Below are 72,089 nucleotides of genomic sequence, written 5' to 3'. Positions count from 1 at the left end.
GAGTGGAGACTTTTAATTCAGAAGGCCTGAATGTACACAGCTGGCTAGCCGCAGCAGTTGCACCAGACGTACTCCGTCCAGAATTTTAAAAAATAAAGAATATGATGGCAAACAGTAATTATTTTTTTGTCTTATGAAAATAAATCAGAACAGACTTGCTGGAAGAAAGATGGAATTGGCTATTCCTTTCTCAGAAGGGAGGTGGAGATCAGTTTTCAATTTCTGCAATATTATTTTGGCTGCCAGTTCCCAATTTTACATGAGGCAGTAGCCCAATATGGCCCATTATCGGTTTCTGCATCTGCTTTCCTATATCTTGATAGCAATCAGCTTGGACACTTGCTGTGGGAAGTGAAGGTCCAAGTTCCAACCTGCATAGCTCCAACTTTCCAGTAGCCCCCAGTAGCACAGTGGGTTAAACCCTTGTGCTGGCAAGACTGCTGACTTGGAGGTTGGGCTGCTGACCTAAAGGTTGCTGGATCGAATCCAACCTAGGGAGAGAGTGGATGAGCTTCCTCTATCAGCTCCAGCTCCATGTGGAGACATGAGAGAAGCTTTCCATAGGATAGTAAAATATCCAGGCACCTCCTGGGCAACATCCTTGCAGACGGCCAATTCTCTCACACCAGAAATGACTTGCAGTTTCTCAAGTTGCTCCTGACACACACACACACACACACACACACACACACAAAGTTCCAACTTGCATAGCTCAAACTTTCCAGTAGCTCAGCTCAACTTTCAAATGCTATACAAGAGCTAGGGAATCTGTGACCCAACAAAAAACACAGGGCTTGATTTCCAAGCAATCTCAAACTCTGAGCAAGCAATATTATTAAGTGGGAAGAATATCTGACATATGTATGTTGATAGATCTCTTCCTTCCACTAGAATGGCTTAATCGGACTGGCTTAATCCCAGACTATTACTACACCAGGAATATTTGTAAATACAGTAGAGTCTCACTTATCCAACACTCACTTATCCAACGATCTGGATTATCCAATGCATTTTTGTAGTCAATGTTTTCAATATATCATGATATTTTGGTGCTAAATTTGTAAATACAGTAATTACTACATAGCATTACTGCGTATTGAACTACTTCTTCTGTCACATTTGTTGTATAACATGTTTTGGTGCTTAATTTGTAAAGTCGCAACTTAATTTGATGTTTAATAGGTTTTTCCTTAATCCCTCCTTACTATCCAACACATTCGCTTATCCAACGTTCTGCCAGCCCGTTTATGTTGGATAAGTGAGACTCTACTGTAACACTATGTAACAATTTTTAAAAAAAAATCTGTTCCTGGTTTGAAAGTGTTGTTTCCTGTTTAATTGTGTAGTGCCTACTTTAAAAGTAGTTGTTATGCACTAGAAACATCTTTTCCTGGCTGCAACAAACAATGTTGAATTGGTTGAGACTCTTGACAGATTAATCAAAAAACTAGCAAAATGTGCTGCAGGATGTCCTAATACACTTTTTCCATATTTTTATGATGGAACCAATTAGGAAATATTTATAACCCAGAAACAAAAATCGTGTCACATAGTGTAATTGACCTCTTTTTTGGCTTCTGGGTCCGGTGGCTTTTATTCCTTTCCAGTCTTTAAAAAGTTACAGAACATCACAAGACTACACAGTGTGCAAAGCAGAGGAGGCAAAATATGGTCAGGAGAGCATGCTTCTGGGTCAACACTTCACCAGAAGTGTTCCTTTTGCCATCTAACTATGTACATGCACGTAGCAACCACAGCCACACTCTTAGAGCCTTCTCCTCCAAAAAATGACAATCAGAACTGGGTGGCAGGTTAACAGTTGAAAGGCCAGGGAAAAAGAACAAGGTCATATCTAGGTGCAGCCTCAACCCAACACAGAATGGGCTATTGGGTACAATTGTTCCTGTTTGTAGACCTGGGTTCCATGCACTAGTATGGATGTCTAGGCCAGTGGTTCTCAACCTGTGGGTCCCCAGGTGTTTTGGCCTACAACTCATAGAAATCCCAGTCAGTTTACCAGCTGTTAGGATTTTTGGGAGTTAAAGGCCAAAACATCTGGGGACCCGTAGGTTGGGAACCACTGGCCTAGATCCTCATCAAAACAGGGCAGTCCTCAACAGAAATCTGCCAAGGCAAAGAAAAAATGGGGTTTTATGAGCCCGCTGTGCTCTTCCACCAACAATCCCAGATGCTGTACATGCATGATTCTTTGCCCTAGTTTTGCCTTCTTCCAGTGAGTTTCCCCTGGCTGGAGAAAGGTCTTTCCCTTCAGATTCTTTAGGGCAGTTCAGTCACAAGACACTGCAGAGAGAGGCAGGAGAACCATAGGTCCTCTTTTTAGCTAGAAAACATGACCAGAAGCGACTCAAGTTGCTCCTGACATGGAAAAAAAACAAAAACAAGAAAAACCCATTTGAGGGGTGGGGGAAAGGCCTGAACGAAACACGAAGTTTGAGAAATTCCCATTCTGGAAGTCTTTTGCAGAATAGGAGAGACAGCTGCCCTTAAAAGGGAGGTGGTATACCTTACTTTTAAGATACTGTGAAGTGTGGAATGCCACTTATTGGGATAATGAGTTAATGAGTAAGCACACAGTCTATCTAATATTATTGTGTATAATCAGATATGGAACTGTGAGAGGGAAGCCATGCATTTCCAATTTCAAATTTAACAGAGGCTATTTTTATTTGCCAGGGAAGTAGTACCATTAGAAAAAAAAACTTGGCAAAAACTGAGATGATTTCTAATTTACCTCTAGCTGGTAGCTGTTAATCTGATTTTTCGTTTTACAAAACGGGACACCAGAGCCCCTTTCATGTTACCGTATTTACTTGAATTTAATGCTTGCTTTTTTTGGCTAAATTACCTCGCCAAAATTGAGGTGCTCATTAGATGGTACATTAGACTTGAATAAATACAATCTTTCCACTGCAGCTTCAGACAGATAATTCTTGGCACTTGCCCACATGAAAGATTTCTTACGCTTGCTCACTCTCATGCATGCATGCACACACACACTCATCTTCTTCTCATTCACACTCCCCTACCAGCAGCTGTGTACAGACCCCTTTAAAGGCCAGGAGATATAAGTTTGCAAGTGTTGAAGGAAGCAGAAGGAAGGAAGCAGAATTAGCCGCCCAAATAAAAGGGGCCTTGGGGCAAAGCTGAACACAGACTGTAGCATTTTCAAAGACATAACCACAGGACAGGAGGAAGTACCATTGCCTAAGTCTTCATGCCCTTTCACAATTTGTTCTTTAAAGAACAGTAGCTGGAACAGAAGGGCGGACAAAAGTACAGTAGAGTCTCACTTATCCAACATAAACGGGCCGGCAGAACATTGGATAAGCGAATATGTTGGATAACAAGGACAGATAAAGAAGATTATTAGATTATGATTTTACAAATTAAGGACCAAAACATCATGTTATACAACAAATTTGACAGAAAAAGTAGTTCAATACACAGTAATGCTACGTAGTAATTACTGTATTTACGAATTTAGCACCAAAATATCACACTGTATTGAAAACATTGACTACAAAAATGCGTTGGATAATCCAGAATGTTGGATAAGCGAATGTTGGATAAGTGAGACTCTACTGTATTCTATGTTCAGTTCCTAGGTAATATTGGCAGGACCCATCAAGACTGTTGCCTCTCCTAGGTCCCGGATTTACCTATCACTAGGAAGCAATTTCTTATAATAGCTTTGTGGAAAATTTAAATGACAACATGCTATAACAAGGTGTGGGAATGTGTCTCTCTCCAGATATTTTGGGAGGCTGCAGTTCCCTTCAGAGTTAGATAATAGGACCAATGGAGAAGAGTGTTGTCATCAAACATCTGGAAGGCTACATATTTCCCAACATGCTGTCCAGCAAGTTTCAGGTCCATTGCTATAGGAAGAACAGCTGCCAGAAGTAATTTTGTCCAGAGCACCTCTTTCCTTGCTGACAGACAGACCTTAGTTTGTGCATATATGTATACAAGATATCTTTGACTGCCTTTTCCCTGCCCCAATCCCCAAAAGGACATACAACATTACAACCCTTAGACCAGGGGTCTCTAGACTAAAGCCTGCAGGTTGGATGCTGCCCTCCAAGGTTATTTACTTGGCTCCCACCCTAAACATTAGACATAAAGCTCTTCCACACAGCCATACAAACCAGAGTATCAAGGCAGAAAGTCCCACAGTATCTGCTTTGAACTGGGCTATCTGAAGGCCCCTCCACACAGCCCTATATCCCAGAATATCAAGGCAAAAAATCCCACATTATCTGAGTGTGGATTCAGATAACCCAGTTCAAAGCAGTTATTGTGGGATTTTCTGCCTTGATATTCTGGGCTAGAGGGCTGTGTGGAGGGGCCCTGAGTCCATACTGCCATATATCCCAGTTCAAAACAGATAATGTGGGATTTTACTCAGCTGTGTGGAAGGGGCCTTAGAGTTACCTTGAGTCTGAAACAACTTCAAGGCACACAACAACAATCTCAATTAACTTGACGATCTCATCAACCAAAAGCAAGCTCACACTTCCCATTGACATATTGGTAGGTCTACGTTGGTTAGACCTAAAGGAGCCCCGGTGGCGAAGTGTGTTAAAAGCGCTGAGCTGCTGAATTTGCAGACCGAAAGGTCCCAGGTTCAAATCCTGGGAGCGGCATGAACGGCCGCTGTTAGCTCCAGCTCCTGCCAACCTAGCAGTTGGAAAACATGCCAATGTGAGTAGATCAATAGGTACCGCTCCGGTGGGAAGGTAACAGCACTCCATGCAGTCATGCTGGCCACATGACCTTGGAGGTGTCTACGGACAACGCCGGCTCTTCGGCTTAGAAATGGAGATGAGCACCAACCCCCAGAGTCAGACATGACTGGACTTGACGTCAGGGGAAACCTTTACCTTTGCCTATGTTGGTTAATGTTTCTTCTTCATTTCAAATATTGTATTGTTCTTTTGTTTGTTTTGCACTCCAAATAAGATTTGTACAGTATGCGTAGGAGTTAGTGTATTTTTCAAAATGTAATCCAGCTCATCCACCCAACAGTCTGAGTGATCGTGAACCAGTTCTCGGCTTGAAAGGTTAGAGGATCCCTGCCTTAAACTATCTTTCGCTGATCCCTAAAAGACATGTCTCTGGTACGAATCTGCCTTGTCAGGAGCCACTAAAAATATGAGGTTCTCAGATAGAGGGCATACTTTGTAGACAGAAGGTCCCAGGTTTGTTGAAAGAAGAAAAAATAGTCCTTCTACCATAGCTACTGCCAATCAGAAGAGGATCGACCTAAATGGCCTATTGTTCTGGCTTGTTAAAAGCAGCAACAAAACACCCATGTTCATACATTTTCTCACTTTGTAAGCAGAAAAAAATTGGTAATGTCTGTTTCACAAAGTTCTCTGAAAGATACATTCCCTCCCTAACCCTCATCTTTTCTGTGTGACCCACCACGTAAGAATGTATAAAAAGTACAAAGCACAAAAGACGTCTGTGTTAAGTATTACAAACAGGAGTTACAAAACAGTAACAAAAACAATCCACAGGAAACAATCGGCTACATCAAAGAGATTTCTGAAACAGGATGCCAGTCTAGATGTGCTCACCAATTTGAGAATTATGGTTCAGAATTTGACATTTGGGTAGTTATGCTACAGGTAAACAGCTTGTACTTTTTAAAAAATGCTTTACATCCTTATCTACATGTTCTCGAAAGTACCACTGTCAAGACTGAAACCCACACTGGTGCAGGTAAGGCTCTATATTGCTTAGAGAAGGCACACTGGATAATTAGGGTACTATTTGGCATCACCCCAAACACCATTATAGTCACATAAAAGGATGAATGGGAGCTTCTCACTGGCCATAGGTTCAGAAGAGAGAAACCAGTTCCACAAAATGGAGGGTGGGCTCCCCGTGTTATTTCATAGCCTACACCATTGGCATGTGAAATCACATAGGAGGTCTATAGGAGTGCTGCAGCCATCCTTCTCAAATCTGGAACTTAGTACATCATTTTAAAGAAATTAGTTATCAGGTTCAGCAGTTCCAAAGTAAGAAGTTGTTTTGAAAGGAACATCAGTATGTTGTCGAAAGCTTTCATGGCTGGAATAACTGGGTTGCTGTGAGTTTTCCAGGCTGTATGGCCATCTTCCAGAAGCATTTTGTCCTGACGTTTCACCCACATCTATAGCAGGCATCCTTAGAGGTTGTGAAGTCTGTTGAAAACTAGTCAAGTGGGGTTTATATATCTGTGGAAGGTCCAGGGTGGGAGAAAGAACTCTTGTCTGTTTAAAGCAGGTGTGAATGTTGCAATTGGCCACCTTGATTAGCACTGAATAGCCTTGCAGCTTCAAAGCTTGACTGCTTCCTCCCTCGGGGAATCCTTTGTTGGGAGGTGATTACCTGGCCCTGACTGCTTCTTGCCTGGAATCACCTCCCAACGAAGGATTCCCCCAGGTAGGAAGCAATCAAGCTTTGAAGCTGCAAGGCTATTCAATGCTAATCAAGGTGATCAGTTGCAACATTCACACTCGCCTCAAACAGACAAGAGTTTTTTCTCCCACCCTGGACATTATTCCACAGATATATAAACCCCTCTTGCCTAGTTTCCAACAGAGCTCACAACCTCTGAGGATGTCTGCCATAGATGTGGGCGAAAAGTCAGGAGAGAATGCTTCTGGAACATGGCCAGACAGCCTGGAAAACTCACAGCAACCGAACATCAGTATGTTTTTAAAATTCACTTTAAGATATAAAATGGCCTCAAACCAGACAAACAGCATTTTAAGAATTAGTAAATATCACCTATTACATCCAAAACAATCATAACGCTACCAGTTGTTGCCTTATCTTTTAAAGGGGCAGGTGCTGATAACAAGTGGCCTGAATCCAGCTGCTTGGTCCCAGCAAGAATAGACCCACTGGATAAATTGAACTCATGCAAGAGTTGCAAGTTCCCACTGGTTCACTGGGTCTACCATACTTGTATGTACACCACTGTTTAGCCAAAAAGCAATAAGCTACTTCCATCACCACAGTCTACACAACGGACTGGTGGAGAATTTGCAGTCCTCGAGTATCTCTGGATGGCCACTCCTGTCATCACTGATCAATAACCATGATGCCCAGGCTTGGTGCCAGTTGAAAAGTCCAAAATCTTCTGAAGGAGCGTCAGTTTCCACCCCATCTTTACGATCAGAAGATGGAGAGAGTTAGGTTGAGGAGTTCTTACAGGTGACTATAATAGCATGAGGGGCAAAGTCTTGCATTGAGGAATAATGTTATAGAGCTTAAATTACATTAGGGTAGGAAGAACAACTCCCTTCTTCACATAGGCAGGTCAAAATGCCTTCGGAAAAGGATGAACAAAGGGCTTTGTCACACTACTCAGCTGTATGCTATGATTCCACTTTAACTACTACACTTTCATCCTATGGAAGCCTGGGATTGGTAGTTGAGGGCAAGGGTTTTGGAGCCTCCCTCGTGCCTCTGTCTAAAGTCCCAGGATGCCATAGAACACAATTACAATATATGTGTAACATGGAAGGGCAGCATAACTGTGAACATTCTCACAACCTAGTGTCATATGGCATACATCCAAAGGCATAACGTCACAAAAGCACCATAGGTTGGAATAACCAACTTGTAGCCCTGTTAACAATGTCAAGTTACTTTCTAGTTGTTTTAGCCCTGAGTAACTCACCGAATCCAAAATAGTATCCAACTACTCTAGATCTGCTGCAAACTGGGACAAATTTTCCCTTCATTTGAAAAAGTGGGGCACAACTATGGCTTTTTTTTTAAACTCACGAAAGTGGCAACAACAGAATGTGCTTCAAAGGAAAGGACGGCTACTCTAGAATGGCCCTGAATCCCAGCATCGTTTGCAAGGCAGCTCCAGATACCCTGCAGAGAAAGGTGGCATCCTTCCTTAACTTAAATGGAAATAAATTATTACTTTTCGAAAATCTCTTCCTTCCCAATATGCCAGCTCAGTCATGTGTGGTGGCCTCAAACCCTGTCTGTTAAGAGGAGGAGAGAAATGGAGCACCTTTTTTGACCATTAAAAAAAGGAGTTTAGAAAAACTATAGTAGGCTAGCCAATGATATTTGCGTACAAGGCAAAAATATTCAGAACTGTGGACTGAGTCCGATTATGTCCCTGCTGAAGGCACAAGTGGAAGGAGATGGCAACAACGTCAACCTTTTCAGAGGCAGCCTCGAGGGGTGGTAAGAGGCACCGTAGAGCTGGAGTCGTAATCCAGATCCACCGCGGTGTGAGCGTTGGCATTCAGATTGCTCAGTGAAGTGCCCGTTCCCAATTGCTGGCGGTCACGCAGGCTCTGAATGTAACTCTTTGTAGGGTGCAGATGGGGGAGGAGAGAGAGAGAGAGAGAGACAGTCAGGTCATGAACCAAGCAAAGGGAACAACACATTTACTTGAAACATCGGGGCTTTTATCCTTTTTGAGGGGCCATTTCACATTCCTAACTTCTGTCTGTTGCCACCAGTGGATCTAAAGTGGAAAGGAAAGGGCAACTCTACAAAGAAGCAACAGATGATGTGCACAAGAGACGTATGACATATCACAGCTGAAATACCAAGCATGTATTATTTATCACACTACTCTTTAAAGCTGTGGTTCTCAACCTGTGGGTCCCCAGGTGTTTTGACCTCCAACTCCCAAAAATCCCAGCCAGTTTACCAGCTGTTAGGATTTCTGGGAGTTGAAGGCCAAAACATCTGGGGACCCACAGGTTGAGAACCACTGCTTTAAAGAGTATGTACCCCACTTTAAAGCCCCCTGCAGAATTCTGGGATTTGTAGTTTAGTGAGGCCCAGAAACCCTCTGGCTGAGAATTTGAAAGGGCCCTCCCTATACTGCAAATCCCAGGATTCAACAAGAGGCATCTATAGGATTTAAAGTGAGATACCAATTCTTTAACAGCGTAGTGTGATAATCTACAAATCTGGAGAAGCATACCTTTCCTGCACTATTTACTCAAACATTCAGTCTTGCCTTGTTGTCTAGCAGCAGGGAAAATTGCTATATATGCTGTAGATTTCAGGGTTTGATCATATTAAAGTCTGGACTGAGTCTTTTCTCAGTTCCCACTGAATTCTCCCATTCCTGCTTCCTCTGAACATTCATGTGTTCCTCCTTAGGGAGAAATTGAGCCAGATATATCGGATGCATTTCCACTTTCAGTATGAGTTGAAAGGGAAAATTAGAATCATAGAATCATTCAGTAATATGAATTAATATGAATAGATCCAAGCAGCAGTGATTAGACACAATATACAGAAGGGAACATTCCTTTAATGGTTAAATTAGCTATCATAAGATGGCTTTAAGGAAGATTTAAGATAAATAAGACTATAAATGGCTATTATGTAGTGCATTCACAGCTTAGATATGTTTAAAACGTTACTCAATATTGGGTTGTTGTGAGTTTTCCATGCTGTATGACCATGTTCCAGAAGCATTTTCTCCTGATGTTTTGCCCATATCTATGGTAGGCATCCTCAGAGGTTGAGGAAACTGAGGTCTGTTGAGGAAACTAAGGTTCTCAGAGGTCTGTTGGAAACTAAGTAAGTGGGGTTTATATGTCTGTGGAAGGTCCAGGGTGGGAGAAAGAGCTCTTGTCTGCTTGAGGTATGTGTGAATGTTGCAATTTGCCACCTTGATTATATATCTGTGGATTGTCCAGAGTGGACATTCCACAGATATATAGACCTCACTTACTTAGTTTCCAACAGACCTCAATCTCTGAGGATGCCTACCATAAATGTGGGCAAAACGTCAGGAGAGACTGCTTCTGGAACATGGCCATACAGCCCAGAAAACTCACAACTCAGTGAGTCCGGCCATAAAAGCCTTCAACAACACATTATTCAATATTACTTAGGAGAAAAGTTATTTGTTGCCATTATCTTTCACTCTTTAGTAGCATGTTGCCAATGCATTCTGTTTCAATTGATTATTAAATATAAGATCCAAACACTGTTCCATCCAAAATGTTTCAAAGCAACTCTTTATCCAAGAAACTGAAAATTAACTCCTTATTGTAATACATAAAAGCAACACAGCTCATTATGGTACTAAGAATGAAAGTAACAAACAATTTGTTACATCCAAGTTCTGACTGTATTGAGCATCAGAAGGAAATAAATACTACTTAGTAGAGAACATTATCTTTTTCTAAGTTAAACAACGAGGATCACATAGATTTCCAGTATCAATAGGAAAAGGATTTTAGAGAACAAAGTTGGTCATAGAAGCTTTTGCCGACTAAGTCTATCTCCTCAAATATTTTCACGTGTGGAAGGAAGACTTGGTCTATGAAAGCTTCACCTAAACTGCTACAGGATCCCTTTTCAAATTGAGATTCCAGACTTACACAGCTATGTCTCCAAATATATTGTGACTGTGACAATACATATATAGCTTTTTGACGGTGAAACTTCATGTAAATCATGAATCTTAATCAGAATTGGGAGGGTTGGGAAAGCATCTTAGCAGCCTTGGGAAGAAGTCAAACTAGTTTGCCTTCTGTTTCTTCAAGCTGTAAGATTCTCAATGTGGATTCAAATGGTCATTGTTAACTGTCGGTTAATACAAAATGCAGTGCTTCCCATTAAGCTGCTAGAATATTTAACCCTACCATTCCAGAATATAAGCAGCAATCAGGCTACTATAGGTAGATAATTGGAAACATGTTTACAGGGAAAGGAAGCATTTATTTCTTGCAATGCACATGTGTTGAACTCAAGAGCCAAGGCCTGAATCCAGCTCACCATGTCATTTTATGTGACCCTCCAGATGCAGGACTACAACTGATGTATCATTAGATATCATGGCCAAGCTGATGGGAGTTGTGATACAGCAACATCTGAAAGGCTACAGTGTGTTCTGTTTAGTCAGGAGAGTGGGGTTTGGATTTAGATTCAAGGCTTATGGATATAATGGGTAAAGGTAAAGGTTTTCCCCAGACATTAAGTCTAGTTGTGTCCGACTCTGGGGGTTGGTGCTCATCACCATTTCTAAACCAAAGAGCCAGCATTGTCCATAGACACCTCCAAAGTCGTGTGGCTGGCATGATTGCATAGAGCCTCGTTACTTTCCCGCTGGAGTGGTACCTATTGATCTGCTCACATTTGCATGTTTTCTAACTGCTAGGTTGGCAGAAGCTGGGGATAACAGCGGGAGCTCACCCCACTCCCTGTATTCGAACCGCCGACCTTTCGGTCAGCAAGTTCAGCAGCTCAGTGGTTTAACCCCCTGTGCCACCAGGGGCTCCTGTGGATATAACATCTAACTTTAAAATGTCATTTAAGCTTTCTTCAACCTCAGAGCCATAAGGGCTGTTGGGCTGCAATTCCCATTGTTCCCAGTCCGCATGGGGGATAACCAAAAATAAAAAAGAGAGAGAAGTTGCAGTACAGTGACATCTGGATGGACACACATTCCTCACTCATCACAACTGGGGTGTCAAACTAATTTTCATCAATGGATGGAGAATCCATGGATACAGAGTGCTATATATATATATATATATATATATATATATATATATATATACATACATATATATATACACACACACACACACACACACACACACACACACAGAGTGGTAATTGATCTTTAGTTTTTCCATCACCTCTTACTATGTGGTTTAGGGCTGATAGGAGTTGCAATCCTGCAACACCTAGAAGTTTCCATGTTCCTAATCCCTGCATGACACATAAACAAATATAAAGAGTTGTCTCTTGCTTAAACTCTCATTCATTTATTGCACAGTCCTTACTCCCCATCGTTGGCTAAATAAGATAATGGGACAGATACAATACACATAAATGGTTTTACCAGAATTATACTACCATGAATCCACTTTAACGGTCACGGTTCCACCCCAAGGAATCCTGGGAATGGGATTTGAGGGAGGGGCCTTTGGAGTCCTCAGCCAGGAAGGATCAAATCCAGGACACCACTAGAGGCAGCCATGACAGTTAAAGTGGAATCACACCGCTATAACTACGTAGTGTGAATGCACCCCCAAGTAAGGCAGGTCAGAGAGCAGCACAGTAGAAAAGGGGATGATAATCTGTGACAAAAAGAAGTTGTATCTGAACAACTACTCACTGGTGCAAGGACATCTCCTGCACAGCGCTTGACAGCACTAGGCTTGTGTCGGTAGGATCCTTCCTGGGAACCCTGGCTCTGCCTCTTCTTGGCTTCACGTTGCCGAATCCGCAATAGCTGTAGCTGCTTCTGGCGCCGATTCAGGACCACTGGGTAAGAGAACAGGAGTGTTAAACCAGACAGTGCCCACCCCCAAAATCCCTCAAGGAAGCAGCTGAATCCAAAACAATACTAGGAGGTAATAAGGAAGCCCCACCTTAACTCAGTGAAACACATTCTCTGTGGAAGAGACTGAGATTTTCACTTCTGACCACAGGATTCAGTTTTGAATTGGATCACGTGGGGAGAAAGACAATTCCCTTTTGTTAATACTCCTCCTTTTTGTGAAAGGGAGGCTAATGTGTACTATAGCCATCCTGATGTGTCTGATTTCTTCGATTCCTAAAAACCTTTTAGGTGAGACAAATGACAGCGGTACAGTATAGAGTCTCACTTATCCAACATAAACAGGCCGGCAGAACGTTGGATAAGCGAATATGTTGGATAATAAGGAGAGATTAAGGAGAAGCCTATTAAAATTAGGTTATGATTTTACAAATTAAGCACCAAAACATCATGTTATACAACAAATTTGACAGAAAAAGTAGTTCAATGCAGTAATGCTATGTTGTAATTACTGTATTTATGAATTTAGCATCAAAATATCACGCTATATTTAAAAAAATGACTACAAAAATGCGTTGGATAATCCAGAACGTTGGATAAGCGAATGTTGGATAAGTGAGACTCTACTGTATATTCTCTCTGTCCATTTTCAACCCACTTTCCCTCTAAGTGTTAGGATTTTCTGGGTGATAAGGAAAACCGCCCAAAAAAGGCAGAGCATTCAAAATTATGCAAAAACAGGATACTTATAGTTGAGCATTCAGTTCACAGCAAGCAGATCGTGAAGTGCCATGTGGCTGGAAAGAATTTAGAGCTTAGGAGGCAAAGATCCAGAGTTCAATCTTTAAAATCACAAAAAAATATTTACAAAAATAATATCTACATTTCTTAATAGTAAACAACTGTGTCTGAGCTACGCTAACTAACCCCATCTCTTCTAGGATTCAAAAGAGAGGGGAAAATCTCCAAACACCACATCTGTCCTGACACACAAGCAGAGAGAGATTTCAATACACACAGCACCCACTAAAGTCAAAGACAAAAGGCATGCAGCTGCAAAGTATCCATTCTACATAACCAAGTAGCTAATTAACTGCTCCTTACTGAGGACTGCAGACTTGGGCAATGTGGGGTAAAACTCCAACACTAACCAGCTCAGGACAGTATTTGTGTTTCTTTCCTCCCACCCCATATTTAGCTTCATGGCGATCCTGGGAGTAAGTTAAGTTCAGAAGGAAAATCCGGTCCTAGGTCATTGTGATAGAACTCCTTTTCCAGGATGGTCCCACAAGTCCAACCCTTGGGCTCCTATCATTCACCTTCCCCACTTTTACTGGCAAGATCCCACCCTGGATCTGGTAATTGCACTTCAAGGTGATCCCTATTAGGGGCAACTGGTTTAGTTGATCAGTGGGTTCAATGTGGTAAAAATAATAGATTTAAACAATTCCTAAATGGAACTGTTGGGACACAGTCATAGAAAATAAAGAAAGTAAAGATTTATAAGTTAAACAAGAAATCCCTAAACCCATTCCTCACATAGAGCTCTCTAACCCCTATTCAGACCTTCCCTCTGTCTCTGACTGCCTTATACCATCTTTTCTCTGTCTTGGTCCTGTCTGACTAGTTCATATTCTTGCTTTGTCCATAGCTCCCAATCTCCCAGAAAAGTCAAGGAAAACAGTACTTTCACACTGCACAAGCCTTATTCGCACATGGTTCCTAATTTCTCCCTCTAATATTTGTCAATAGCTTAGACTTGAATATTTCAAAGTGGTGCACAATAGCAAAACATATAACACCTAGAAAACACAATAATACAGTATAAATAACTCTAATCTGCAGGCATTCAAAATAATTTGCTTTATAGGGTGTTTTTTTTTTTTACTCCATGGAAATTCCATTGCATTTCACAGGATAAAATTGCTCCATCTCCATAGGATTGTGAGTGCAGAACAAAGAGTATTCCATAGTAAAGGTAAAGGTTTTCCCCTGACAGTAAGTCCAGTTGTGTCCGACTCTGGGGGTTGGCGCTCATTTCCATTTCTAAGCCGAAGAGCCGGTGTTGTCTGTAGACACCTCCAAGGTCATGTGGCCGGCATGACTGCATGGAGCACTGTCACCAAACAGTACCTATTGATCTACTCACGTTTGCATGTTTTTGAACTGCTAGGTTGGCAGAAGCTAGGGCTAACAGTGGGAGCTCACCCCGCTCCCTGGATTTGAACCATTGGCCTTTCAGTCTGCAAATTCAACAGCTGAGCAGTTTAACCCGCTGCACCTTGAGTCACAAACAAAGGCACACATCGGGTGAAATACGTTTTTATGTATTCTCAAGAATACCTAATATTAATGCTATTTGGGGGTCATTTTAAAGCAAAGAAGGGTCCTTGCTCAGGGCCTATTATCTGCAGCCTCTCTGCAGATAACTGGAGGATATGACTTGAATGCTGCAGTAATCCTTGCTTTGGAGATTTCTGCAACAAAAAATTTCCAGTATGTCATGTACCTTATGCTGTTCTCCGTCTTCATTGTCCTATTACAGTAATAACAGTGGGATGGGGTATGGCTTATTCTCTCAAATGCTGCCAACGTATGTTAGTTCCTTGGTAACAGATATTGCGGAGTTCACCATGTGTCATTCAATGAGAAAATGTGGTTTTACTAGCATTGCCATTGAAAGCCATGGTGGTATAGTGGTTTGAACATAGGTCTATGACTCCAGAACCATGATTTGAATCTTTGCTTGGCCATGGCTACCCACTGGGTGACCTTGGGCAAGTCACTCTCTCTCAGCCTCATAGGAAGGAATTTATTTATTTACCATATTTCTAACTGTCCTTCTCACCCACAAGGGGATTCAAGGTGGCCTTACAACAGACAGCAATTCGGTGCCATACACACATATACAGTAGAGTCTCGCTTATCCAACATAAACGGGCCAGCAGAACATTGGATAAGCGAATATGTTGGATAATAAGGAGAGATTAAGGAAAAGCCTATTAAACATCAAATTAGGCTATGATTTTACAAATTAAGCACCAAAACATCATGTTATACAACAAATTTGACAGAAAAAGTAATTCAATATGCAGTAATGCTATGTAGTAATTACTGTATTTACGAATTTAGCACCAAAATATCATGATGTATTGAAAATATTGACTACAAAAATGCGTTGGATAACCTAGAACGTTGGATAAGCGAGTGTTGGATAAGTGAGACTCTGCTGTATTTAAATGAACAGTTACTATTAAAACCAAAAAAATCAAAACATGAGTTATTAAAACAAGGTAAAGACAAACCTTGCCAAGAAAGCCCTGTGATAGGTTCATTGTAAGTTGGAAATGACTTGAAGATGCACAACAATAACATTGTTGTCATCATGCTATAATCAACCTGGGCTTCCTTTGCTCTACCATGCTACGGCCAAAAGAAATGTCTCCCTCCAGAAGATAATTGTATCACACTTCCATGCCATATTTTTCTGATTTATTTGTACTAGCCCCAAAGATTTCCACTCACCGTCTGTGTGTGAGAAGCCTTCAGCGGTCACTTTCCACTGCAGCAGAATTCCCATCAAGGCGAGGGCGGGCCAGGTGGCCAGCACGGCCCAGCCGCACCAGCAGAGCGGGGAAGAAGGAGCCAGGCGGAGGCGGTCGTAGATGTGCTGCCCCATAGCCAAGTTCTCCACCGCATAGTCCAAGCAGAGGGTCAGCACTGCGCCCCCAAACACGGCTGTGGAAATGACTGTGAGGGCTTTCTGCCAGCGCAAGGCCAAGACAGCACCCAAAAGGGCTGAGCCCAGCAGAGATCCAGCTGGGACCCAGGCACTGGGCAGCTCATATAAAGGCTCCGTGGCCACCAGCCCAGCGGTGGCCACCAGCAAGCCAAGCAGAAGCCCAGTTAGGAACAACCCAACCGAGTGCACCAGCATCGTGACTAAGCCACACAGGACCCCGATGCCCAGGGCAATGCCAGCGCTGACCTCCAGGCTCAGCTGGGTATCCAAGATGCGCTCCTTGTAGCAGAGCAAGAAGATCACGGCTGAACCAAAGAGCAGCCCTGAGAGGAACATGATGGCCTTGAAACAACGGTAGCCTGTTGACAGAGCGGGAAAAGAAGCAAAATTAGCAAAAGGCCTCAAAGAGGGAGTGGAAGAACAAGCCGAGGCATGAACTACTATTGGCAAAGGGTTAAATCCTCTAACCCTCATTATGTGGACTACATTCGTAGCTCCTACGGAGAGGCAGGAAGTATGGCTCGAGAAGCACGTTGCCAAATTCTGGTCCTCTTTTTGTAATCATTCAGAACAATGGTTTCATGCAATTTGTGATGCAGACTTGTTATCATTATTCTCCTAAAACAACTGGGTATTTTGTATTATTTGAAATAGATCAAGCATGAAGGACCTTGTGTTCTGGCTATAGTCCGCTATAGTGCTATTTATTGAAACTAAAATGTGAGTTCACTATGGAAAAGGGAATAATTTGTGACTTTTAAAACAAGACAACTATTATAAAAACCAGAAGTTATAACTCGCCTCCACATTTCACAGCTTGTTGTTTGAACAACAGTCTTAGGTTACTCTACAACAAAAACAAATTTAAGTCTCAGATGCAATTTTGTCTTTATTTGGTTTCTTCCCTTTCATAGTTGTATTCCAATTAGATTTCCAAGACGGAGCTAACTTTATGTTTTTTATTGTTCAAGTTATGGTGTATTAACCTGTTCATCATACGTATAACCTACATTTGTTCGATCCAGCTGTGACCTACAGGTTCTCATAAGACAGTGGTTCTCAACTTGTGGGTCCCCAGATGTTTTGGCCTTCAACTCCCCGAAATCCTAACAGCTGGTAAACTGGCTGACATTTCTGGGAGTTGTAGGCCAAAACACCTGGGGACCCACGGGTTGAGAACCACTGTCATAAGAGCATATGCACTGACTCCTAAAAAGGGTTTTTTTTCCAAACCTCCATCCAAAATCATGTTGATATATTCCAGAGTCCCCTGCTCTTGTCTCCTTCCTTGGCAGAAGGGAACCATCTGCGCTCCACAGTTCATATGAGGCACCATAAAAGGTATAGGGGCCAATCTTGCAGCTTATTTTTGTGTTGCATTCAAGTCACCTGTCAATTTATGGCAACCTCATGAGTTCCACAGAATTACCCTGAGTAAGGAATACTCAAGAGGTAGTTTGGGCAGTTCCTTCCTCTAAAATATAGTCTATAGAACTGCTTCTGTGGAAATGGTGCTCCTTAACTCAATGTTAGGGTCACTAAAAAGTTGGAAACAGTAAAAGATTTCTGAATACCACCTAGATACGTTAGCAACAACATATGTGGTTCTCAACCTGTGGGTCCCCAGATGTTTTGGCTTTCAACTCCCAGAAATCCTAACAGGTGGTAAACTGCCTGGGATTTCTGGGAATTGCAGGCCAAAAACATCTGGGGACCACAGGTTGAGAACCACTGCTCTATGGCTTGATGTATAGTAGGTCTACACCCATGCTAGACGAAGCCATATGCCACTCCAAAAATTACTAAATAGCCTCTGAAGCCCACTATATGGCTATTCTGTGCTTGATGGAGTGACATTGCTACATCCTTGTAACCGGATGTAAAATGATTACAGCAACACTAGGAATTCTGGAGAATCCTAGATCAGTGGTTCTCAACCGGGGGTCCCCAGATGTTTTTGGCATTCAACTTCCAGAAATCCAAACAGGTGGGAAACTGGCTGGGATTTCTGGGAGTTGCAGGCCGAAAACATCTGGGGGCCACAGGTTGAGAACCATTGTCCTAGATGATCTCAGAGTAGCCAGGTATTTCTCCTATTCTGCCCATTCCCTACAAAACACGGAATAGCTGTGTAGGGGGCTTCATAGACTATCCAGCAAGTATTTCATGGGAATTTTAGATACTGTGCTGGGAGGAATGGAATACCCGCTCCTGTAACATCCAAAACTGAGCATATATGTGCATATGAGAAAATTCCTCCAGCATAGTAGGAGTCTAACTATACACTCTCTAAATTCTGGATATCTCACTGCCATAATGGAAGGGAGAGTGCAACATTAACAAGGCAGAGAGGAGTCTGAAGATGAACCCCTAGAAGAGAAATTTGGTGCTAAGTAAAGGTAAAGGTTTCCCCTGACGTTAAGTCCAGTCGTGACCGACTCTGGGGGTTGGTGCTCATCTCCATTTTTAAGCGGAAGAGCCGGCATTGTCCATAGACATCTCCAGGTCATGTGGCCGGCATGACTGCATGGAGCGCCGTTACCTTTCCGCCAGAGCGGTACCTATTGATCTACTCACGTTTGCATGTTTTCGAACTGCTAGGTTGGCAGGAGCTGGGGCTAACAGCGGGCGCTCATTCCGCTCCCGGGATTTGAACCTGGGACCTTTTGGTCTGCAAGTTCAGCAGCTCAGCGCTTTAACACACTGTGCCACCAGGGGCCCCAATTTGGTGCTAGTGAGTTGCATATCCTTCCACAAACCCTACTTCACAGACCCATAACCTCTAAGTTTGCACTCCTACCTTTATAGCAGCTCATGTTTTGAAATGTCTTTGTGTGTGGGTTCAGACTGGCATTTACCGCTGTGACTCACCCGCTCCCACTCCCTAGGAAGGTTCACACATCTTAGATGGTACAAATGGTGGGGCACCAGCAACCTTTTACTCTCTATGCTGGCAAAGCTAGTGTGTGATAACAAGGCAGGGAAGGCACAGAAGAGAAAGAGAAAAGGGGAGAGAACGCATGCACTTTATTGCCAGAGTCTCTAGAAAATCCACATCCTTGCCAGGATCACAGTGGAAAGAAGAAGAAAAAAGATGGAAAGGTGCTTTTCTCCTTACATGCCTCCTTTTTTGAACCAGTTCACTTCCACTGCTGCCAAAAGGAGGGAAATGAACAAGGGCTAGTCTGGGGTTGAAAGTGGTTCTCTCTTTTTGGACTAAACCACTGTTTTAGAGATGGAACAACCCACTAGATTAGGGATCTAGCAGCCCACCAAAGGATCTGGACTTCCATTCCCAATATAATTACTAAGGAAGTGTGGGAGTTGCAGCCTAAGATGTTTGAAGATCCAAAGGTTCTTGGAGCAGGTGCTAGAGAATTGTATTTCGAATCACCTGTTCTTCACATCACTAGGGAATCTGCCTGTTCAGGAAATGTGGGTGTTATCATTGTCCAAAGCAGGAGGCTAGGAAGGCAAAGCCATGGAGTACTCTTGGAGACAGATGGAGGACAGAGAAGTGATGAGTGCAAGGAGCTCACACAAACCTCCTTTCCCCTTGACTCACCAAAGCAGCAGTAAACAACTCCAAAAATGCAGCAGAGAGCACAGATGATGCAGGGCACCACCTCATAGTGCCTGTTTGAAAGGAGGCTGCAGGGGTCCAAGGCAGGCTCGCTGGGTTCGGTCGCCCCTTGGTTAAAGCCCCGGGGGTCAGGAGACAAGACCAGCGGAAGCAGCGAGGTGGGATCCATGCTCAGCAGCAGGAATTCAGCTCAGCTTTCCAGAGCCATTGCAGTGGGAGAGGCCGCCTGTAAAGAGAGTTTCATCAGGCTTCAGTAAGGACAAAGCCCAACAACTTCTTCAACACCACAAACCATGTCAAACTCAGCTTTGTTTTAGGACTACAGTTCTCAGAAGCCAGATGGCAGGGGACATTCTGGGAATTGCCATCCAAAGAAGGACCCCACTTTTTACGCTCTGAAAAGGACTACTTTCTCTTCCCAGCTCGTCCAGGGCTGTGTCAAAGCAAGCCAAGAAAGCCTTAGGAAAAGATGAGACAATAATATGAGTCCTGTAGGGTCTAAAGGGGTCCCAATTCCGGTCACTTCTCCTTGTGCTGTTGCTCTGATTTCGCCTCTGGTGTTTAACTCCACACCAAGTACTTCAACTACTCTGCTCTGCCCTGCACATATCCCAATTTATGAGGTGCAAGGATTGAAACTTTTTGTCTTTCAGCATTTGATCAAGTAGATATACTTGGCCTTAGCCAAAAATCGTTGCTAGAGCAGAGAATAAATAAATAAAATAAATATAAATAAACCTCATTTCTAGACTGCCCTCTCTCCCCAGAGGAACTCAGGGCGGTTAACATAAATATACATAAAATTACAAACATTCAGTGCTTCAACTACATAAAAGGTAAAGGTTTCCCCTGATGTTAAGTCCAGTCGTGCTCATTTCCATTTCTGAGCCAAAGAGCTGGCATTGTCCATAGACACCTCCAAGGTCATATGGCCGGCATGACTGCATGGAGCGCCGTTACCTTCCCGCCAGAGCAGTACCTATTGATCTACTCACATTTGCATGTTTTAGAACTGCTAGGTTGGTAGAAGCTGGGGCTAACAGTGGGCGCTCATTCTGCTCCCCGGATTCAAACCTGCGACCTTTTGGTCTGCAAGTTCAGTAGCTCAGTGCTTTAACCCACTGCGCCACCGGAGGCCCTACAACTACATTACTTAACATCACATTATAAAATAATGATAACATACTTATTTTAGTAAAAATTACAAATTAGAAAAAAGAATAAATGTAAACATAACTGTCAGTAAAACATTATTGCACACCCTTAGGAGATAAAAGTCTCCTAAGGGTGATACTCATCAGCTTTACCATACATATTATCTTGATGGTGCAGTGAGTTAAATCTTTGTGCTGGCAGGACCAATGAATTTAAGGTTGGGTTGCTGACCTGAACGCTGCTGGTTCGAATCCAACCAGGGGAGAGCGTAGATTAGTTTCCTCTATCAGCTCCAGCTCCCCATGCGAGGACATGAGAGAAGCCTCCCATAAGGATGGTAAATACATCAAAACATCCAGGCATCCCCTGGGCAATATCCTTGCAGACAGCCAATTCTCTCATACCAGAAGCGACTTGCAGTTTCTCAAGTCGTCCTGACACACACAAAAAAATAAATAACCATACATATTGGGCAGTGACAATCCTGTGTCTGTTTCCTGTCACCAGTCCCATCAACATCTCCTTTGGTGGATGACTGCTGTCAAGATAATTATTATGATACAGCTACAACCTAGACCCCAGTTGTATTGTTGTTTTATATTAATAGAAGGGAGAAGAAGATAGCATCCAAACAACTAAAAGCCAGAACCCAAAATAAGAAGCATCCAAAATGGTATCACAATAATGTGAGCAAGCTTACTCAAATGCCAACTGCACAATATACAGTGGTAGAACTCTTCCTCTGCTATATTACTGTCTTTAGTAAAATGTAATACTATCTTTTCAGTAAAAATACTGTTCACGACAGCTAAGATTACATCAATTTAAATTGGCAACAATTTACACCAGCAGGAAGCTTAAAACTATAATAAACAAATATAAATAAATGGATGTGTTACAACAATATCCCCCTCCCACATCCTTGGCGCTACAATAGACACCTGTGCAGATTTAATTTATTGACAAAACTCTGTAACATACATATCATACTTTTCTTTATTTTTCATCCTATTATTCCCCCTTTCCTTTTATATTATAAAACTGGGAAAATGAAATAAAAAAACTTGTAAAAATAATATTTTTGAAATAAATGCATTCTCTTCTATCTCACACCCAGTTACACAAGAAGAATGGGGGGCTCTTCCTCTCCGAGCAGCTTCTGAACAGACCAATTCACTAAACCAAAAGAAACAGTTCTATCTATATTCAACTAAAGCAGGTAAACGTTGGATTAAAGGACTGGAATAACACCCCTATGAGAAAAGGTTAAACATCTAGGCACTTTTTTTTGTTAAGAAACAAGGAACACAGGGGAAGTTGGGGCATAACAGAGGTGCATGAAATTGAGACAATATAAAATCGAGACAAAGTGAATATTACAAAAATTCTCTTCCTAAAATCTGTGGATCTTCCAGTGTGGCTGAAAAGTGTGAGATGCAGAACACAGGAAAGAGGAAGTATTTCTTCACACTGGTCATGGACAGTGACATTTGCTTTCACCCTATAGAACAATGGCCACCTATTCGGCTAGCTTAAAAGGAGGTCAGGCAAATTCATGAAGGACAAAACAATCAACAGCTCTGTGTCATGTCTGCATGTTATCTCCAGGATTAGAGAGGGAGGACCTAATTTATAATAGTTTGTATAACAATGAAGAACACGGATGTCCATCAAGAAAGTGGGGGATCTAGCTGAGTTTTATGCCTACTTGAGGGACTGCATGTCCTCCGACTAGACCACACGAGCCCTGAGATCATCAGGAGAGGCCCTTCTCTCAGTCCCACCGCCGTCACAAGCACAGTTGGTGGGACTGAGAGAGAGGGCCTTCTTGGTGGTGGCCCCACGGCTCTGGAAGTCCCTTCTCAAAGTGGTGTGATTGGCTCCCTCTCTATTGGCACTTCGTACAAAGGTTAAAACCTTCTTATGGAAGCAGGCCTTTCCCGATAACCCATAACAGGCTAATAAGACATATCAACGAAGGCTATCTCAGACCTGACAACGGATAAACGGCCTAAACTTACAGAGCTTTAGGATTTTTAATGTAATTTCTTATGGATGACCTCAATGGCATGGGGCTCAGGGAATTTTAGTGGAAGATGTTGTATTTATTAACTTTGTTGTCTATGGTTTATGTAACTGTGCTATCGGTTTATCGGTTTTATTTTATTTTGTATCATGTAATTTCTGCTGTTTTAATTTGTTCTCTGCTTTGAATTTCACCCGTGGGAGTAAAGCGGGATAAAAACAAATTAATAATCATAATAATGTATATACAGTAGAGTCTCACTTAACCAAGCTAAATGGGCCGGCAGAAGCTTGGATAAGCGAATATCTTGGATAATAAGGGGGGATTAAGGAAAAGCTTATTATCAAGTTAGGTTATGGTTTTACAAATTAAGCACCAAAACATCATGTTATACAACAAATTTGACAGAAAAAGTAGTGCAATACGCAGTAATGTTATGTTGTAATTATTGTATTTATGAATTTAGCACCAAAATATCACGATATATTGAAAACATTGACTACAAAAATGGCTTGGATAATCCAGAAATTTGGATAAGCGAGGCTTGGATAAGTGAGACTCTACTGTACTTATGTATTCATCAACCTTACGTGAAGGTCAAGGGCAGATTTGGGGGTCAAAATTATGGATTTTGATATGACCCATGGATAAGTCAAGGGTCATTCAAAGAAAAGAGAGACAAAATACCACTTCAGGAGGCCAAATATCCCTGACTACCACCATTTCCTCATCTAGGCATTCAAAAAAGACAAGCAGAACCACAGCAGAGACAATAATTGGTGGTCACCATTTCTTTTAATTTCTCCTAAGATGGACTAAACTCTTGTCTTTTACCACTGTTCTCAGAGAAGGGGACATTGACTCGTGAATAAGTTGATCCATGTTTTTGGGGTTGATAGTTTGACTACAATTTCTAGACATACAGAAATATATATGGTAGTAGTAGCATGACTGGGTTCCCCTGTAACTGATGTAGGAGAGGATGTTCCATTTATGGCCATTTTGCAGACAGGCCAAGGCCGTTCTGTTCTTTGACCTTGTGAGGAACAATGCTGCACTAGATGTGCCTTTGATGTGATCTGTCCTTATGTTCATCCAAACCTACCCATTTTATTTCCAACACCTCAATTTTCTAAGCATAGCACTTCCTATTCCCTTCCCACTTGTCAAAGGTTAAGCTATTTGCAGGACCAGAGAAGGAGAAAGCATGATGCTCTCCACCCCACCACAGTCCCCCCAACAAGCCAAACCAGTTGGAATTGGCAACAAAGTTCAATCCTCCTCCTTTCCAAATCTGGCAGTCATCATATGAAACCCAAGCCAAAGCTTATACATACACGTCCTATACTCCCTCCCCTTAAACTAGAAAATGATGAAGGGGTCAACTTTAGGGTGGGCAAGAAACACAAAGAGGTGGAAGCCCATAATTACATCTCATTTCAACAACGATTTAAAGCCTGGTCACCAGCCAGAACTTCTGGGTCTCGTTCCCAGCTCAGGAGGGGAAGGGGGGAGCCTAGAGAATTGGAGCAGGACTTACAACAAGGAGCCAGAACTTCTGGGCTCCCATCCCAGCTTCGGGGGGAAGGTATCCATCATTTTTCATATGGGTCCCATTTCAAGCTGGGAGAAAGACAAGGCAAGATGGACAGTTCCAATTCTCCTAGAACAAGGGTTGTCAAAAGTGCCCCCTTCTTGAAGAATTGCTCCCTTATTCTGGGCATCAGAGATCAGCTGAACATGAAAAATAGATTCCCTATTTCTGTGGATATGTCATTTTCACTTGGGTCCATCCTTTTATTTGTCTTTAATTTCGGAATTAAAGTAATTTGGAATAGTTGGCTATTTTTTCCCTGGGTGATACTTTCTAGAATCTCCAAGGCAAGAGAGATTCTGGGAGCTATAGTTCGAAACTCTGGACAAACTCTGTGTTTTGGTCAGAAATGAATGTAGAGACAAATGGGACCTTTGTCTCAAGAGGAACACTGAGCAGTTGAGCTGCACAAGGATATTGCTGGGAATCTGCTTCTAATTTTGCTACAGCTGACCTTGAAAAAGAAGAAAAAAGTCCTATAATCGTGGTGGGAAACATGCAGCACAACAAACTGGGGGATGAAGCCCAGCAACATTAGGAGGATCACGTAATTCCCATCCCTGCAACGTGGCCATGAAAAAAACTTACAAAAAGTGTTCATTTATGAGAGAAGCAGAGGAGAGATGCATTTGCAGAGATGGTATCTCACCTTTGCAAGATAATGTAATAGTAACAGAAACCAGCTCTGAGTATTTGTAGCCAAACAGTCTCAGATCATCACCATAGGTTGCAGCGCCTGGTGGCACAATGGGTTAAACCCTTGTGCTAGCAGGACTGCTGGCCAAAAGGTCGGTGGTTCAAATCCGGGGAGTGGGGTGAGCTCCCATCTGTCAGCTCCAGCTCCCCAATGCGAGGACATTAGAGAAACCTCCCACAAGGACAGTAAAACATCAAACATTGTCTCCTGGACAATGTTGTTGCAAACGGCCAATTTTCTCACACCAGAAGCAACTTGCAGTTTCTCAAGTTGCTTCTGACACAAAAAAAAATCACCATAAGTTTATGCAGCTTTCACTTCTACGTTGTCAGTCATGGGTGTAAATCCACAATGGCCTTAAAGTCCATTCATTTTATATGACCCCATGTCCCACAGGATAGATAAAGCAAATTAATAACTAACTTATTCTTATGAAGCAATTCCTAGGATGACACAATAAGTTACATAGGTTTCCTCCCAAGGAAAGAGGGTGAAATCCACATGCCAATAGCTGTATGGCCATGTTCCAGAAGCATTCTCTCCTGATGTTTTGCCCGCATCTATGGCAGGCAACCTCTTGAGACATGGCTGTTGGCAGAAGGACAGTTGATTTATGGTCTACACAAGATTCAACATGACAAAAAGGGGCTCAAATTAAACGTGTGGTCTCAAATTAATACATTTTTTCAAGTAAGAAAATACATGATTTCCAAATTCAAGCTGACCACCTGATAAGCTCAACCCTCTCTAGTCCACCCTACCTTTTTTTTAAAATGTATACACTAGGAGATTCAAAATTTGGCGGTGGGGTGTTTTTAAAGAAGGGGATTCTAAGAGAGCAAACTAAGTCACAGGGGATGGTGTTTCAATTTTTTTAACAATGTTTAGTTATTTGTTTAATGTGCTTTTAACTGACTTGTTTTACTAACTGTAGGTCTAATTCAATTTTAATATTTATATGTTATAGGTTTTTAATTGTATCATTTTTAGTTTTGAGCTGCTTTGGGTCTTGATCAAGAGAGGAAAGCAGAGAACAAATACACATCATCATCATGAAAACAAGAGTAGAAGTCCCAACTCCAGCATATTAGAATCAACAAATTGAGCTCCAATTCAACATTCCCCTTTTAACATAGGCAGCAGAGCAACCATCTTCTGAAAACTATTCCCATTCACTGGGTGGGTGATGGTTGTTTCAAGGCAGGTGGGAGAAAGCACTCTGTATATGTGCAATGTTTTTATTACCTCCCTGCATGCAATGACCCCAATCTGATTCTTAGATGAAACTAACTCCACTGTCAGGCCTTATACAACACAATGTGTTGTCGAAGGCTTTTATGGCCGGAATCACTGGGTTACTGTGAATTTTCCTGGCTGTATGGCCATGTTCCTGAAGCATTATCTCCTGATGTTTCGCCCGTATCTATGGCAGGCATCCTCAGAGGTTGTGAGGTCTGCTGGAAACTAGGCAAGAGGAGTTTATGTATCTGTGGAAAGTCGAGGATGGGAAAACTCAGAAAACAGGAGAATTCTAAACGGAAAACAATCAGGGCCACCTAACAAAGGATTCCCCCAGGCAGTAAGCAGCCAGTCCTTGAAGCTGCAAAGCCATTCAATGCTAATCAAGGTGGTCAATTGCTACATTAATACTTGCCTCAAACAGATAAGAGTTATTTCTCCCACCCTGGACTTTCCACAGATATATAAACCCTGATTGCCTAGTTTTCAACAGACCTCACAACCTCTGAGGATGTCGGCCATAGTTATGGGTGAAACATCAGGAGAAAATGCTTCTGGAGCATGTCCATACCGCCCGGAAAAAGCAACTCCCTTATACGAACATTTCAAGACACTTCCCAGCTGGCAAAATACAAGCTCCCTTGCCCCAAAAAGCATTATAGATGAAAGCTTTCCCCTCCAGAAACTGTAGCTCAACCAACTGGTCCCCAGTCCCTGGCTACTGGTGGTTGTATGCGTGTGTGTAAAATGGATGGACACATATACGCAATAAGGGCTCCAGCAATGTTTCTGGCTCCGCTGCCCCCTCCTCCCTGGCTTGGATCCCAGACAGGAAAGCAGTACTGCTGTTCAATGGAAATATTCCCTTTGGGACTAGAGGGCTCGAATCAGTTGAAAATACTGTGATTAAATAGCTTGGTTGGAGGGAGGGGAGGAAAAGGCACAGCTGGGAATCTGGGCGGGGTGTGCGTGTTTGTGTATGTGTGGGTGAGGGTGGGGGAGATCAGTTGTTAACCAAGTTGTATATACATCAATAAAACAAAGCCCCTCCAAGAGGCGATTCTTTTCCAAGGAGAGGATTTTTTTAATAAGAAGCAATATGGCTGCATGTGCCATGTTGTTTTTTAGACTTTGATATTAAACTCCCATTTGATGGAAACAAACTCAGAGGGAAAGTAAAACTTGGGGCGCATCTACACTGTAGAATGAATGCAGCTTGACTCCACTTTAAACAGCCAGGGCTCACTGCTATGGGATCCTGGGAGTGGTAGTTTGGGGAGGCACCAGCACTCTGATAGAGAAGGCGAAAGACTTGCCAAAATGACAGGGCTGCAAAGTATTGAGACTTTGCATAGTGTTGCTGTGAGTTTTCCAGGCTGTGTGGCTATGTTCCAGAAGCATTATCTCCTAACTTTTCACATGCACAAGGATGAAAAAATATCAAAACATCCGGGCATCCCCTGGGCAACGTCCTTGCAGACGGCCAATTCTCTCACACCAGAAGCGACTTGCAGTTTCTCAAGTCACTCCTGACATTAAAAAAAACAACCCCCTCCCCCCAAAAAAACATGCATCTGTGTTGTGAGAGATTGTGAGGTTGTTGGAAACTAGTTAAGTGAGGTGTATATATCTGTGGAATGTCCAGGGTGTGAGAAAGAACTCTTGCCTGCCTGTAATTAACATTGAATGGCCTTGCAGCTTCAAGGTCTGGCTGCTTGCTGCCTCAGGGAATCCTTTGATGGGTAGTGTTAATTGGCTCTGATTGTCACGTATGGAATTTATCTGTTTTCTGAGTGGTGTTCTTTATTTACTGTCCTGATTTTAGAGGTTTTTTATTACAGATTGTGTTCATTTTCATGGTTTCCTCCTTATAACTGCTTGTGCCTTGTTGTTTTTCCACCTTGATATTAAACTCCTGGGAATTGTAGTTTGAGGAGGCACCAGCACTCTGGCAGAGACACGGCTGCAAAGTATTGAGACATAGCAGTCAAAGAGATGTCAAACTGTGTTAATTCTACAGTGCAGATGAACCCCTGGAGATGAGAAATACGCCCCGTATCCAACCCTACGTCCTCCTCCAACTCTATAGATCTGTCCTCTCCCAATGCATATTATTTGAGAACACAGAAATGCTGGACTACTCTAACAACAACCATGTCAGACTACACAGAGAAACCATTGAAATCCACAAACATGTGGACAATTTCAACAGAAAGGAGGAAACCACAAAAACGAACAAAATCTGTCTACCAGTACAGTAGAGTCTCACTTATCCAAGATAAACGGGCCGGCAGAACCTTGGATAAGCGAAAATCTTGGATAATAAGGAGGGATTAAGAAAAAAGCCTATTAAACATAAAATTACATTATGATTTTACAAATTAAGCACCAAAACATCATGTTTTACTAGAAACTGACAGAAAAAGCAGTTCAATACACAGTAATGTTATGTAGTAATTACTGTATTTATGAATTTAGCACCAAAACATTGCAACATTTACTGCAAAAACAATGGCTACTAAAAGGCAGACTGCCTTGGATAATACAGAACCTTGGATAAGTGAAGCTTGGATAAGTGAGACTCTACTGTATTTTAAAAACTCTAACAGTAAATAAAAATAAGTAATAAATAAAATACAAATACAAATAAAAAAACAACACTCTGGAAACTGGGGAATTTCAGACATGAATCAATCAGGGTCAGCTAATCACCTCACACCTTCCACTAGGCAGGAAGCAACCAGATCTTGAAGCTGAAAGGCTTTTCAATGCCAATCAAGGTGGCCAATTGCAACATTCACACTGGCCTCCAACAGACAAGAGTTCTTTCTCCCACCCTGGACCTTCCACAGATGTATAAACCCCACTTGCCTAATTTCCAACAGACCTCACAACCTCTGAGGATGTCTGCCATAGATGCAGGCAAAACGTCAGGGGGGAATGCTTCTGGAACATGGCCATACAGCCCAGAAAACTCACAGCAACCCAGCGATATAACTGCTTGTGCCCTGTTGTTGTTGGGTTTTTTCCCACCTCGATATTAAATTCCCATTTGATGGAAGCTCAAAGAGCAGGAAGAGTACAACTTGGGGCGCATCTACACTATAAAATGAATGCAGCTTGACTCCACTTTAACTGTCAGGGATCCTGGGAGTTGTATTTTGAGGAAGCACCAGCACTCTGGCAGAGGCGAAAGACTTGCTAAAACAACACGGTTGCAAAGTACAGTAGAGTCTCACTTATCCAACATAAACGGGCCGGCAGAACATTGGATAAGCGAATATGTTGGATAATAAGGAGAGATTAAGGAGAAGCCTATTAAACATCAAATTAGGTTATGATTTTACAAATTAAGCACCAAAACATTATGTTATACAACAAATTTGACAGAAAAAGTAGTTCAATACACAGTAATGCTATGTAGTAATTACTGTATTTACAAATTTAGCACCAAAATATCACGATGTATTGAAAACATTGACTACAAAAATGTGTTGGATAATCCAGAACGTTGGATAAGTGAGACTCTACTGTACTTTACTAATCAATCCAGTTACAAATAGGAATTAAAGTAGTGTATATTCTTAGAATCAATTGCCCATACTGCCAATAGGCAGTAATGCTACGTAGTAATTACTGTATTTACAAATTTAGCACCAAAATATCACGATATATTGAAAACATTGACTACAAAAATGTGTTGGATAATCCAGAACGTTGGATAAGCGAATGTTGGATATGTGAGACTCTACTGTATTGAGGCATAGCAGTCGAAGTGAGGTCAAGCTACAGTGCAGATGAACCCCTGAAGATGGGAAATATGCCCTTTATCCTGTCCTCCTCCAACTCCATAGATCTGTCCTCTCCCAATGCAACCTTTGCAAAGGAATATTCTTGCAACAAGGGCTCATACAAAGAGGTTGCTGCATCTGTTTACATGCATTAAAGGCGCATCTCCACTATAGAATGAAAACAGTCTAGTCCCAATGTATTGTTTCATAGCCGGAATCACTGGGTTTTCCAGGCAGCATGATCATGTTCCAGAAGGGTTTTCCAGGCTGTATGGCCATGTTGCAGAAGCATTCTCTCCTGACGTTTCGCCTGCATCTATGGCAGGCATCCTCAGGGGTTGTGAGGTCTGTTGGAAACTAGGCAACTATACAACTCCCATGATTGCACAGCACTGAGCCGAGGCAGGAAGAGTGTGTGGATGCACCCTAAAAAGCAGTCATGGGCAAACTTCGGCCCTCTGGGTGTTTTGGACTCCAACTCCCACAATTCCTAACAGCCGGTAGGCTGTTAGGAATTGTGGGAGTTGGAGTCCAAAACACCCGGAGGGCCGAAGTTTGCCCATGATTGCAATAAAGGCAACCGGGAGCAATGGAAAAAGAAGCAAAACAAAACTTACCAGCTCAGAAAAGAGTTTCCGGCGCCGCTGATGAGGAGAGATGGGACTGCTCTGCAAAAGCAACATCCCTCCTCCAGCTCCGGATGGCAGACAAGAGTTCTTTCTCCCACCCTGGACCTTCCAGAGATATAGAAATCCCACTTGCCCCGTTTCCAATGTATATCAAAGATCAGGAAAGGAGAGAAAGACCCTCGCCTCCCGCTCTCTCCCCTCCGACAGCTGGAGAGTGAGCTCAGCCAGTCCTGGGCGGGAAAGGGAACCGAAGGGGAAGGGGGGGGGGAGGGATCCCGAGCGGAGAGAAAAGAGGGCGACGGAGGGAAAAGGGAACTGTCGAGCTTCAATCCCTCCCTCCCTCCTCTAGGCTTTTTTTGCAACCGTCTGTGGCAACAGGTCTCCAAAGCATCGACCGTTTCCCAAGCCCAACCCTCTCTCTCTCACCCCCCCCCCCCCCGCAAGAGGGGGGTTTGGTTTCTCCCATTCGGAGATAATTGTTCGATTGTCTTGCAGAGAAAGGAGCGATTTAGGCTCCCTGAGGGAGGGAAAGCGTCCTTGGTGTCCATGCCTTGCTTCAGGGATAGCAGTTTCGGGGTGGCCGTGTGCAGCCACACTCTAGAATTAAATATTTGAGGAAGAGGGAGCAGGCTTGTTCTCTGCAGCCCTGAAAACTAGGACTCAATGGAGCCATGGGTTCAAATGACAGGGAGGGGAAAAGATTCCACCTGAACATCAGGAAGAACCTCCTGACTGTGGGAGCTGTTCAGCAGTGGAACTCTCTGCCTTGAGAGTGGTGGAGGAGGCTACTTCTTGGGAGGCTTTCAAGAAGAGGCTGGATTGGCTACACAGAGAAGCCACTGAAATCCACAAGCATGTGGACAATTTCAACAGAAAGGAGGAAACCATGAAAAGGAACTAAACCTGGCCACCAGAATTACAAAAACTCCAAAATCAGGGAAGTAAATAAAGAACAGAACTCTAGAAACGGGAATTCCAGACATGAAGCAACACCTCCCAACAAAGGATTCCCCCAGGCAGGAATCAGCCAGGCCTTGAAGATGGAAGGCTTTTCAATGCTAATCGAGGTAATTAATTGCCAAAGCCATAGCAGAGCACTTGATGAACCAACCTGGATACAGCATATTATTGGAGTAAATAAAGTACAGAACTCTAGAAACGGGAATTCCAGACATGAAGCAACACCTCCCAACAAAGGATTTCCCCAGGCAGGAATCAGCCAGGCCTTGAAGATGGAAGGCTTTTCAATGCTAATCGAGGTAATTAATTGCCAAAGCCATAGCAGAGCACTTGATGAACCAACCTGGATACAGCATATTATTGGAGAACACAGAAATGCTGGACCAGTCTCACAACCACCATGTCAGGCTACACAGAGAAGCCTTTGAAATCCACAAGCATGTGGATACTTTCAACAGAAAGGAGGAAACCATGAAAATGAACAAAATCTGGCTACCAGGATTCAAAATACAGTTGAGTCTCACTTATCCAACATAAACGGGCCAGCAGAATGTTAGATAAGCGAATATGTTGGATAATAAGGAGGGATTAAGGAAAAGCATATTAAACATCAAATTAGGTTATGATTTTACAAATTAGGCACCAAAACATCATGTTATACAACAAATTTGACAGAAAAAGTAGTTCAATACGCAGTAATGCTATGTAGTAATTACTGTATTTACGAATTTAGCACCAAAATATCACGATGTATTGAAAACATTGACTACAAAAATGCGTTGGATAATCCAGAACGTTGGATAAACGAGTGTTGGATAAGTGAGACTCTACTGTATTTAGAAATACATTGGGTCCTTGTTGGGGTTTGGTTAAGAACCCCACCTTGGAAACCAAAATCTATTGATGATCACGTCCCATTATATAGAATAGTGCAATAAAACGGTGCCCCTTATATAAAACGGCAAAATTAAGATCTGCTTTTGGGATTAAACCATGAATGATTGAATCCATAGATGCAGAATTTGGATACAGAGACCAACTGCAGATGATGAGGCATTCAAAGAAAAGGATATAGTAGAATCCTGGAAACCTCAACCCTAAACCCCTTCACAAACTTAGCAAAATATTGTATGTGCACAAGGGAGATTTTCCATGCATGCTGCCAGATTCAACTTTGGTACATATGAAAAATAATTTTCAAGTGGAACACGTGTTCTGGCACTACACGATTTTAAAGTGGATTTTGTAGGGAAATCACGGTGCATTAGACTTTACTGACAGCTAGACTTAATGCAGTGGAATGACTTGCAGAGATGCACATCTAATTCCTCATTACTGTCACTTACTCTACAGTACAACTATTTTGCATGTAGAATAAATGTATTTTAAATAGTTCTGCTTTTTGGAAGCTTCACAACATGCTTTCTAATTAAAATGCTTGGATTTAGTTTTTCCACAGAAACCTCTACCAAGACCCAAACCCTTTCCCTTCCCCATAGTTTTTGTCTCTGCCTTCTCCCCTTTATAATTGTCTTCCTAGGATTGCTAGAAGGTCAGCTAGAGAGGTTACCTTTACCTTTAAGGATTGTGTTTGTTGTTTGCCATCAAGTCAACTTCAGATTAGAGCAACACTGTCAACGAGGAACCTCTACAATCCCTGGTTTAGACCCCTGTCCTCTTTTCCTATTGCCTTCCAGTTTAGAAAGCATGATTGTCTTTTCCAGTAAGTCACACTGTCTCATATGTCCAAGGTAAGACAGCTTTAGTTTACTCATCTTTGCTTCTAGTGAGAGATCACACTGGATTTGCTCAAAGACTCGTTCATTTATCTTCTTACCAGTTCATTGAGCCAGCAGATGTTGTTCCAGATCTAGTTGCACAATAAAGAACCCTTGCTGAAATTCCCTCTTTACACAAACTTTTAAAGCTTGTCCAATGGTCAGGAATTCTGGGAGCTGAAGTCCAAAACACCTGAAAGGTCACAGGTTGTTCACTACCATTTTAAAGGTATAACAGCCCTCCCCAGTTTTCATTCTGGCAACCCTATGCACTGCACTCCTGCTAATGAGTGAGGTTCCCAATAATACACTGTAGAATGAATGCAGTTTGAGCACACTTTAGCTCCTACGGCTCAGTGATGGGAGCTGCAGTTTTACAAGGTGTTTAGCTTCCTCTGCCAAAGAGTGCTGGTGCCTCACCAAACTACAATCTCTGTGATTAAAGTGTGGTCAAACTACATTCATTCTATAGTGTAGATGCACCCTAGGTAAAGGTAAAGGTTTTCCCCTGACATTTAAGTCTAGTCGAGTCCAACTCTGGGGGTTGGTGCTCATCTCAATTTCTTTTTTTTTAAATTTATTTTCTTTTTAAATCTTTTTTTGTATTTTTTAATATATATTTTATTGAAGTTTTACCTTATAAGATAGAGTAAATTAACATCAAAAGAGTGAGAACATTTGATAGAAAGTAGGAAAACTGAGATTAAAAAAGGATCAAAAAGGGAGAGAGAGAGGGAAAAAAAACAAAAACAAAGCAAAAGTGTCCATATTTATATAATAAATAAATAAATAAATCTGAACAAATAGCGATATAAAAATGCAAAAGTACTTGGCAAAGAAGCAAACCAAAAAGCAAAAGCATTAGCACTGGCATTAAACAATTTGAATAAAATCGCTAGGTTAGAAGCAGCTGACATTGGTAATGCTCTAACAAAGAACTGCCAAAAACTGTTAAACTAAACAATCATTGTTGTTCCAGTACGACAGTTGGAAAATAAAATAATAATAATAATAATCGTAGTAGTCAGGATTTCCAAGCCAAAGAGCTGGTGTGGTCCATAGACACCTCCAAGGTTATATGGCCGGCGTGACTGCATGGAGTGCCGTTATCTTCCCACCAGAGTGGTACCTATTGATCTCTCACATTTGCATGTTTTCGAACTGCTAGGTTGGCAGAAGCTGGGGCTGACAGTGGGAGCTCACCCTGCTCCTCAATTTCGAATCGCTGACCTTTCGGTCAGCAAGTTCAGTAGCTCAGTGGTTTAACCAGCTGCGTCACTGGCCCTAGGCCCTGAGAAAGGACCCTAAAGTCTTCATATTGTGCCTTAGAAAAACTCTCCTGAGAAGATAGGTGGGAGGCATTGGAATGGGCACCCATGTGATGCCTCAAAGACTTTGGTGCTGGATCCTCCAGCCCATGCTTTTCAGCAGCCTCTTCCCCCCAGGAATGCAGGCCAGGGACATCCCAAGCAGCTTTGTGCTTCTTTGCAGCTGTTTGAGCAGGTGCCTGAAGCCGAGCCAGGATTTCAGAGGCTAAAAAAGCGCAGCCTTGGGGTGGGATGGGGCGGCCTCGGTGGAAGTGGGGGTGTCCCCTGGAGAAGGGGAAGTCCCACACTCCAACGGCCTGTTTCCTGGCTGGGACCATAGCCAACCACCTAGGTGCGGATCTGCACTCACTCATTCACACAGCCCACCCCACATTTAAGGCTTTCTTTTTTTTACAATAATGCTAAAAATGCCGCTTGGGGTTTCCTGCATCTGTTCTGCAAATGTCAAAACTACAAACTTGTAAAAATATGAAAAAATTATGCACACCTAATACAATGACCTAACAACAACAACAGCAATGTCCTGTAGCAAAGGAAACAATGAGCTGTAAGGATGGATTCGTCGTGACCCACAGCTCTTTAGTGTCTGGATACAGTGGCCTGCACATGTGGACCATGAGTGCCTAGTTACTTGCATCATTTAAGTACCTGTTTCACCTCCTGTAAAATAATAATAAATTAAGCTTTATTTCTACCCCACCACCATCTCCCCGAAGTGACTCCGAGTGGCTAACAAAATACAGCAAAGTACCACAGATTGGTAAAGGTTTTCCCCTGACATTAAGTCTAGTTGTGTCCAACTCTGGGGGTTGGTGCTCATCTCCATTTCTAAGCCGAAGAGCTGGTGTTGTCCATATACACATCCAAGGTAATTGGCCAGCATGACTGCATGGAGCACCGTTACCTTCCCGCCGGAGCGGTACCTATTGATCTACTCACATTTGCATGTTTTCGAACTGGTTGGCAGAAGCTGGAGCTAACAGCGGGCGCTCACTCTGCTCCCGGGATTTGAACCTGCGACCTTTCGGTCTGCAAGTTCAGCAGCTCAGTGCTTTAACACACTGCGCCACCGGGGGCTCCACATATAGAAAATTCATAAATCTAAAATGATAAAACCATAATATTACAATCACACACATACATAATTACAATGTAAAACATTGAAATTCATAAAATGCAGTCACTGCTGCGGATAAAAATAAGTTGTTTCGATTGACACAGCCCAGTGCTGACGTGATGCCCACAGTAAGTCCTCGGTCTAATCCTTAAAAACCTACGTAAGGTCAAAGGCTTGCTTAAAAAGCCATGTTTTTAAGCTGGAATGGAAGGCTTGAAGCAAATGGGCTAGCCTGATCTCTCAAGGGAGGGCATTCCAGAGCTGGGCACCACCACCGAAAAGGCCCTCTCTCTCGTCCCTACCAACCGTATTTGAGACAGTGGTGGGACCGAGAGAAAGGACTCCTCAGCAGATCTCAATGCTGTTTCATAGGAGGAGATGTCATCTCAAAGATAGGTTGAACCCAAAGCATATAGAGCTTTATCTGCACTTTGAATTGGATCTGGAAACTTGTCGGAGCTACTTTAGGAGGGTCATGGTATGCTCTCTAAAGCTTGCCGCAGATAGTAATCTGGCTGCCGACCTTTGCACTAACTGCAGTTTCCAAGTCGTCTTCAAAGGCAGCCCCACGTAGAGTACATTACAGTAGTCCATTCTGCATGTAACTAAAGCATGGACCACCATGGCCAAGTCAGGCCACGGTGGTCCACGCTTTACCTTTTCATGGTAAAAGTCAGATATGATCCTTTGTAGGCCAGATTAGTCTAGGGATCCTGAAGGGTCATTTACAAAAAAAAATCCAGGTCAGATTATTAATTCTATCATACAATTGATATCGAGGAAATTCATATACAGGCCAGTCCATGACAGATGCCTTTCCACAGGAACCCATGTATCCTTAGCGTTGTCATCTCGTTACTGCATGTATTTTGTATACAATTATTATATGCTTCTCTGCATAAATGTTGTCTTGATGAAATTTTCCACCTCGTCGTTTCCCCTTAGCTGCAATTATTTGCTTTCTCTGTTTTCTGCTCATGCAATGCGATTGTGCCAATGTTCTGTGGAGAGCAATGTGCTTGATTTCAAGAATCCCAACATTATATATCTTGCTGCCACCAACAATGAAATTTAATTTTTTTAAATGTGGTATATACTCATTAGTTACATGTCTTGTTGCCACCAATAAAAGTCCTGATAGTATTTTTATGTGGCACATCCTTGTTTGGGAGCACGTTACGGGCCATAGGGGAAATTTAATTTTCTTATTAACAGTCTTCTTTCCTTATCTTCAGCCAGTCTGTAATAATGTTGCAATTCCATCGTATATGGAAATATGTCCCCTATCTCCACATCGTTGGCAGGATATTGCACTGATTTCCTAATGGAGCTTTTTTATTTTTTGATAGAAGTATATTTTTCAGGAAAGAATAAACATGATATTTTTGACATTTACAATACTAAAAACAACACAGCTACATTCTACCTACTGCAACAGAACTACAACCTATTAAAAGTTACAGAACATAAACATAAAACAAATCACACTCCACATACATAGACACAAAAACAACACTAACAAACAAAAAGATAGCTCTACAGACCTCACACAATCTCAGTGGTTCTCAACCTGTGGGTCCTCATATGTTTTGGCCTACAACTCCCAGAAATCCCAACCAGTTTACCAGCTGTTGGGATTTCGGGAAATTGAAGGCCAAAACATCTGGGGACCTACAGGTTGAGAACCACTGCACTATTGGATTATTTGTATTCCTTATTTGTATACTCCCTTTAAATGATATTATATAAGCATGCTTCCACTTTTCATGGTCTTCACGTTGTTTTCAATTTACGGTTTCTCTTGGTGTTAATGGAGAAAGTTTTAATTACAGTAGAGTCTCGCTTATCCAACGTAAACGGGCTGGCAGAATGTTGGATAAGCGAACATGTTGGATAATAAGGAGAGATTAAGGAAAAGCCTATTAAACATCAAATTAGGTTATGATTTTACAAATTAAGCACCAAAAACATCATGTTATACAACAAATTTGACAGAAAAAGTAGTTTAATACACAGTAATGCTATGTAGTAATTACTGTATTTACAAATTTAGCACCAAAATATCATGATGTATTGAAAACATTGACTACAAAAATGTGTTGGATAATCCAGAACGTTGGATAAGCGAGTGTTGGATAAGTGAGATTCTACTGTAGTTACTATTATTGTTCTATCCATCTATTTCTAATTTTTCCCACCAGGTTTTCCTGAGATATGTTGTCTTCCAGTACATACGGTTTGTTATTACAATGTGTGTGTTTGTCTGTATCTCTTTTAAAGGTTTGATTTAACCTCTGGTTTGCAAAACTGAAGTATTGTGTCACGAAATGATGCAAGTCTAAAAAGTGTGTCACCGACATGAAACGTTTGGAAAACTTTCTGCATTTTGTGAGAAATCAGTCCCAGACCTAGCTTCCCTGGATCAGATCTAGCTTCCCTGCTGATCAGAAGCTCTGCAGGAGATGCTGAGGGTTCTTCTGCTCCATCCCCGTGGCTGTGTCCCTCTCTTGTTTTTCAGGTTGCAGCAAGCCCTCCCCACCGCATACTCTGGTTGCATGCCCCAGTTTGTCCTAAACACAAGGCCATGATATTAGCAAGCCATTCCCCTAGGAAGCGGGAGCAGATGGCCCCAGTAACGGCCATCACCAACTCAGCTTTGGACCCATGTCGTTCTCATTGCAGGAGGGATTTAGCAAGTGGCATCCGCTTGGCTTCATCCCGCTTTCATTGTCAATGATCACCTCCTTCCACCAGGAGAGATCATTCAACCTTTTGTGCATCTGTCACATGTAGAGTTGGTTCCCTCCTCCTCCTTTTAAGGCTGCTGCTACAACCTCCGGGGTGCTGCCAATGGCTTTACGACTCCTGCCAGCAAGATTTTCTCACCCTCTGCTGAGCCAGGCTCCATGCCACTTCACACACTCTCCGATTTTTGCCAAGGCACAGCTTCCTTCACTTCAGAACTAAGGGCAGGTTTCAACTGCCTTAATGATTGCCGTTCGAAGTGAATGTGGAATAATGTGTGTTGGAGGACTTTTTAAAAAACATTAAGGTGCCAAGAGAACTGAAAACCCCAAAAGTTTGGGAAGAGGACACTCCCCTTTCAGAGAAAAAGGGAACCAGTTTAAACATTTCCTAGTTTACTGTGTTGGAGCCTCCGGTGGCGTACGGGATAAAAGCCTCGTGACTTGAAGGTTGGGTTGCTGACCTGAAGGCTGCCAGGTTCGAATCCCACCCGGTGAGAGTGCGGATGAGCTCCCTCTATCAGCTCCAGCTCCATGCAGGAACATGAGAGAAGCCTCCCACAAGGATGGTAACACATCAAAAAACATCCGGGCGTCTCCTGGGCAACGTCCTTGCAGATGGCCAATTCTCTCACTCCAGAAGCAACTCCGGTTGCTCCTGACACGAAAAAAAAGTTTACTGTGTTGTCGAAGGCTTTAATGGCCGGAAGTTTCCAATATACCTTACAATCTCTGAGAATGACTGCCATAGATGTGGGCAAAATGTCAGGAGAGAATGCTTCTGGAACATGGCCATATAAAACTCACAGCAACCTGGTTTCCTTGTTTATGTCTGCAGAAAGAAAAGATGCTACATAGAATAAAAAGTTTAAGCTGAAGGCAGAGGAAACGTTGGGATGCTGACCGCTGGTCTTTTAAGGGAATGAAATTTCAGATCAGCCTTTCAACCTCAGTGCTTCCAAGAGGGTTTCGTTATGCGTCTGTGTTTTCTCTCGCATTCAGCAGAAACTAAACCTCTAGTCCTGAGCAATGGAGTTTCCGCTGCATATGCAAATGTGGAGAGCACAATATCAGGATATGGAGAACTACTTACGAGCTTTCAGTGAATTGTTCTAGAGAGCAAAGTCATACAATAAACAATAAAATGTAAACATGACCAAGGCCCCCTATTCAAGCAGAAAATCTCACTGAAGGACATTTCTTATTTGAGAAGCACTTTTGGGACTGGTGCTCTGGTAGACACTTCTGTTTCCAGCTTCACTCTTACCGCAGTTCCCGTTTTCTTTGCTTTTCTTCCAGACCCAGGACATATTTTGAAATATTTTCCATAAGGTTAAGCAGGAGAGTTTGGGAGAACATGGGAAGAAAATGTGGAGCTGGGAATTTAAAATGTTTTATTGGACTATGCCTTCCGCTAGTGGGGAATTATGCTGCTGAAGATAGTGTGACTGAATTCTGCAGATTCCTGTCTAATAAGTGTTAGAGTGTGGACCATTTCAAAGTCAGAATTTTGCCTTTGGGTGAATCGATACAATTTAGTACAGTTTGACACTATTTTAACTGCCATGGCTCAATGCTATGGAATCCTGAGAATTGTAGTTTGGTAAGGCACCAACCCTCTTTGGAAGAGCAGGTTAACAACCTTGCAGAACTACAACTTCCATGGTTTCATAGCCATTGAGCCCAAGAGTTGTATTAATTCTTGTAGATGCTACTCTTTGGCCTTCTTTTCTCCTTCTAGTCAACTACACTAGTTCTCCTGTCTCTAATACAGTGGTTCTCAACCTGTGGGTCCCAATATGATGACCGTCACCCCGGCTTTCAAATTGATTTGAACCCGCAGCGGAGAGTTCCGCAGATCCATCACCGAAAGGAACGGAGCAAGACCGCAGCAGACTATTATTAAAAGATCTCTTTTTTTTCTCACTTTCCCCCTCCCTGAACTATGTAACAAACCCCCCCAATAAAAGTAGCATTTATTTTAACAGTAACACTCTCTATCTGGTTATTTTGTGTCTTTCTCTGACTCCTTCCTTTGCATGCAATTTCCCTCTCTCTCACACACACACTAACCCGTCCGATCTTTAAACCCTGGCGGAGGCTTCGCCTGCCATAGATTAATACGGTGGGCGATACAAATTGGCTCATATCTTTATCAAAATTACCCCTAGCACGCTCCTCTTTTAGTCCTAACCCTTTCTAAGGCTCCTGACTCGAGGACCACCAACGGAACCAAAATCGGTCCAGTTCTCGGCACCCCATCAGCTGACTGTCAAACGGGACCGACTGCTCTTTTCAAGCCGAACTGCTCTCTTTCAGCCTTATCCCGGACTTTCCTCTCCCCGCGACCCGCGGAATGGTTTTAGGAGATCCCTGGCCCCTTTCTGTGAACTGGGGATGGGGGATCGCTCTCCCGCTGGGGAGACATAGTTCTCCAAGGACCCTCACCCTCTCTACAGCTGCCAGGAGGGTGCCTGGACGGGCGCCCTCCACGTTTCATTCATACCTTCATAATTTTATGAAGGAGAAGAACACTTTTCCCCAGACCTATCCCTGAACTTATGAAATCTTATACTTCCAAAGACTGCAACCCACATGTGCCTCTTCCCCATGCCATCTCTATGAATTCCTTCCACCACAGATGAACTCTTTTCCTCATGTATCCGTGAATTTTCATATTCTATGTACCTGGACACCCTCATGAATCACTGTTGTATGAATTTCTAATCGTTGGGCTAACTTCATGAATTGTGAAATCATGCTGCTAAAACTCCACTTTTATGAATTTCCATATTGGGTTCCCCAGATGTTGTGAACTTCGTTCTTATCAAATGTTTTCAAATTGTTTATATCATTCATGACTCCCCTTTATGCAATGTAACCCACCTCTATGGATTCTCCCTTACTTCCTTGAAATCTATCTATCTGCCTATATGTATTTGTACTCTTTGGGATCCCCGGAAAATATGTATTTTTCCCAGCTGGGTTTATATTCCAACTTTATTTTATTTTTCATTTTATTTCATATAATTGCCAAGTCATGAAATCAGATAGGGAATATTTCGAACTCCACTTGAACCCCAGGACCTGCCCCATTTCCTATGACCCAGGTTTACCTTCCCAAAAAACAAAAGGTTAATCCGCTGCCGCTTAACCTAATCAGATTCAGATTGCATGGACAATATAGGGCTTGAGTCGCCGAATTCGGAGTATTTTGACCTAAAGGTGATTCGCCCTCAAGGCAAACATTGTCATATCTCCTCCAAAAGGAAATCCAGGACACCTCAGGAAGGCGCCCTGCTGGGCCCATTGCCACCCATCCTTACTTCCACCTCTGACACCCCAAGGCATATCTGAAATCAGTGTACGTGACAGGGACCCCTGATTGCTGTCATTAATCCCTTTAGAATCCGGCCGGGCAGGAATTAATCTGATCCTTCCTGCTCAGTCACTTCATTGTTTCAATAACTCCCGCCTTCTCCTCTCTGATTGGCCCGAGTGGGGACAAAAAGCAGCTCCCTATTGGGCCAGCAGAGCAAGGCGGGAAATGAAAGCCCGCCTCGTTCAACACTCTATCCGCGATCAGATGGGCGGGGGAGCGGGGCGGGAAATTCAAGGGGCTGTCAGACTGAAACATTGTATAAATATGGCTTTATTTTGGTTATATGGTACGCTAGTAGACTGAATGATCGCTACTAGTGTCCTTTTCAGCTGAATCGCTCAATAAAGACTCCTTGGCGGATTTTCCTTCAACTTTGGCGGACCTTCTTCATTTCGGCTCCAGGTTGTATTGCGGCTCATATTCTCCTATTGGCTCCGCCAAGGTCCGTTCTCTCAGGACCGGATCAGCTCTCTCCTTAAGGGGCCCGATCCCCTAAAAACGCGGTCGACAACACAGGTATTTTGGCCTACAACTCCCAGTGTCATCTTCTATACCAGAAATCCCAGCCAGTTTACCAGCTGTTAGGATTTCTGGGAGTTGAAGGCCAAAACCTCTGGGGACTCACAGGTTGAGAACCACTGCTCTAATAAGAACACCAGGCTCTCTGCTCTCCTCTTATCTATTCTAGCAAATAATAGCCATGTTAATCTGTTGGTGGCAAAACAGTAACAACAACAAAGCAAACAACACCAAACACAATCCTAAAAATCACCCTGAGTGTCTTGTTGAACTGTAAAGACATGGAATGAGCTTTCATGGACGTGAGTCTGACTCATTAGATGAAGTGATTCATGAAAGTTCATGCCAGTATGTTAGTTAGTCTGAAACTCCATTGTTTTTACCAGGCGCATAGTCAGAGGTGCCTCATTCCTACTTGTAGGGCATCCCTGCCTTCACCCACAGAGATGGGGAGTTGTGTCCAAATGTTACAACCTTCTGCAAGGCTCCAAACAATGTGCCCTCCGCCCCCGCCTTCCTCGGAGACCCACTGGAGCCTCTCCAGCACAGCCTCTGCAAACAGAAGGGGCTTTGTGTTGCAGGCAACTCTCGGCACCCAAGGCCTGCGGTTGTAATGCCAGGCGCATGATCCTTGGAGGAGGGGTTGTCCCACAGAAGCTCGGTCACCCATCATCAATTCCGTGCTGCCTTTCTGTTCTCTTCTGATGGGTCATACTGGAGAGCAGGCTAGTATTATCCCGAGCTCTGTGATGAGGGGAAAGAAAAAGGAGTCTGTTCACTCACCACAAAGAAGGGAAAACACAAAGCAGAATAATCTTAGTCTTTATCTGCAGATCCGAGAGGGGAATGGGGTTTATTGGGTCAGAGCAGAGGAGTGGCTTTGGAGCCACTTTCTGAGTGTAGTCTTCTGTCCACAGGGTAGGCATCAAGGATCTCAAAGCTGACTGCTCAAGGAATGATGTATGACTTTGATTGTTGGCTCAAGGGGAAGCTGGCATGGTTGGGGCCAGGGCATTGCTTCTAACATTGTACAGGATTTCAGTATTTTATTCTGGCTATGCCTGGAAAGCCACTATTATGTAGCAAGGGGAAAGGGGGCACCACAAAGGTAAATTCTCCCTCCATCCTGGCTTCTGAAGGACATCTTCATCTACTTGCTGATCCAAGGAGCCGTGTACACTCTCCAAAAACTGCAAAAGGACAATGGGAAATCATATGGCACATTAAAGAAGAACACATTAAACAAACAAGTCTGGCTGGAGAATGTTAACATCTCTTTCCTTCACCACTGCAATTCCAATTCAAATGGTTACCCACTTTTCATATAAACATAAAGATATGGGAGTTGTGATCACTAATCACCATCATCTTAACATGTTTTGTCCTTAAGGATGAATTATTAAAGAAGTTCAGCTTCCAACAATGCCCAAGCACATGTTCATAGTGAAGTGTGTCTCTTCTCCTTGCTTCACCCTAGGTTCCTGACACATTTCAATGCTTTTTCTAAATAATTTATCGATGCTGTGCTTTTGTTGAAAGGATCCTCTTTAAAGGAGAATCTAACATGTTTAGGACCAAACGGCAATGAGACACAAGCTACTTTGAACAAACTCTGATCCTTGAGGAAAGTGAGTGGTGGGATTATCCGTTGGAAAAAGAAATTAGGAGAGCCTCCTTCCTATTGAAAAAGGCAGCATAGGATTAAATAATAATTGAGGCTATGGGTAACTTGATGAAGTGCCCAGGAGTGCACCTACACTGTAGAATTAATGCAGGTTAACACTAGTTTAACTGCCATAGCTTAGTGTAATGGAATCATGGGAGTGGTAATTATACAATGACTTCACCCTTCTCTGCCAAAGGGTGCTGGTGCCTCACCAAACTACAGCTTCCAGGATTCTGTAACATTGAGCCATTTGCAGTTAAAGAGGTGTCGAACTGTATTAATTCTGCACTGTACCCCAGGACTCCTTGAAAAGAGGGTCTCTTTCATAGGAAGACTTTATGCTACACTACACTCTCTGTGGCCTAGTCCTGAGTAAAGCCTAAGTAATTTAATCACAGTTGCAAAGGTAAAAAAACTGCTAGAAACAAGTGGCATCTGTATTCTGTGTTGGACTTTCTCAACATCCCCTAAATGCCTTGGGCTTCTGATCTAATTGGCCTCTTTTTTCCCCTTTTTTTTACCTTGTTCTTGGATTGACTTTGTTTGGGTTGCTTGATTTCTGATTGGAGTCTTATCTGTTTCTTGTCTATGGATCACCTCACCTTGTTTTATTTGCTTTCTTACTCTGTTGTTTGACCACTAACCTTCCTTTGAAACTACCCTTCCCTGGACTGCCCACACACTACACAGTTAAGTACTATATTTCACTTTAACTGTCATGCCAACATCCTGTGAAATTCTGGAGTTTGCTGTATAGTGAAATTCAATTAGGCCCTTCTGCACTGCCATATTATCCACATTATCAAAGCAGATAATCCACATTATCTGCTTTGAATTGGATTGTATGAGTCCACACTGCAAAATAATCCAGTTCAAAGCAGATAATCTGAATGTTATATGTCAGTGTAGAAGGGACCTTAGTGGAGTGGCTCAAGTAATCAAGTTTTTCTCAATCGGTAAAGTTATATGTTCAAACTTTACTATTCCTGTCACTCTGATCTCAAGGGAAATCTTCAAATGGATTGAACAACTGATAATATTTTAGGCTACAATCTTACACTATCTTAACTACACTTGAATTCAGTGTGGTAGATGTCTGAGTAGGAATATTAAGGATGGCAACTTAAATTGAATGAGAAAATTACTTTTTGTGTGTGTCAGGAGCGACTTGAGAAACTTTTGGTTTCTCAAAGTTGCTTCTGGTGTGATAGAATTGGCCGTGTGCAAGGACGTTGCCCTGCCCAGGGAACGCCCTGATGTTTTACCATGGGAAGCTGGAGCTGACAGACAGGAGCTCACTCTGCTCCCTGGATTCAAACCGCTTTCGGTCAGCAGTCCTGCCAGCACAAGGGTTTAACATATTGCGGCATCGGGGGCTTACTGAACAGTTTAGACTTCAATTTTGTGCTCCCTTTCTGAGACTATGGCCTCTTCACACTTCCATATAATTCAGATTATCAAAGCAGATAATCCACATTATCTGTTTTGAACTGGATTATGTAAGTCTACAATTCAGTTTAAAGCAGAAAATCCAGATTTTATATGGCTGTGTAGAAGGGGCCTATGTTCATCCTAATATGTTGGGCTTATTTCTAAAGAGGCACATTTAATATCGTATTGTTCCAACACTTTTGGGTTGAATAGGGAATCCACCTTTCAGCTCTGTTCACTTACTTCGATTTCAAGAATGGTGTGTTGAAAAGGAAGCTAATTTCAAATGTTCATGCAAATATTCTTCAAGACTGTTTCCCCTGCAAAATATTAACCAGATGACAAAGACAGCAGAGGGATAAAACTCATATCAGTAAAGCTCAGGAATAGATAGTGGTATTAGAAAGTAAGAATTTTTTTTCACCTAAGACAAAGGTGGGAATCATGTGGCTCTTCAGATGTTGTTGCATTGCAACATTGGCTATGCTAGCTAGGGCTACTGGGACTTTCAGTCCAACACCAGCAGGAGACCTACACGAGTCCCATCGACCATGGTATCCTTCTGGGGCGACTCTCCGGAATGGGGATTGGGATCGTTGCTTTGCAGTGGCTCCACTCCTTCCTAGGGGGTTGTACCCAGATGGTGATGCTGGGGGATGCCTGCTTAGACCCCTGGCCATTGACCTGTGCGGTCCCACAAAGTTCCATTCTTTTCCCCATGCTTTTTAATATTTACATGAAAACGCAGGATGAGGTCATCTGGAGTTTTGGAGTTGAGTGCCATCTCTATGCAGATGACACTCTACTACTCTTTTCCACGGAAGCTCCTGGACCAGTGTTTGGCAGCTGTGATGGATTGGATGAAGGCCAACAAGCTGAGGCCTAATCCTGACAAGATAGAGGTCCTCCTGGTCAGTTGCAAGGCTGATTAGGATATAGGGTGGCAACCTGTGCTTGATGGGGTAAAACTCTCCGATGACACTGGTCTGCAGTCTGGGTGTTCTCCTGGACTCAGTGCTGACGCTTGAAGCTCAGGTGTCGGCAGTGGCCGGGAGGACTTTTGCAGTTAAAACTTGTGCGCCAGCTGTGACTATACCTTGAAAATCCTGACTTGGCTACGGTGGTCCATGCCTTAGTTACATCCAGGATGGATTACTGCAATGCACTCTACGTGGGGCTGCCTTTGAAGACGGCTCAGAAACTGCAGTTAGTGCAAAGGTCGGCAGCCAGACTGCTAACTGGGGCTGCTTATAAGGAGTGATTATGCCTCTATTGAAGGAGCTCCACTGATTGCCAACAAGTTTCCGGGCTCAATTCAAAGTGCAGGTTATTACCTACAAAGCCCTATACAATTCGGGTCCAGCCTATCTTCATGACCGCATCTCTTTTTACGAACTGGCATGGACTCTGAAGTCCACCAGGGAGGCCTTCCTTTCGATCCCACCGCCTTCACAAGTACGGTTGGTGGGGACGAGGGAGAGGGCGTTCTCGGAGATGGCCCCCTGGCTCTGGAACGTCCTCCTGAGAGAAATTAGACTACCCCCCACCCTCCAATGTTTTTGGTCCAACCTAAAAACTTGGCTCTTTAACCAAGCTTTACAATAGGTATAGAGCCCTAAAAGGTTTAAATTGTAGACCCGTTGGTTTTTACTGAAAGCACTTTCTATGACTGGTTGGTTGTTATTCATTTTACGTCTTTAATTACCGTAACGTTTTATCTACGTCTATTTTAGGGTTGATTGATTTTATTGTGGTATTGTTTTATGTATTGATGATGTAAATTATGTTTTCCTTTGATATTGATGTATCTTTATTTATTGCACCGTATGTAATGTTCCATTATGAGTGCTTGTAAGCTGTCTCGAGTCCCTTTTGGGAGATGATGGTGGGATAGAAATAAAGTTTTTATTATTATTATTATTATTATTATTATTATTATTATTATTATTATTGAGCCCCGGTGGCGAAGTATGTTAAAGCACTGAGCTGCTGAACTTGCAGACCGAAAGGTTGCAGGTTCAAATCCCAGGAGCGGAGTGAGCGCCCGCTGTTAGCTCCAGCTTCTGCCAACCTAGCAGTTCGAAAACATACCAATATGAGTAGATCAATAGGTACCGCTCCGGCGGGAAGGTAGCGGCGCTCCCATGCAGTCATGCTGGCCACATGACCTTGGAGGTGTCTACGGACAACGCCCGCTCTTCGGCTTAGAAATGGAGATGAGCACCAACCCCCAGACATGACTGTACTTAACGTTAGGAGAAACCTTTACCTTTACCTATTATTATTATTATTATCCACCTGGAAATATTGTGGGGTTTTTTTTTTGGGGGGGGGGGTTATAGGATATTTTTTGTACCCTCAGATATGTGCATTGCAGCGAGTGCCCAACCAGCCTCATTTGGCTGCCTCGATCTAATGATTAATCCTGTTGTGTCCAAGGTTCAGCGCTATGAAACTCCAACATAGAGGAGAAGGAAATGGGTTGCTGGGGAAACGAGGAAACATGAAACACACCCGGCTGAATGAGATGAAGTTCCCCCAGACCAAGGCAGAATTGCACTAGGGAAGGACTGCATCCAAAAGAGCAGAAACACTTCTATTCTTCATCCGTAGATGCAGCCAAATTTCCAAGCTGCTGCAACAGCTCTCCAGATGTCTGGATCAGCATTCTCCATGAGTTGGTTTCTCATGTTACAGGACATACCAATAGCTGAAGGACCAACTCATTCTCCAGATGCCACAATGCCAGCTAGGACATGTCCACGCCAAGCCCCTTTGCAGAAAGCCCCAGCTACCAGCTGTTCCTTCTCTTGAGCAAGAATCCAAAGGAAATTTAAAGGGAATGAATTGTTCTCTGCTGGAGAAATATGAACTTGGCTTGAAAACCTTAACTTCTACAGTTTTGAATTAGATCCCCTCTTCTGCCTCTGAGCAACATTTTTTCCTCCCTGAAAGCAATTTCTCTTTCTTTAGACTCAGGGTTGAGCAAATGCCAGAACAAATGGAGAAGACCTCAAGCACTTCCAGATGATGCTTAGAATCAGGACAAAGTTCCAAAAGAAAATCCTTGAAATAATTTCCAAATTTGCCTTTTGCCATGCAATTGCCCCTCTTCATTCCTGGAACTTTACAAGGCAATCTGTCTGTATGATACCATGTTCTGCAACCACAGAGTTTTGCCCACACTGCCTTTTCTGTATTTTCCCCATTTTAGAAAGTTGTCCTAGTAAAAGATGGAATAGCTGCACAATGTCTTTTATATGACAGCAATAGGAACCTTCCAACTAGAAGCAACCCTAGTCTTGCCATCTTTGGTTGTATGAACTAACTGGGCTGAAGAGAGCACTCTTGCACTCTTGCAGTCCAATAATGGGCATGTTTACTTGAAAATAAGCTTGTCTTCCTCAGAGCAAGGGAACACATTTCCATGGCAGGATGCACACGATTACTGGCTCAGTTGGTTCCAGATTCTTAGCTCAGGGAAATCTGTCACGTATGGCATGAAGGAGTCACTTTCCCATTTTATCTCTTTAGGCAGAACTGTTGGAGAAATTAAATTTAGTTTGACTTCAGCACTTTTAACAAGGGCAAAGCCTTTAGAAGATATTGCCGACTCCCAGGCTGTCTCTAAATAAGGTTTTCCTAGAATTCACATCTAAGGGTGGAGGTAGAAGCTGATTGGACTGGGAGATAAATTACACTGTGAAGTAGCGAGAACCTAGAAAAGCAAATTTAAGAAAATTGGATTAGACTCGTCTGAATTTATTTCCGGTTATTTATTTCTTCCAACTGCTTTGAGAGCAGTTTCACTTTTTACAAGTATAGATTCTTCACCCAAAGGTACTATTTTGAAGAAAATTGTCATATTTTTCATCTCTTTTGTATAATTCTTTAGTTTATTGCTTTTATCATCTTGGTTTTTTTGTCCTAACCATACGATGTTCATCACTCAGCATTTTTTTACTTTTGGTTTATATTTCTCTTTGACTGCTTGGATTTTGTGGAAGAAGTCTTTTGTTCTACCTTTTCTGTTTTCTTCTTTTATTTCTTTGCACTAGGGAAATAGTTCCCTTGGTCCCTATGTACAAGTAATTTACTTATTTATCTTATCAGAAGCGAACTGAAGGTACAGTTGTAATGTACTTAAAAACACAAAAAAAGTTAAACGTGGCATTATACTAAATGTCCTTTGACCAGTAGCTGGCCACTTGGAGTGCCTCTGGTGTTGCTGTTAGATGGTCCTCCTTTGTGCATGTGACAGAACTCAGACTGCATTGTAATAGGCGGTCTGTGGTCTGCCCTTCTCCACACTCACATGTTGTGGACCCTGCTTTGTGGCCCCATTTCTTAAGGTTGGCACTGCATCTCGTGTTGCCAGAGCACAGTCTGTTCAGCACCTTCCAAGTCACCCAGTCTTCTGTGTTCCCAGGAGGGAGCCTCTCATTTGGCATCAGCCATGGATTGAGGCTCCAAGTTTTAACCTGCCACTTTTGGACTCTTGCTTGCTGAGGCATTCCTGCGAGTATCTCTGTTGATCTTAGAAAAAAATTTCTTGATTTAAGGTGTTGGAGTGCTGACTGATATTAGAACAGGGGATGGGCCGGAGATGTCACTGTCTTGATCCTTTCATTATTGGTTGCTACTTCCCGGCGGATGTCAGGTGATGCTATACTGGCTAAACAGTATAATTTCTCCAGTGGTGTGAGGCGTAGATATCCTGTGATAATGTAGCATGTCTCATTAAGAGCCACATCCACTGTTTTAATGTGGTGAGATGTGTTCCACATTGGGCATGTGTACTCAGCAGCAGAGTAGCAAAGCACAAGGGCAGATGTCTTCACTGTACAAGTAACTGAACCACAGAATTCTGACCATATGTCTGACACCATTTACTTTTGCTTCTCGTCTGTCCTTAATGGTTTGTAGAGTTTAATCATTCATCAGGTTTCTCTTTCTTTTTGGCTAAAGATAGAGGTTGTTATATTTGGGGAGAAGGGGTTGCATTCTTTCTTGATTGCATCCGAGATTTTGATAAAGAGCTCTTCTGATTCACTATTGTTTAGGCTTAGTAGTGCAAATCTATTCTTTAAATGGCCTTTATATTCCATAGGGATGTTCTTTAGATTAGATTTTGACACTATGGTTAGTCTAGGACTTTATTTCACAGGCCGACATCCCACATCATTTGTACAATCACAGATACTGGGAATATCTCAGAGATACACAGATTAGCCCCAGGATTGTACCTCTTTATGGTTGCATGGCAGCTACAATTAGCCAGTCCATGGCCCTGTGGCCATACTTCTTGTTACAGATGTAATTTCACACTCCTTCAGATTTAGAGTTGCTAAGAGGCTTATAGATCTGTATAGATTCCTGACAGCTCTTGGGAAGTTTGTTGTTGTCTTGGCCAGCGATCCTATCAAAGATCTAGTGGATTTCAGAATGAGGAAATGACTAGGGTTGAAGACATGATTGCTCTTACATGTCCCTTTGTTATGTTTTCTATTTATTTATCTGTGTGTGTGTAATCATTTTTGTATTGTTTTATTTTTAATAGTCACTTATTTATAGTTGTATCGTAGTGGGCAGTATGCAGTTATGTAATTTTTGTAGTATATATAAAAACACATTTGTATGTATGTATATACCAGTGTGTATATACCACACACACACACATATACTGTATATATAAAACACTTTTTTGTGTTTCTGTATTTTTCTTGAATAAAAATTACTTTAAAAAGAATGTTGTGATATTAAGGGGTAGAAGTCACCTCCTTTCCCACTTTCCTACTGCAGAAATTAAATATTGAAAAACTTTTCTTTTAGTCATCTTCACTGGTTTGTTTATTATGATCACATTCTTTTGCAAAGAATATGTGGATCAGGAAACAAGGCCGGGTTTAGAAGAACTCAATATACATTCAAATATGCAAGAAATAGGACGCCCACAGATTGCAGTTACCACAGGATTACTGACTTAATTTCCCATGCAAGCAAAGTGATACTAATGCTGCAAACCCTTAATACGAGTTCCTCTTGTTGTGGTGACTCCCAACCATAAAATAATTTCAGTTGCTACTTCATAACTGTAATTTTGCTACTGTTGTGAATCGTGATGTAAATACAGTACCTGATATGGAGGATGTATTTTCATTAACTGAACCAAATTTGGCACAAATACCCGATACACCGAAATTTGAATACTGGTGGGGCTGGGTGGGATTGATTTTGTTACTTGGGAGTTGTAGTTGCTGGGATTTATAGTTCACCTACAATCAAAGAGAATTCTGAACTCCACCAACGATGGAATTGGACCAGTCTTGGCACACAGAACTCCCAACAGAAAATACGGGAAGGGTTTGGTGGGCATTGACCTTGAGTTTTGGAGTTGTAGTTCACCTACACCCAGAGAGCACTGTGGATTCAAACATTGGTGGATCTGGACCAGGGGTTCCCAAACTAAGGCCCATGGGCCTGATGCGGCTTTCCAAGGTCATTTATCTGGCCCCCGTCCTCAGTTTTAGACTTAGGTTGCCCCAAAGTCTGAAGTGACTTCAAGGCACACAACAACAATCCTAATTAACTTCACTATCTCATTGGCCCACACTTCCCATTGAAATTTGAGTTTTATGTTGGTCAAAATTTTTATTTTTAAATTGTTCTTTCATTGCTGTTGTGTTTTTTGCACTACAAAGAAGACATGTGTAGTATGCATAGAAATTTGTTTGTATTTTTTTTTCAAATGATAATTCGGCCCCTCAACAGTCTGAAGGATTCTGGACCGGCCATCTTCTTAAAAAGTTTGAGGACCCCTGATCTGGACCAAACTTGGCATGAATATTCAATATGCCAAAATGTGAACACTGGTGGAGTTTGGGGAAAACAGACCTTGACTTTTGGAAGTTGTAGCGTTTTCTGATGGTCTTTGGCAATCCCTCTGACACCTCCTCCCAACTCTCCCAGGGGTCCCAACCCCCAGGTTGAGAAACGCTGCATTAGAGAAAAGGCCATTGGTGTCTCCTGAATAGTGGGAGCTATAGCTATCTGTGGAGGCAAGAGCTTGTCTATGTAAGTGCACACCCCAGCCACATACACATTTTCACTTTTAATATGTGTATAGATATTATGTATATACTGTATGCTGCTCAATCACGTAGTCGTTTCTGACTCTTTGTGACCTCATGGACCAGTCCACGCCAGAGCTCCCTGTCGGCCATCGCCGCCCCCAGTTCCTTCAAGCTCATGCCAGTCACTTCAAGGATACCGTCCATCCATCTTGCCCTTGGTCAGCCTCTCTTCCTTTTTCCTTCCATTTTCCCCATCATTATGATCTTTTCCAAGCTTTCCTGTCTTCTCATGATGTGGCCAAAGTACTTCATCTTTGCCTCCAATATCCTCCAATAATGCAGCTGGGCATTATTTCCTGGAGGATGGACTGGTTGGATCTTCTTGCGGTCCAAGGCACTCTCAGGATTTTCCTCCAGCACCAAAGTTTGAAGGCATCTACCTTCCTTCGCTCAGCCTTCCTTGTGGTCCAGCTCTCGCATCCATAGGCTACTATGGGGAATACCATTGCTTTCACTATGCGGACCTTCGTTGCCAGTGTGATGTCTCTGCTCTTCACTATTTTGCTCTCCTCCCAAGAAGAAAACATCTTCTAATTTCCTGGCTGCAGTCTGCATCTGCAGTGATCTTCGCGCCTAGAAATATAAATTCTGTCACTGCCTCCACGTTTTCTCCTTCTGTTTGCCAGTTATCAAGGTCTGGTTGCCATGATCTTGGTTTTCTTGATGTTTAACTCAGCTCCTCCTCACTTTCAGCTATCAGAGTGGTATCATCTGCATATCTGAGGTTGTTAATGTTTCTTCCAGCAATTTTAACTCCGGCCTTGGATTCCTCAAGCCCCACACGTCGCATGATGTGTTCTGCGTACAAGTTGAATAGGTAGGGTGAAAGTATGCAGCCCTGCCGTACTCCTTTCCCAATCTTGAACCAGACTGTTGTTCCGTGGTCTGTTCTGACTGTGGCTAAGGTAAAGGTTTTCCCTGACGTTAAGTCCAGTCATGTCTGACTCTGGAGGTTGGTGCTCATCTCCATTTCTAAGCCAAAGAGCCGGACAATACCATTAAGGTCACGTGGCCGGCATGACTGCATGGAGCGCCATTACCTTCCCGTCGGAGCGGTACCTATTCATCTACTCACATTGGCATGTTTCTGAACTGCTAGGTTGGCAGAAGCTGGAACTGACAGCGGGTGCTCACTCCGCTCCCAGGATTTGAACCTGGGACCTTTCGGTCTGCAAGTTCAGCAGCTCAGTGCTTTAACATACTTTGCCACCGGGGCTCCTTGACTGTGGCTACTTGGTCTTTATACAGATTTCTCAGGAGACAGACAAGGTGACTTGGTATCCCCATACCACCAAGAACATACTGTATATGTGTGTATATGTGTATCCTCAACCAAACACAGTCGGGCATGGGCAAACTTGGGCCCTCCCTCCAGATGTTTTGGACTCCAATTCCCACCATTCCTAACAGCCTCAGGCCCCTTCCTCCCCCCCCCCCCCCAGCCGCTTAAGCCCCTGCCTGTTGTAGATTCATCAATTCCGCCATGGCAGTCAAAGCAGTGCGCAACTGCACGGAGTCCACAGAATGGATGGGGCCCACGCCTGGCCTGTGTCCTGGCCCTATTTCAGCGGGGAGGAGACGAGGAGGAAAGAAACGGAAGAGCCTTGCAAGCCGACCCGGATGTGGAAGGCGGAGAGCAGCGCTACACCGCGGCGGGCGGAAGACGGAAGTGGAGGCTCAGGGCGGAAGTGGGGGGAGGCTGGCGGCGGCAGTGGTAGCAGCGCCCCCTCTCGTTGCCAGGGCAACCGGGCCAGGTGAGTGAGCGAGTGTTTCGAGTGTCTCTGCCCCGCGCCCCCGAGGCCCGCCTCTCCTCCTCCCTTCAGCCCCAGAGCGGGCCAAGGCGTCCCCTCGTCGCCCTAGTCCGGCGGGCTTCCAAAGCGGGGAGGCGGCTTTGGTGGGTTCCGACTTTCCCTTCTCTTCCGTTGCCTTGCTATAGGAAGGACGATGGCCGTCACCTAACCCTCCTCCGCCTCTTCGCGGGCCTTGGACCTCGTCAATATGGAGCCCCTCCGAGCTGGGAGTGGAGGGCTGCCTGAAGACAAGCCAGGCGTGGGCAGAACTCTTCTGGGCAATGGCAGCCCTTCTGAGGTGGAGCAGGGCCCCTGTTTGGACGGAGGAGGCAGGTCCTCCCCAAAGGACTGCCAGGACAAAGTTCACCTCAGCCATGTTTTGGAAGCAGAAGTTGCTGACATTTCGGCAGAGGAGGAGACTGAAATGGTCTGGAACGGAAACTGCGACCAAGGAGGCCACGGGGGTTTGCACTTTGACAGCCCTGGCCCTGAATCCAGCTCTTGCCGCTGTCAGGGAGACGTCTCTGATCTCTCTGCGACTTACCCTGAGACTAACTTCTGTGACTTCACCTGCCGGTATTGGTGTTCAGGTGTTGCCGGGGGGAAGGACACCTCGAGGCAACTCCAGGAAGAAGAAGAAGAAGAAGAAGAAGATACCGAGGATGGCTCCACAGCAAAGGCCAAGGAGGAGCTCCCCAACGGCACCCGAGGGGCTTCTGTCGGGAGGAAGGTTCCCCGGCAGCAAAGGCACCGTCCTACTGTCAAAGGAGAAGGGCGTTTTGTGCTCTCTTCAGGGGGCAAACACCGGCCGATGCGGAAGAGGTGTGATGGTGGGCGTCACCAAGTCCGAGCCGAGCTGTTGAAACACCTGGAGAGAGTGGCTTCGTTCTGTGTGTCCTGCTTCAAGCTCTTTATCAGCCTCATTGTGCAAGTCACCCACCGGTGCGGCGAAGGTGTGGAGGCCAGTGGAAAGCTCCTGTACTCTTGCTGCTCGTTCAGCCCACGGGACCTAGATGGCATGAGAAGCAGCATTCGGACTTGGATCCAGCAAGCTGGGTTGAGCGGCCGGAAATTGACTCGGCAGCTGGGCTTGTGGGTGACCCTGGCTTACCGTCTCCTTAAGATGCTCTGTGCTATACTCTTCCTGGTGCTCATGCTTCTTCTGGGAAGCCTAAGACTCTGTTGGCGGGTCTCCAAATCAGCCTTGGCCAGCCTCTTGGGTAGACTGTCCCACAGCAGCTATGGAGCCCGGCTTCTCTCTGCTGTTGACCTATCCCTAATTTGGACCCATGTCAAAGATAGCAGGACTTGCAAGTGGCTGGCAGGCGTGCTACTTAAATGGCACGCCCTCTTTTGGATGCCCCAAAGATTAAGGACCACTCAGGAAGGGGACACTACTTACAATAGCTCTCCTGGCGGATCTGGGCCCTACCAGCCTGGTGAAGAGGTGGCACGCTTGCTGGCAATGGCACATATCCCTGAGGAAGAGCTTAATCCTTTCCAGGTATTGGGCTTGGAGGCAACAGCATCAGATGCAGAGCTGAAGAAAGCCTATCGGCATTTGGCAGTACTGGTGAGCATTCCTATTGAACTGGGAGAGGATGAAGAGTATCACTATGAGGGAAAGTCTTGCTTTCAGAGAGAGATGCTTTCACATCTCTTTCTAGAAAATGTCTGTGATTCAAGAATTCAGCTGGGCTGCCTACATGAATTCGCAAGAGCTATTTATAGTCTCACTGTAGATCAGGGTGGAACTGTGTTGCCCTCTAGATGTTGCCAAGCTGCAGTTCCCAACATTTTTCACTATTGGCTATTCTGGTAGGAACTGGTGGGACTTGAGTTTCAACAACATTTGAAGGGCCACAGTTCCTCATACTGCCCTAGATACTACAATGTAGGAAGCTCTGTATGTGGCTGACATAATCTGCCATTCATTGTGGTTTGTGTGGAGAAGGGAATCTATAATAATAATAATGATAATAATAATAATAATAATAATAATATGGGGACCATGCCCAGCATAAACAAAGATTACAAGCTAAAACACAATTAAAAACATAATAACACAGATTATTCTATTTAACCAGGTCCTTCACCAGTGCCTCATTTATAAATTGGGTCCCATTCTTTCATGCATTATTTGACCACCCAAGCCATAATATCTTTACTAGGTGCCAGTGAGAGGTGTGGGGTGGGGCTGGAACATGTGTTTTTCTAAAACTTTCTAACATTATCACCAGTGGGATGGCTGGGTTGTCCAAGCCATTATGGTGACCAATTGCATTGTTAGTTTATCATCTTGCCTGCTGGAGAACCTAGTCAAACCTGTATTGGCTTCATGCCTTTTCGGTTCATTTCTAGAGGTACATAATTTTGGCCTGAGCCTTCAAGGTGTGTTGGATGACAAATTATTTTCTGTTTGTCGCTACCTGTGCAGCCTGAGTTGGCGAGGAGGCAAAGAACAGCTTTAGGACAAAGTGCAGTTCCATCAGGTTCAAACCCTGTTTTAACTGGATTGTGCTAACCATTACCACTGACTAAAACAGTCAGCTCCCACATTGTATTTTGGATTGCTTTTGGCAGGAGACGGTCATGCCTTATTGCTCCTCTATTAAGAGGGAAGGAGACCACCTTGTTCTTCCAGCCTTTATTCCTGAACACAATCTTACCATGAAAAAGCAAGAAATCACCTGCAAAAAAAATAGTTATTATTGTCCCATCTTTCTTCTAAATAATGAGACAGCATGTTTGCAAACAATACAGATTTAAAATGATACAAAAACTTCAATAAAAGCATAAATATAAAAAGTATTTTAAAAATAACTGATTTATACAGTGAAATACATTAAAATAGATTATAAAAACTGTAAGCAGGCCATAAGAATAGCACAGCATTGAAAGCCCATTGCATTCGGTTCCTAGAAGTTTGATGACATGAAAATGTTTTAACTTGCCAATGGAAGGAAAGCAAGGACAGAACCATGACAGCTTCTCTAGGGAGTAAAGTTTGGTAGCAGCCACCTAGCAGGCCCTCTCCCTTGTTCCCACCAAAGTAGCCTGAGAAGTTGGAGTGACACAAAGAAGGATCTCTAGATGATCTTAGAGCTCAAATGGGCTCATAAAGGGTCTTTCAAATAGCCTGGACGCAAGCTATATAGGGTTTTATAGGTCATTTCCAGCAGTTTGAATTGTGCATTATAGTAATCTACATTAGATGTAACCAAGGCATCAGTTACCATGGCTAAATCTGACTTTTCCAGGAGCAGATGTAGTTGGTGCACTAATTTTTATTATGTAAATACATTCCTGATCACCAGTGAAATCTGGGATTCCAGGCTCTGGGCTGAATCAAGTAGTACACCCAAATTACAAGCTTGTGTCTTCAGGGGAGTGTAACCCCATCTAACACAGGCTGAATCCTTACACCCAAATCTGTCTTTCAGCTAATTAGGAGCACTTCCTGCTTGTCTGTATTATGTTTCAATTTGTTTCCTCTCATATAGTCCATTACAGCTTCCAGGCTATAATACGATTGGAAGTGACCTCTGGTTCCCAGAACATCCCTTCTGGTTTCTAAAAATGGTGGCAGCCTCGCCTATGCAGTTTCAGGAGGAATTAAAATCGGCATTTTGACTGTCTGCATCAGTGGTTCCCAACCTTTGGGCCTCCAGGTGTTTTGAACTTCAACTCCCAGAAATCCCAGCCAGCTTACTAGCTGTTAGGAACTGTGGAAGCTGAAGTCCAAAACACCTGGAGGCCCAAAGATTGGGAACCACTGATCTATATATATAGCTGTCCATTTTTCATATAAACCATTCTTACTATACCTTAGTACTGTGATATGGAAATGATGAGGCTACCTAGCATCACGGGATAGTAAGGTGTGTTGTGGAGAAAATGTATGTGATGTGCATTCCTCAAATGTTAATGGGAAATATTAACATCACCACTGTATGAATATTTCTGACCTGTAGATTTGGGGGATGGGATGTAATGTTCCATAGGTTCATCCAGACAAGAATAAACACCCAAGGGCGGAGGAGGCCTTCAAGGTACTGCGGGCTGCATGGGATATCGTCAGCAACCCTGAGAGGAGGAAAGAATATGAAATGTGAGTGGTTTGAGATTCATTTCATCGTCTTAGATCTCAAAATTGTGCAGTGGGCGTGATGTTTAGACCTGTGGATGTGGGGATATGTAAAGGCCTTCTCTTTTCATAGGAGAAAAAGCACCTCAGAAATGAAGTGATGAGCATCAGTGCCCTTTCCTCCCAAATTGTGCCCTTTCCTCCCAAACAAATGCATTCCCACATTCAGACATACAGGATACCTTTTTGAGGTCCCCTGTGTGGGTTCCTAAGAATCACATGCCCTGGTTTTGCTCATTTAATTCATTCAGAAGCACATGCAGTCATGGTTGGATAGAGATTATTGGAGTATATTGATTTTTTAAAAAAGATTTTGTGACTGTAACAGTGGTGGGGAAGGTATGTTTCTCCAAATGATGTGTAAGATGGCAACTCCCATCAGCTTTAATTGGGATCACTGATGTTGAAAGATGGTGGAAGGTGAAATTCAACCACCTCTGTGGGGCCACACATTCCCCATATCTAATTTTACTCTCTCTCTCTCTCTCTCTCTCTCTCTCTCTCTCTCTCTCTCTCTCTCTCTCTCTCTTTTTTTTTTTTTTTGAAGTCTCTGTTTCTATCCTCATGGTAACTGGAATTAAATCCAGTATTACACTGGTGTAACATATTCTGTTCTGTAAAGAATCGTATTACAGTTACACTCTTTTCTTAAGGGTTGTAGGACAGGAATCTGTCCAGATGTTAGAGGAAGAAAGGGAAAATCCAAGTCTTCTCAAGTTAGCAGTTGAACAAGGTTATTAAGAAAATGCAACAAGAGAGTGTAGGAGATACAGTAGAGTCTCACTTATCCAACACTCACTTATCCAACGTTCTGGATTATCCAACGCTTTTTGTAGTCAATGTTTTCAATACATCGTGATATTTTGATGCCAAGATCGTAAATACAGTAATTTCTACATAGCATTACTGTGTATTGAACTACCTTTTCTGTCAAATTTGTGGTATAACATGATGTTTTGGTGCTTAATTTGTAAAAGCATAACCTACTTTGATGTTTAATAGGCTTTTCCTTAATCCCTCCTTATTATCCAACATATTCGTTTATCCAACATTCTGGCAGCCCATTTATGTTGGATAAGTGAGACTCTACTGTAGTAGGATTCAGAGACTGTTTGTACTTAAAGGCTTTCTGGGGATGAGCCTGGAGGATTTAGAGACAATGCAAGGCTTGCTGACAGAGACTGGCTAATCATTGTGACTCTCCGCTCTTGTAAATGAATTCCAAAATTGAAAAGCGAGGCCTTAAAACATGTTTATTTAGGGAGATCCATTGAGTTTTTGAGATTTAATCCCTTGTAAGTATGTTTAGAATTTGAGTTTATAACATTTAAATGATTAATCAGTAAGACTAACATAGAATCATAGAATAGTAGAGTTGGAAGAGACCTCATGGGCCATCCAGTCCAACCCCCTGCCAAGAAGCAGGAAATTGCATTCAAAACACCCCCGACAGATGGCCATCCAGCCTCTGCTTAAAAGCCTCCAAAGAAGGAGCCTCCACCACAGTCCGGGGCAGAGAGTTCCACTGCCGAACAGTTCTCACAGAGAGGAAGTTCTTCCTGATGTTCTGTTAGGTTAGATTTCTGTAACCTAAAAATATGCCTTCAGGTCTGTAGTTTCTAATTTTTTTTAAAAAATATTTAAATACTATTTTATTAAAATGCAGGTAATAGATGTCATAAAAGGGCAGAGTGCTTTGTCTAACATGGTGTCTATCTTCTATAACACAATCACATCATCTCAAAAATGAAGTACACTAAGATCTCTGTAACCACGGAACCCACACTCACAGTTTCACTAACCTTTGCCAAGAGAAAATGCTCTCGCTGGGAATTTGCTAGGCTCTCTAGATCAGTGTTTCTCAAACCATGCTCCTCCAGGTGTTTTGGACTTCAGCTCCCATAAATCCTAGCCATCTTACCAACTGTTAGGAATTGTGGGAGTTGAAGTCGAAAACATCTGGAGGAGTACAGTTTGAGAAACCCTGGTGTGGATTATTATTTAAAGCAGAGTTTCCCAAACTGCTCTTCCAGATGTTTGGGATTTCAGCTCCTATAATTCTTAACAGCTGGTAAGCTGGCTAGGATTTCTGGGAGCTTATTTATTTCATGTCAGAAGCATTGCATTAATAAGTATAAAACTGATTAAAATAGAGGGAACACAAGTGGCTAAATAATTTTTGACCAAAAATGGGCAACAGTGACCACATTGACTGTAGCTTTCAACCATTCTTCCTCTAAGCTTGAGGCAGGGCATTGTGGGCAAGCATACAGATGCTGAGTTGTTTGTTCTGCTTCACAGTTGCACAAGGTGGAGGATTCTTCTAGGTAGTGCCATTTTGCCTGGTTGTCTTTTAATCTTCCCACTCAGCTTCTGAGTCTGTTCAGGGATTTCCAAGTTGCCCATTCATAGTTTGCCCCTGGAGGTAGACCCTCGTGGAGGGCCATCTAGTTGGGATTCCCTGATTTTGCTGCCCAGAGGGATATTCTTACTATTCGTGGGGGAACATTAAGAGCTGAAGTCCAAAACATCTGGAAGAGCACAGTTTGAGAAACACTGGCCTAGGCGATTCTATGGTATGGTTCCCTCGGAGGCTGGAGGACCTGGCAAATTCCTGGAGGGGATATCTCCATAGGAACTTCTGAGTTCTCCAACACAATTTTATGGTGTTCTGGTGCCAGAAGTCAGGTAAAAAAATTACTATCATTGGCTTAAGACTTCCTTTATTTCTCTTTCAGAAAGCGCATGGCAGAAACAGAGCTGACAAAGTCAATGAATGAATTCCTTTCCAAACTTCAGGATGACCTGAAAGAAGCCATGAATACAATGATGTGTAATAAATGTCAGGGGAAGCACAAGTAAGTTGGCCAGCTACCATTTGATATCCTTTGTTCACTATTATGACAACCCAGGTGGTCTCTCCCTGAGGATCCAGAATTCAAAGGTTTGCTGGGCCTTGTTTCTGCAGAGCTTTGCAACAGAGAGGCTATACTCAAGCCTAAACTCTTGTCCTGCACATCTTTTAGGCAAGGCTAAACCTAAATGTTTGCAGTTCAGGTTTCAAAGTCTTATAGCCGTGGCCTTATATATGTTTTGCAAGTTTGTGACATAACAGCGAAATCTAGTTGTGGTTCCAAATTCATAATTTGATCATTGGGTCTTTCCTCTTATTATTTAAGAAAATGTTTCTATACTCCATGGAAAGATTTAGAAAGTTGGGCCAGAAAAGTTACTGGAAAGCAACTGGGTGCCATTTCTAGTGGTTTGAGAGATGTGGTTTGAAGATGTCCCTTTGCTACCTCTTCCTTTTTCGTTCAAGGCTTCTGATACACCCAATCCCAATCATCCCAATCCCAATCCCCGTGCTTTTCCATCCCTTGCCATTGTCTAGTCCATTACTTATCACAGCATCCAAATTCTATAAGATCAGCCAAGCTGAAATTATATTTGTAATGTATTTTTCTCTTAATAAAAAAGTGTTTATATATAAAAAAAACATTCAAGGAACGCTTCCAAACAATATCTATCTATCTATCTATCTATCTATCTATATATATATATATATATATATATATATTGTGTGTGTGTGTGTGTGTGTGTGTGTGTGTGTGTGTATCCCACACACAACATGTGACAGATAGGAAATACAGATAGGAAATACAAATGACTGCCACCTTCTCAGCTAGTGGTTATACTTTACAAAACTGTCTTTATAAAACAAGCTTCAATTATCAACAACTCTAGCTTATTTGACATTTGAATTTCATCTCTCTGACCCATTTTTTTGAAGAACAGTCTAGAATTCCCTTTGAGAAATGGTAGTGGTGTGTGTGTGTGTGTGTGTGTGTGTGTGTGTGTGTGTGTGTGTGTAGAAATTAAGATTCCAGATCTTACAGACATACACAACTCTGTTTTCTTTACTGCAGGAGGTTTGAGATGGACCGTGACCCACTGAATGCCCGCTACTGTGCCGAATGCAGCAAGCTTCACGCCGCTGAAGAAGGCGACTTCTGGGCAGAATCCAGCATGCTTGGACTGAAGATCACATACTTTGCCATGATGGATGGAAAGGTTTATGACATCACAGGTAATGGCACCACATGACTGGATCCAGAAGGTGAAGTGTTGAATATGCTGTGAGAATTTAGAACTCATTCTCCAATAAATCAGTTTACCTGCTATTTTGAAAGTAGGTGTTAATGTTTTCTGACACATCTTCTGTTGTCTTTAGCCGAATGGTCTGTTATATAGATTGATCTCATGGCATATTTGAGCGCCTCCATATTTTTTACAGGATCCACTATACTAAATACATGAAGTGTGTATATACACACACTCATCCATACACACACAAACAAACATGCATACATGACTATCTTCTGATATGCAAATAGAAATTCTGATCAAAAGTTCCTAGATATTTGTTATAGATGTACAAAATACACTTTGGTTTTGTTTCAGGAAACCTAGCAAATGGGAAAGCCTACTTATAAAGAAAAAAAAATGTGAGCTTACTCCTCAGTTCAAGCTGCCAGCTCAAGTTTATAGCAAGCTCAGTTTAAGGGTTTTTAAGTGCACCTCTTTTAAATGTGTCTCACAGACCGTTTAGGTATATTGCTTAGGCCCCATCTACACTGCCGTATAAAATCCAGATTATCTGCTTTGAACTGGATTATTAGTCTACACTGCCATATAGTCTGGATATAAATTTCAGTTCATTTTTATAAACACTTCACAGTGTTTAGTATGTATTTTCTGATGAAACTTCTGTCTCTGAATATGTATTAAACTTAAATATAAAAACAATGATTGCATAGACTCTTTTGCACTAGCAACTGAAATTGTAATTTAAATAATTAAAATCAAGTCCGCCAGAGAGAAAGTATAAATTTTACTTTAAAATCATTTAAATGAACCTTGATTTGTGATAGGCCCAGCTTTATGAATATGAGTGGATGATGTGTCTTGGCCGCACACTTATTAAATGTGCAGGATATAAATGAAACAAGCATGTGTTGTCGAAGGCTTTCATGGCTGGGATCACAGGGTGGTTGTATGTTTTCCGGGCTGTATGGCCATGTTCCAGAAGTATTCTCTCCTGATGTTTCACCCACATCTATGGCAGGCATCCTCAGAGGTTGTGAGGTATGGAGAAACTAAGCAAAGAAGGTTTATATATATTTGTGGAAGGTCCAGGGTGAGAGAACCTCAACCTCAAGCTAAGCACCAAGGACATCCTGATCAGCTTCGATGTGGTGTCCCTATTTACTAAGGTCCCGGTAGCTGACACCCTCACACAAATCAAACAAAACTTCCCAGAAGACATCACAGCCCTGTTTCACCATTGTCTCACCACTAGCTACTTTCAGTGGGACAATGAATTTTATGAACAGAAAGATGGAGTCGCCATGGGGAGCCCTCTCAGCCCAGTAGTAGCAAATTTCTATATGGAACACTTTGAAAAACAAGCCCTAGAAACAACACCAAAAAAGCCAACTGTATGGTTAAGATATGTTGATGACACCTTCACCATTTGGAGCCATGGGGAAGAGGAACTCAGCAAGTTCCTGGACCACCTCAACAGCATCCACCCAAACATCCAATTCACCATGGAAAAAGAAAAGGAAGGGAAACTGCCATTTCTAGATGTTCTGGTCATCCGCAAACCCAATCAACAATTGGGTCACACAGTTTACAGAAAACCTACACACACAGATAGATACCTTCATAAAAAACTCCAACTATCACCCAAGTCAAAAAAGAAGCACAAAGCCCCGACAGACTGTGCACAAAGAATCTGCGAACCTCACCTTCTCCAAGGTGAACTAATCCATCTAAACTGGGCTCTACCGGCCAATGGATACTCCACCATAGACATTAAAAAAGCTGTGAGGCCAAAAACAAGCCATGAGAGTCAAGACAAAGATCCACCCAGAGGAAAGGTGTTCTTACCATACATCAAGGGAACCACTGACCGCATAGGCAAACTGATGAAGAAACACAACCTACAAACTATCTACAGACCCACAAAGAAAATCCAACAAATGATACTGTCAGCAAAGGACAAGAGGGATCCTCTCACCTCTGCAGGAGTCTACCGTATACCATATAGCTGTGGACAAGTCTACATAGGGACTACCAAACGCAGCACCCAAACACGAGTCAAAGAACATGAAAGGCACTGCAGACTAACTCAACCAGAGAAATCAGCCATAGCAGAGCACTTGATGAACCAACCTGGACACAGTATATTATTTGAGAACACAGAAATGCTGGACCACTCCAACAACTATCATGTCAGACTACACAGAAAAGCCATTGAAATCCACAAGCATGAAAATGAACAAAATCTGGCTACCAGTATTTTAAAAACTCAAAAATCAGAACAGTAAATAAGAAGCAACACTCTGAAAACAGAGGAGTTCCAGCCATGAATCAACCTGGGGCAGCTTGGTTGCCTCCAGGCAGGAAGAAGCCAGGAGATGAAGCTATTCAATGCTAATTAAGGTGATTAACTACAACTTTCACACTGGCCTCCAACTGACAAGAGTTCTTCTCTCATCCTGGACTTTCTACAGATATATATAAACCTTCCCTGCTTAGTTTCTCCATACCTCACAACCTCTGAGGATGCCTGCTATAGATGTGGGCGAAACATCAGGAGAGAATACTTCTGGAACATGGCCATACAGCCCAGAAAACATACAACAACCCTGAAACAAGCATGTTGAGTAAGCAACTCCGTGTGTTAACAGGGTGAGGAGGCTAGGGCAGGCAACCCTGCCCCAGACCTTAAAATGAATAATTTAGTTTTTCAGATAAACAATCAAAGAAGGAAAAACATATATGAGGTGGAGTCAGAAATGAGGCCATAGTCTGTATTGGTGCCAATGATGAGAAGAGTGTAGTTGTCCTCTCACAAGACCATATGTCAGCTGCTTGGATCGGAAAGAAGGGATCCAGGGTCTCCAAGGTAGCTTTCTCAGAGCTGCCATCCTCTTCCATGCCCAGGGCCAGTTATGCACAATTCTAAACCTGGATGAGATGGTGTTGTAGTATGGAATAATTTTTGTTTCAAAGAGAATGGGGAAGGGTTGTTGTGTTTTTTCTGGGCTGTACGGCCATGTTCCAGAAGTATTCTCTCCTGACGTTTCATCCACATCTATGGCAGACATCCTCAGAGGTTATGAGGTACCTCTGAGGATGCCTGCCATAGATGTGAGTGAAACATTAGGAGAGAATACTTCTGGAACATGGCCATACAGCCCGGAAAACACACAACAACCCTGTGATTCTGGCCATGAAAGCATTCGACCACACATAGAATGGAGAAGTCAAGCTAGGCACACTTGGACTAAATATCAAAAGATTTACCAGAGCGATTAAACTGACTTTTTGGGGAAGGCTCACAGTAACTGGCAAGCATTCAATTCTTGCTGAATCATGCTTAGAGGATGAGACCAAAAATGTTTTAGATGTCCAGACAAGATAAAATATGGGATATGGAACATGTGGCTATCCATGTGTTGCTGGACTCCAATTCTCACGAGCTGTACCCAACATAGCCTGTGGTGAGGAATGCTGGGAGTTAGTCTGATAACATATGAAGGGCTACACGTTTCCATCCCAGAAATAGTAGTGAAAACAAGATAGCCAATCTAAAAATCCATAGGGGAATGCACATGTTACAGACATTTGGAAGAGAACTAGTTAGAAGCTTCTGAGCAAGGATGAGTTGATTACAACGAGAACCTGGATATAGTGGGCAGATTGGGAAGATGGTAGAATGAGAGAAATGTGACATGATGCTTTCTGGATAATGTAGGAAGGGCGAGGAACAATGTTTGTGACATCTCCTATAAGATGGTCATGAAACAGTAGCCATGGCCATTTTAAATGAACTAGGATCAGAGTGTGAAAATGCTCTTGTAGCTTTATTTTGCCATAAATCACCAGGACTCAGTTGTGGGGGCAGCATTTATGATACCTGTTTTGCTGACTTTGTTGTACTCAGTAGCCATTTTGATTTGCCTTCCCAAGTTATATCTGTTTTGCTACTGCACAGTTTTCCCCCCATTTTTGGAATGCAGCCAGAGGCAATATTTAAAGAGGACGCCTTAGTTTACACAATTAGGTCTGTAGAGCTGATAGAACTGCTGTATAATGCTTCAATAAACAATTCTTGGGTTTCCAAGAGAATTAACTCACATGATTCGTCTCCATCTCCTCTGCGCATGCACCCCCAGAACAGGCAGATCTCAGGACTGACAGCCTAATAAAGATGCCTTGCAAGGCACATAGCAAAAGGGAACTATTATACTTCAACTCTTTGGGCTCAGTACTGCAATTCTGAAGACGATGTTGAGATGTCACTAGACCTCACAGCACCTTGGACATGTAATATAATGACTTGGAGTTTGTTTCTGCTTCTCTCGGTGACTAGTGACATGATAGTGGTTCAGCCCAGCTGAAGAGACTAAAAGAGAGAGATGGGATCTGTCCATTTTTAGTACTATATGGTGTAAATATGCACTACCACAGTTACTCTGGATCACACAAGTGTACCCTGGGTACCAAGGCCCTGAGTTTACCCATTATGCAACAGTTATTTTGCTCACCATCCACAAAGTTATAAGTGATGAAGAGGGCCGTGTGTGCTTGCAAAATGACTGCACACTTACACAGCTGCTAGAGAAATATAGCTGTTTGTGCAACTGTTTTGTTACTAGCATGGTGTCTCCAAAGGGCTGTCGCCAGCCACTTTAATGTGGGCTGTTTAGCAGGAGATGTGTTTACTCTTGGCAGTTCTTAAGACAGGAGACTGGCCACAGCAATCTCTAAATTCCCTCTGAGGTAGCATGTGGTGCCATGAGGTTTCCTGAGTCAAAGGTGGCAAGCAGTGATGTTCTCTTTGCACAAGCATTTGGCAAGCTGATAAAGACCGAATGGCTTCTGTGCTATATGGTGAAAGTAAAAACGCTACTGCTTGTAACCTATATTTCTTCTTACAAACCATGGATGAAGCTAGAAGTTATAACATAAAGGAGATGCCCCTTTATGGATCCGTACCAGATTTTAGAAAATGAACAGAAAAACTATGAATGAATGAATGAATTATGATTCTTTTAGTGGTCAGGTATAAACAGTATCATCCCCTAAGGCTCTCTGTTGAGGTTAAATCTTTTTAATTTGGTTGTAAATAATCAGATGTTGGAGTGAGCACCACAAGTTCTTTTAAGATGGTTGAAAAGTGTGTATATCTATATCAGGTTGGATAAAAGGCTCTTAAAGGATATCTCTAAACGGGGAACTGTCTTTAAAATGGCAAAAGAAGTTCATTATAATCAACAATAAATAAAATTATCTCTTGATCAACCAGGCACTGGGTTACCTTGAAAAAGGCAAATTCTTTGTTGGGAATTATCAGGGAAAGAATCTAAAAATATAACTCCCAATTTGTGTAATATCATTATGCAAAGTGCTGCATGCTTGGATTAATTTTGGTCACTCCTCCTCTAAATTAATGTTGCATTGCTGCAAAAGGTGAATTAAAGGGGAAGCAAAATGATTAAGGGTTTGGAACAACTTGCCTGTGAGGAAAGCTTTAGAGCATTTAGGGCAGTGGTTCTCAACCTGTGGGTCCCCAGGTGTTTTGGCCTTCAATTCCCAGAAATCCCAGTTGTTAGGATTTCTGGGAGTTGAAGTCCAAAACATCTGGGGACCCACAGGTTGAGAACCACTGATTTAGGACCATAAGTTACAAAAAGGCAAGCTAGAGGAGAATTTATTTATAGAGGTGTCGAAAATTATGCCTGATGTTGAGAAGGTGCTTAGGGAGATATTTTTTATGTCATGATACTATTCAAAGCCAAGGTCATGTAACTAAGATGTGAGTGGAGGAAGATTCATGATGGATGAACTTGTTCATACAGTGCATAGGTGAATGTATAACTCATTGTCACAAGAGATAGTGATGGACATCTACTTATTGGGCTTTACATGTGGAATAGACACATTAATTGAAGATATCTATGGCCATTAGTCATGGTGGCCATATTTTACTCCAATAGCATACATAGGCAGTTGTTGTGGCTTTGCTAAATAACATCTGCTGGGGAGTGTGTAGGAGAGTGCTATGGTGTTGTTAAACTCATTTAGGAGCTTCCCCACCTTTAAAGATGTGTCGGTTTTCATGGGCCACCCGGTGAAAAACTGCTATGCCAGATAGAGCCTTTGATCTGATACAGCAAGCATGCTTTCACATTTGTGATGTAGAACTTTCCTGTCTTATATTTCATTTAAAGGGTATGTGTGTGTGTGTGATAATTTTAACCCCAAAAGACTGCCATGAGAATGAGCACAGCACTCACAAAGTGAACAGTTGTTATTTAGGACAAGAGTTCAAATTCTTGTAAGGCAGCCTCTTCTCATAATCTCCCGTTCTCAAGTTCCTCTTTTACATTGCAGAGTGGGCTGGCTGCCAGCGAGTGGGGATTTCTCCAGACACACATCGCGTTCCATATCACATCTCTTTTGGAGCAAGGGGCTCTGGAGGACGGCAGAGGTTAGTCCTAATCGATGACCTTAATTATCCTGCAGAGGTTTTTGGCCTCATTGTCTGAGCAGAATAAGATCAGAAATGGTTTTAAGTTCTCTGTACCAAAATTCAGGAAATGATATCTATTTGTACATCATATGCATGTCTCAGGTCCTCTGAATGGAGACTCTTGTTCCAGTTCATAGAAACCCCTGTTTCCTCCTGGTCAAAGCTTCTGCTTTTTCCATCATATTGGGAGCTGCACATCAGAGCTCTTCTGCATGGAACTTGGGTTGTCATGTATTTTACAAACCTAACCTATAAAACGGCTTGGAGTAGTAGTTCAATTGGAACAGTCTCTCTACAACTGCATAGAGTTTGAATAACTTTATTCTAATCATTTAGTCAATCTCACTGTAAGTGTTCAGAATTCTGTGAATAACTGTGAATTTGGATGCATCTTCCTCTGCTTATTAAGAATTCAGAATAGGAAAGTTGCAGCTGCCAGATTCTAGTGGCCAATTGCAGTCGGAAAACAATTGTGATCCCAAACTGCGACTTGTAAGTTCCCGCTTCGCCTCCTATCGATCTGTGAGATTCACTGGGTGATCTTGGCCTAGTAATTCCCACTCAGCCTGGCCAACCTCACACTGATGTTAGGAGAATAAAGTAGGGAGCAAGAAAACATGTATACTTTATTTATGGCTTATTGACAGAATAACTGGCCCCTAATTTCTGTGCATAAGAGAGGTTTTAATTCCTTTTCCAGTTTCTTGATTAAATGGCCAACTTTAGCTTATGTGTTTTAGTACCTGGATCAGAGTGTAGTAAAGTCCTATATCCAATGGAGCCAGAAGATCCAGAGCTGCTTAGTATCTTTGTATTGGAGGTATCACCCCAAAGTGGTGGCATGAAAAACTCCTCTATTTCATAGGACATGGGATTTTTCTACTACAGCTGAGAAGCTTTGCAACTTATCTTCCACTTCCCTCTTTACAGTGAAATATCCTCTGTTGTAGTCAGTCCTGGATCTGATTGTTTTCTCCTTTCTGATTCTCCTTTCTCTCCTGACCAAAAGAGCTGCTTCAGAAGGCAGCCCTGCTTCGGCTGCAGAACTGCAGGACTTCTTCAACCGCATCTTCCAAGGAAACCAGGGCCAGATGCCCAATGGGAACTTTTTCAGCACACCCCAGCAGCCGCCGTCCTCAGGGACTGTGCCCACGCCTCCTGCCCCACCATCAAAAGTGGATAGTACCTCGCAGAAGGGAGATTCAAAGCAGAAACGGCGGAAAAAAGTGCGGCGCCCCTTCCAGCGCTGAGGCCAAGACTTGGGGGGAGCAAAACCTCCCAGGCCCACTAGAATCTCCTAAACTTTTTGTCAGATAGCAAAAGGGCTATTTCAAAAGGGAAAATGGTTTATTCTTAAGTGTCAGAAATCTGGGCTAATGTATAATCCAGTAAGTATAGACTGGGAAATTATATTCCCCTTTCCGCTGCGATTGTTGACACGGATCTCATGATACCAAAGAACTCCAGAGGATGGCTTCCTGGAAGTATCATCATGAAGAGGTGGCTGGTGGTGTTACAGACCATATTAAACCATGACATCTTCTGTGTGGTAATTTTATCAATCAGATGCTTCTAAAATTGTCTGGCATTCCCCTCTTTAACGGGTAGGACTGTCAGTGATGTTTGTAGCGGGTTACTTAGCTTTTGTCCACAAAGATGCTTGGACTGGAAGCATTTCTGTTGTACTCCACTTGTCCTGTTGTCAGAAGCATTTGAGCTTACTTGGAGAAAAGCTGAGTCTAAAATAATCTTGGTTTTGCTTGTGCTAATGATGAAGATGTGAGAAAAGGACTTTCTTCTTGTTGCTGTGAAAGTCAGCAACCATATTCTTGCCTCGTGGGTGTTTGGCTCAACTGTATTAAGAAGAGGTGAAAGGCCTCTTCATGCCTCCTTGTTGGGAAATATTAATTCCTTGCCTAACTCCAAACTTAGTCAAGTTAGGAGGAGATGCAGATGCATCCTAGTTGTTATTACAGGGGCTGCACAAGTGTAGTGCAGATACTCAGGATTATGTCAAGCAGGTTTTTTGCTCCTACTTTTGAGTCTCAAATGTTCTGTGGTTCTGTTCTAAAACTACTGAGAGGAGGTGTTCTCCACCACCCCAAGTTTAAAGTCGACTGGCCATTTCTGAATCCGGATGCAAAGTGACTCTTCGAGAAACCCAAGCCCTTGTCTAAGGAGCTTGATTTGTTCTTTCCTGATCCTGGCAAGTGCATACTATTTGTCTCTGCTGTTTCAGGATTGTAGTCATACCAGTTACAACCAAGCTGATGAATATGGCCCTAAGATTTGACATGGATAGTTCGCTTCTTAACTGTCCAACCCGTTTTATTGAAGGTTACTTTTTTAAAAGTTCATATTTGTATGTATATACATATATTTAATACCATCTGTCTTCCCCTTTCTATAAATACATATAAATGCCTTGGAGACTCTTGCCTTTGTTTTCGTCCTTACTTGTTCTATGTGGCACAACTACATGTTATAACATTTTAAAAGACCTTTCAAAAGAGTGAATTAATTTTAATTTGTGTTGGAACTAAAGGCATTGGCTGAAAGGTGGTGCTTTTAACAATTTTGAGATCCAGCTGCTTTCAAATGAAGAGACAAAAGCAACCAGTATCAATCGTGTCAGTCATAGTGTGCAAATCAGATGGAAAGCAGTCTGTAGCATGTGTTGAATTGGGAGAAGGACTATGAACTACAATTCAGTCATCTAGCT

The 72,089-nt window shown here is 42.7% G+C and overlaps 3 protein-coding genes and 1 long non-coding RNA gene across 5 annotated transcripts in view; 2 read left to right on the top strand and 2 right to left on the bottom strand.

The window, feature by feature from the left end:
- Positions 1-118, top strand: part of mmp19 (matrix metallopeptidase 19) — a 49,732-nt gene extending 49,614 nt beyond the window's left edge. For both annotated transcript variants that reach the window (XM_062974040.1, XM_003223237.4), the window contains one exon: positions 1-118. This exon is cut by the window's left edge and continues 922 nt beyond it. The gene's annotated coding sequence lies outside the window, so the exon portion shown is untranslated.
- A 5,351-nt stretch (positions 119-5,469) lies between these two features.
- Positions 5,470-31,137, bottom strand: LOC100554757 (transmembrane protein 198). The gene is made up of 5 exons (XM_003223236.4): positions 30,755-31,137; positions 19,618-19,861; positions 15,836-16,411; positions 12,146-12,294; positions 5,470-8,354 (listed from the first exon to the last, which is right to left on the bottom strand). The coding sequence occupies exons 2-5, from the start codon at positions 19,802-19,804 to the stop codon at positions 8,208-8,210; spliced, it is 1,059 nt and encodes a 352-aa protein (XP_003223284.1). The 5' UTR covers positions 19,805-19,861; positions 30,755-31,137; the 3' UTR covers positions 5,470-8,207.
- Positions 31,138-43,404: 12,267 nt separating this feature from the next.
- On the bottom strand, positions 43,405-58,702 carry LOC134297126 (uncharacterized). The gene is made up of 3 exons (XR_010003882.1): positions 58,583-58,702; positions 45,935-46,011; positions 43,405-43,784 (listed from the first exon to the last, which is right to left on the bottom strand). It is a non-coding gene; the product is annotated as an uncharacterized LOC134297126 (long non-coding RNA).
- On the top strand, positions 54,445-71,797 carry dnajc14 (DnaJ heat shock protein family (Hsp40) member C14). Its single transcript, XM_003223235.4, has 7 exons — positions 54,445-54,578; positions 54,761-56,187; positions 58,619-58,725; positions 61,500-61,619; positions 62,688-62,848; positions 69,229-69,325; positions 70,377-71,797. Exons 2-7 carry the CDS (start codon positions 54,823-54,825, stop codon positions 70,615-70,617), a joined length of 2,091 nt encoding a protein of 696 aa, XP_003223283.2. The 5' UTR covers positions 54,445-54,578; positions 54,761-54,822; the 3' UTR covers positions 70,618-71,797.
- Positions 71,798-72,089: the final 292 nt, after the last annotated feature.

This window comes from Anolis carolinensis, chromosome 2 (assembly GCF_035594765.1).
Source record: "Anolis carolinensis isolate JA03-04 chromosome 2, rAnoCar3.1.pri, whole genome shotgun sequence".
Classification (NCBI taxonomy): domain Eukaryota; kingdom Metazoa; phylum Chordata; class Lepidosauria; order Squamata; family Dactyloidae; genus Anolis; species Anolis carolinensis.
This window is presented reverse-complemented; position numbering and strand designations above follow the sequence as displayed.

Excerpts from the sequence above, each read along its gene's own strand:
- LOC100554757 (XM_003223236.4), bottom strand. The coding sequence starts at position 19,804 with ATGGATCCCACCTCGCTGCTTCCGCTGGTCTTGTCTCCTGACCCCCGG. Across the intron at positions 16,412-19,617 it reads AGTTGTTTACTGCTGCTTTG|GCTACCGTTGTTTCAAGGCC; the intron begins GTGAGTCAAGGG and ends CTCTGTCAACAG. Across the intron at positions 8,355-12,145 it reads CAGGAGATGTCCTTGCACCA|AGTTACATTCAGAGCCTGCG; the intron begins GTGAGTAGTTGT and ends CACCCTACAAAG.
- dnajc14 (XM_003223235.4), top strand. The coding sequence starts at position 54,823 with ATGGAGCCCCTCCGAGCTGGGAGTGGAGGGCTGCCTGAAGACAAGCCA. Across the intron at positions 56,188-58,618 it reads ATCGGCATTTGGCAGTACTG|GTTCATCCAGACAAGAATAA; the intron begins GTGAGCATTCCT and ends AATGTTCCATAG. Across the intron at positions 61,620-62,687 it reads AAATGTCAGGGGAAGCACAA|GAGGTTTGAGATGGACCGTG; the intron begins GTAAGTTGGCCA and ends TCTTTACTGCAG.